This window comes from Epinephelus moara, chromosome 6, assembly GCF_006386435.1.
Source record: "Epinephelus moara isolate mb chromosome 6, YSFRI_EMoa_1.0, whole genome shotgun sequence".
NCBI lineage: Eukaryota > Metazoa > Chordata > Actinopteri > Perciformes > Serranidae > Epinephelus > Epinephelus moara.
Genome location: NC_065511.1, coordinates 37,937,580 through 38,009,668, shown reverse-complemented (window position 1 = coordinate 38,009,668; position 72,089 = coordinate 37,937,580). Strand labels below are relative to the sequence as shown.

The window sequence follows — 72,089 nt, the reverse complement described above, 5'->3', positions numbered from 1 at the left end:
AACTGTAAATATTTTTAGAGTATTTTTTCATATTTTTATTGTATTTTTTTTCCTTGATTTTTGTAATACTACTTGCTTTTATTGTTAATTTAATTTTCTGTCAATGTGTACCAATACTCAATAATTAAATAATTATAATGGTGGAGGCTTATTTTTCCAAGTAGCACATTCTTACCTCACACTATGAACTTTGCACGTTCCTTGGACAATATTTTACGTCCTTCTGCTCACAGCTACCGCCTCTAAAAACTGCACAGCTCTTCCACTTTTATTTAGATATATTAAACATATGTTTTTTTTCATATCGTTATTGTAATTCTTTTCACTTCTATGTCTCTGGACTTTTGCAGTATTTGCTCTTACTGTTTTTTATACTCTTTATTTTTTAGAAATTGGGTGGGAAAAAAGTCAAATCATTTCCTAAACACTGGTGAGGGACTTACGTTTTTTTAATTTTGGCTTAGGGTAGGGTTATACATATTAAAATGGTTGTATTTACCTGCAGATGCATGTTTTCTTTAAAAAATGCCAAAATTACACCGTTTATCAAGCTAGAAACTGTCAAAACAGAAATTGTCATTGGATTTTCAAATTTCCTGATGTCCTTGGACATATCATGTGCAAGGAATGCTTCTGTCAGAAAAAAAAATAGAGCTTAAAATAGTGATATTTAATTAAAAGTACGAGTACGAACTTTATTCTACGTCTCATTTAGAATTTGTACAAAAATAAACCGCTTGCACTGACTAACCAGCATGCACAACAAGTGATCTAATAACAAATTTATGGTGGGGGTAGGGCCAGAATAAAAATAAATAAATAAATAAATAAATAAATAATAATAATAATAATAATAATAATAATAATAATAATAAATAAATAAATAAATAAATAAATTGAAGTCACACCCCAGCCATCCCCCTCTCCTCTAAAAAGTAAAGAACAGTCCCTAGGTCAGTTCAGGAGTCCATAACTTCGTCGCCATTATCACATATCATATATTACATTATTAATGTCAGTGACATTAATATTTAAAATGTATAATATATGTGATTCTGTGCGTCAACTTGTCTAACGACATTCCTGTGTCAAAATACCCTGGTGACGGAATGCGGATGGCGTCTGTTGTATCCATGGCAACCACGACTCTCTAATACTGCTCATCTGGATTGGTTAAAAACGCGGTGAAACTTAACATTGTTTTGTGTTATTTGCTAACGTAAGGGGCGTCTACTGTTACAGGAATAACAACTCTGTCGCTTATATCCCCGAACAAGGATATTTAATGAAACAAAACACGTATTTAGCGGCTCAAAATCAACTGTTGATGCTGGTTTGCGATGCTGGAGGAAGGGTAAGAGACCTTTGACTTGTCTTTATCAAACTGACAACAAGGTCAGCTCAGCTCAGCCGTTTCCTTTGGACAAACATAATCAGCCCTGTTTTCATTTATTCTGTAGGATTTCTGAATGTCTAAAAGCAAGGGAGAAGTTTTCAGATCTTTTACTTCAGTAGTGTCAAAGGGTCATTCTGCAACTTGGAAACTTATAAATAATGTAGCACATTTTTAGAGAAATGCATTAATACAATATTTTCAGTAACATAACACTGGTTTTGTCTTTCCATCACAATAAACTAAGTGATGGAAATTACATTTTATCACATAAAAAATAATCTCATGATATGTTGGCTTGCTAATGTCAGTTTTAGCGTTAGCACTAAATTTTATACAAAACACACGTAATAAAAGGTTGTTTTTCTAATTATTTGTACACTCAGAGGTAATAAGAGCGGTCTGGGAATTAGAGCTAATAAACATATTCTTGATTTGATAAAAAAAAAAAAAATTGATTTATTCTTATTTTAGTTCCCTCCATGGAATAAACTTTCCTCCAGTCATGTGCTCAGCTGTCACATGACTATTGCTGTGGTCACCAAGAAAAAAAAAAAAAAAGAATTTATATTTTGTACAGTGTGGTGGACATATATGACAGTAACCCCAAGAGGCAGGTGGTTTTTAATCTAAAAAAATACCTAAAATACTAATACATCTTACAACACATGATTATATGTCATTAAAATGGGTATTTCGATAATAAATCCAAAATTAAGCAGGGTTGAATGCCCAAAATCTGTCTCAGGGACAGAAGAAATATAGCAAAAACCACACATAAAAGGCCACTTTTTATATTCATATACATAAAAAATAATGACAGATAGATTTATTTTTTGTATGTTCCTTTTGGTGTAAAGTAAGTCGGACAAAAATAAAAAAAAATAAGAAAAGTGTTTTTGTTTTTCTTATTTCTGACAAGGACACAAAAATCATGATAGTTACAGTCCTGAATTCAAACTAATACAAAAGTATCAGCATCAAGGCATACTTAAAGTACCAAAAGTAAAAGTACTCTTATGCAGAATGGCCCATTTCAGAATAATATACTGTACATAATATATGACTTCATTACAATTAGGGATGGATTAATGTGTACATGTTGCAGCTGGTAAAGATGGAGCTAATTGTACTTACTTTATTTAGCCTACTTTATGTAGCGTAACCTTTAATAATATATCATTATTTATAAGTTGATTTGTGTACAGTACAGTATAATCTAAATCTGCAAAGTAACTCGTTACTCAAGTTATGAAATGCCTCCAAAATGTAGCGCAATTAAAGAAGGAAGTAGCATAAAATGGAAATACTGAAGTAAAATACAAGCACCTTAAAACTGTACGAAAGAAGTGTATTACAGTAGATGTACTGAGTGTGGATGGCTCCCAGATCTCCTCAGAAATGACTTAAATAGCGAAATCTCGGTCGAACACTGGCCGACGATCTGCTTAAAGCTCAAACACAATCCATAAACACCCATTTTTATTACTTTAATATAAGTGGATAATGACAATATATGTAACTCCAACCATGGTAAATAAATTCAATCCCAATATCCCTGATATCTGTAATAAATGTGGAATAAAGGGCACGCTATTTTATTCCTTATCTAGGCTTTCTGGATACAGGTTTTGGACATCCTTTCATGACATAGGTGTTCACTTGTCTGTATGCTCCAGACTGTGTATCCTTGGAATCCTTGGAATTTTTCCCGTAAACTGTAAACTAAGCAAGGCAGATAAGAAAATGACACACACACCCGTCACACTCTGCTGCCCTTGATAAACCTGCTTTTCAAATTAAGGGTAAACATCCTTTTGATAAGATATGGGCAGTTGATATTAAGACGTTGCCTTATTGTGAATGTTCTGTTTCATACCTTACTTGTTTTTTTGTTGTTGTTTTTAATGTAATATTCCAAGTGTTTTAAAAATCCAATAAACATACTTGTTTAAAGAAATGTAGTTAGCTGCTTTCCACCACTGTCTAAATGTCACTATGAACTTAAACTGTCTGAAGTTGAGCCAGGCCACTCATGGGGGAAGCTGAAAATGTCCAATCCGGTTAAAAAAGTGAGACAAGGAGAAAAACTGCCCCTGAAATCCAGAGGAATCCAGAGCAAGTAAGCCAGGCCATCTCCTCCTCACGGCCATTTACTGCTCTGTTACACAAATTAAAATCTATTTTCCTAATATGACAAAATCACCTGACGAAGCCTGTTTTCTAGGCCATCTCATGATCTCAGGAGGCTTCAGTCCCTGCTTGCCAGAAGCATTCCCAGACAAGAGGTGAACAACAACAAATGACGCCACGCTGCGGCGGTGTGTCTAGACATTTTGATAACGATTACAAAGCAGCTCATATTTCTCCAGGTCTGTGTATATGTTGTAGTGTGAGACTCCTTGTGTTGCAGATGGCAGCGTTGAGTCACAGTAAAGCACGCAGCAGCGGAGTCAGCAGATCTCAAGGCCTGCAGCCTCTGAGAGACACGAACAGACAGAGGAGTGAGAGTGACATCACCAGTGAAGCCTCTGAACTGGAAAAATTCAGGTTTTTATGCAATTTTCTGTCATTAAGTTTCATATTATCCGAAGCTTAAATTATTAGGCTAACAAAACACACATGGAATAAGATGATTATAATCAAGGAACCTTTAAAGAAGGAAAGGTCATGACGTCAGAGACAGCACTCAAGGAGCCAGACATTGGTATCACCTCTATTGGAGGCAGTAGGGTGGGCACTGCAGATCACACTTAAACCCATCATATCTTTGTTGTTTCACTTTTGACTGAAAAAATCTTCCATCAGATTAAAAAACACACATTACAATAGATTAAAAAAAAAAAAAAGTCAGTAAGCATCACGTAATGTGTGTTTTCTAATCTGGTGGAGGGATTTATCAGTTTAAGGTGTGACATAAAGATATGATGGATTTAAGTGTGATCTGCCATGCTGCTCTATCGACTGCAGTAGAACTGACACCAAAGTCTGGCTTCTCGACAGTGCTGTAACGGAAACACGTGAGACTCCCCGGCAGCTAAACCGAGTGAGGCGTAAACGGGCGTGCTCCTCGAATGCTGTCACCGTTGCGATGACCTTTCCTTCTTTAAAGGCTCCTTGATTTAAATCAGGAACTATGTGGTCAGAGAATAAGCGAACACAATTATGAATCTGGACAGACTCTGGAAGCCAGCTTTCTTTGGTTGATTCAGAAATCTTGACACATTTCGGTCTGATTTCCAGCCCTGGAAAATACTGATTGCAACCTGTGTTGTATGGTACAAGTTGTTTGAGATAAATTATGGATCTTTACGCATTTTGAAGTTGTTCGGAGGACCCTGTCACACCCAACAGCAGTACCAGACCTAATATAGAGCCCCCACCCTCAACCGAAAAGGCCTTTAGAAAGATGCACCACTGCTCAATAGTTATGGAGGATAAACATTTGTTTACCATAAGATGCACAGTGGTGCAGTGTGCACAGCAAGAGGGTTCCTGGTTCGGTGGGGGTACCTGAGGTGGGGGTGCCCTTCTGTGCAGAGTTTGCATGTTCTCCCTGTGTCAGCGTGCGTTTCTCCAGGTGCTCCAGCTTCCTCCCACAGTCCAAAGACATGCAGGTTAACTGGTAACTCTAAATTGTCCGTAGGTGTGAATGTGAGCGTGAATGGTTGTCTGTCTCTATGTGTCAGCCCTGTGATAGTCTGGTGACCTGTCCAGGATGAACCCTGCCTCTCACCCTGTGTCAGCTGGGATAGGCTCCAGCCCCGAACCCTGCCTCTCACCCTGTGTCAGCTGGGATAGGCTCCAGCCCCCCGTGACCCCGAACTCCATTCTGTATGGAGCGCAAGTGACTTGTGAATGTGTCAAGGTTGTAAAATACACACTTTATTTTGAAGTACAATGGATTTCTGGCGCAGAACTTTTATTTTGAAGTGCCTGATGCTGCTGTAAAGTGAGTAAATGACGAACAGCTACCTAACAGAGACCGCAAACTAGCTCAGCAACATGTCCAAACTTAAGTATGACACTGAATATATTAAACTTTGTGGACCTTGAACTAATGACTAAGGAAAAATGTGGACCCCCTCGCTGGAGTACACAAGAACATCTGCCCTAACAGGAGAAGCGGTTACAGAAAAATGAATGATTTAATTAACTAACTTGTCTTTTAAAAATCAAAAACAGTGTATAGCTACCGTTTTGGATTTACTTAAACGTTAATTTTTCAGCATCACCTACAGAGACCAAAGATGTTTCAGCAGCCACCCACTGCACAAACTCTTCTCTGACATCCTTGTGTCTTTGGTTAAGAACCGACTCTGCAGGTAAAATATCTTTTAAATGCTCCTGAATTTCTTCTCATGTCTCGCACAAGGTTTACTGACAATGTTTACTCCTTCTGTAGTGAATGGATCGACTCTGCACAGCCTGAGTCGGTTGTCAGAGTTCTGATCTGCCTGCGATTATTGATGAGAGATCCCCACCATCAGGTACAGCTTGAAAAATTTACATTTTTAGTGTTTATTATGTGCTGTATGAATATAATAAAAATGTCTCTCAACTGCTTTCTTTTAGAAAATCCTCCACCAGCTCCAAGGCATCAATTCACTCGCCAGGGTAAATGCTCTCTAAGATTTTTCTCACACGCCTAAACAAGCTGTGTTTTGTGATTTATCCTCACACATATCTCATGCCATCCTCACTGCTGCTCTCTTTGTCTTCCAGTATATGGAGCATGTCACTGCCATGTACATATCTTGTGGCGAACAGGCGCTCGCTGTGCAGAAGCTGGTCACAATGACCTGTGAGTAATCTGAAGGTAGTGTGAAGACGACACTGATAATGTGAGTCTTGTGTGCGTCCTCATCAGCGCTCCCTCTGCTGATTGCTCTGCAGACATGTTTCAGAAGCTGTCTGCTGTTGGAGATCAAAAGGTCTGGGTCATCGAGAGCGGCGCTCACAGGGTGAGTGAGATAAAGTTATCTGTGATTATGGGCTGTTTGTTTTTGAATCATATTCATGTCTGAGATAAACTTATTGTTGTAGGAGGAAGCTGCTCCTGTTGGTGAACTGGAGTTTAGACCCACAACAGGTCACCAGTACTTGGTTTTGATAGTGGTAGTGAACAGTGCTGCTTCCAGGGTGCAAATATTTGCAAATATTTACACCAAGCTGTCAAATGAACCCTCATGCAGAGTGATCACCAATCTAACACACTCTTTGTGAGATATATGACCATATTAAGTCATGCTGTTCTTGTCAGTCAGTGAGTGTCTCTGCTCTTTATCATCTCAAATTCTACTACATTTTATTGCTTTATAGAAAAAGATTTAAGTCTCTAATGAACTAAACCGTCTCTAGACGCTGGTGAAGCTCCTCTCCACGACAGATAGCAACGTGCTGCTGGGAGCCCTGCTGGCACTCACCACTTTGGCTGACAGGTAAACAGATACTTCATTTAATGCATTAAATGCATTTATGATTTCATCTGCCTCAAGCCGTTTTATTTCTGCAGCCCAGAATGCAAGGAGGAGATTGGAGAGTTACCCATAGTGGAGAACCTGCTTGTAATCCTGCAGGAGTACGACCTGCTGTCAAAGAGGTTAGATAGCCCTTATTTGTTGATGTGTTCATGACTATCAGATGAAATGTTGTGTCTAAACTAGGGGAACCTTCCTTCATTCATCAGTGCTGATAAAATACAAAAAAAATAGCTTATCTCTTCTCATGTTGTCTTACCTGAGAGTAAATAGAGACATTGCTGTTGAAGCTGCAGGGACTGAATTTAAATAAACAACATAAAAACATGGAAACAAATGAGGCTGGACTGACCCTGATGTTTCCTCCAGGATGAGTGCGGAGCTGCTGAGGCTCCTGTCCCCGGTGAGGCGGGTGAGGGACCAGGTGCGGGAGCTGGAGGGTCTGCCGGTGCTGCTCAGCCTGCTGTACGGCCAGCACCTGAAGCTGCTGTGGAGCGTTGCCTGGGTCCTGGTGCAGCTCTGCGAGGATCCCGACACCAGGACGGAGATCAGGAGCTGGGGCGGGGTGCAGCAACTTCTCCGGCTGCTAAACAGGTCTGTGAGACTGAGCAATAATAGCATATTTAATGTTTATATTATCACAGTATCATTATTCACTGCCTCACAATGTGTTTCAACAAAAACATTTACTCTTGTCACCCATCTGTGCTTCTCTTTTCCTGATAAAACAGCGGTCAGAACTACAGCAGATCATTTTCTGTCCACACTGAAGTGATTTGTGGTTTCAAAGGGTCACTTCAGGAATTTAGTTTTGTACCTCCATAAAGTTTGGAGACTCACAGAGATGAATTAACAGAGGAATGCTCAAAATCAGACCAACAAAGGCCAAGATATGCTGACTTTTAGTCTCTAGTATGAGTCAAGCTCCAAAAACTTTGGATCGCACATTTCCCGTAATGAAATCTGATAGCATCTCTTATTAGATTCAAAAGTAATCTCAGCTTAGTCTTCAAATTTAAGCAGAAAGCCTGCATTACAGACTGGGGCATGGATTTTGAAAGACATCCGATCTTAACAGGCAGGGAAGATCTAACAAAAATATGCTGTTGTGCATCAAGGGAATTAGGGATCTGGTGATTTTGGAGCCTCTGCGTTTCAATTTTGACCATTCTTCTTTTAAAATCTGTCTCATATGAGTCCTCTAACTTTATGGAAGTGCAGCACTAAATTTCTGCAGTACCTCAGAGGACTTGTAAGGGGAAAAACTTCAGATTTCTACCACCCCGTACCATTAAATTTACCATGATGCATCTGCAGGATGTTGACGACTGGGTTCTGTGATTTCTGGCCATCAACACTTGCAGATTTACCTTCCATAGTTAAACAGCCAGTGATAAAGGATGCAATTACAATAGTAACAAGTATGACAAGACATTTTAGTTAAAAAGCTTAATTTTCAGGTAAAAAAAAGGACAAAGAAGTGCCTTTATAAATCAGTTAATCAGTCATTTATTTGTCACATGAAGTGTTACAAGGTAAAACTTCAGTGAAATGTGATTTTGTCAGCTCCTCCAACTTGTGCGCTGTAATTTAGTCCTTGTTGGTCTTTTCTTACACTTAATAATTGTCCCTGTTTCCAGATTGTTCTGGTAATCCATGGTTTGTGTTGTGGTATGATTTTACTGTAGTTTTGAGCACTTCTGTTGTTTTACAAATTAAATCCACCACAGACTCAGTGAATTCATTGATGTGTCCTGGAACATGCTCCAGTTCAGTCTTTGTTATGTGCCAACTTTATTTTCTTCAAGTGCAGACACAACATGCCATGCACTTGAACGCCAACCTATTTCTCAGCTGCCAAATTACGGTACTGATTGTTGTAATATGCACATACCTGGCAAAACTCAGTGTCCTTTCAAAATACACTTCCTTGACAATCTTGACCTAAACAGGATGGTTGCGAAGACACTCCTCCCAAGCACCACTTTGCAGCCGCCGCTGAATGCTGCATAGCAGGGATCCAGTGTGTTTATTCCCCCTGTGGTTCAGGGTGAGCAGGAACCGGACAGCACCTCACATTCCCACTGTCACACCAATCCTCATTCACCATAAAGCACACTCCTTGTTTTGGCAAAGCAAATGATATCACAGTTAGTGCTATCACATTGGAAACTGGTGCAGCATGTCGGCCGTCCAGTTTATATCCAACGCTTGTACAATGGTTAGCAGGATGCTAGTACGGCAGAAAGATCCACGTGATCAGGATCACAGTGTTTGATATGGATGCAGATATATGATATGGTCTTGCTTGTCCATGTGGTCGGGTTTGTAGCTGATTCATTGTAATGTGTATTCATATCATACAGTATGGTGACGTACAAAATATCTTCTCCAGCAACAGGCAGTATGTCTCTGACCGCTCATCCATCGAGACGCTCTCCAGCGCCAACGCAGCCGGCCGCATCCAGAGAGAGCACATGAGAGAGGAGCTCAGCCCGCAGGAGGAGGTGGACAACACTATGGCCCTGCAGTCAGGTCAGGGACTGTACAACTCACCACATACTGCACAGAAAGTACTGCATTTTTCTTTAGTGTTTGTTTAGAGCTAGAAACCACCCAGTGTAATTTTGTGAACTATGCGAGATGGTGAAAAAGGCCAGCGTGCACAGCCAATTCTTCCCGGCAATGGAGTCTTATCAGCTGCTCAGAATGTAAACAGCTTTTTCCTGAAGTGAGAATCCAGACCACTGAGACTTGGCTTACTGTATCTCTGATTTGGGAGGAAATAGCTGTAACTTTTCTGTCTCTGTAAAAAGAAACTGTATAATAAAACTAATCTGGGTCAAAAACATAAACATTTTGTTACATCTGTCCTAATAGGAGACGGCAGAGAAACTTTGAACTTTACAGTCTGAAGGCGTCAGTGTTTCCAGACTTTGTTCTTCCTTCGGTTTGGGGAGAGAGTTATTAATGTCCACAGCTGTTCACTGGACTGTCTGAGACTATAAGATTGCGTGTATGAGTTCTTAAATTAAGTCATATCTTCTTTAATCCATTTTCCAGCCTGCTGTACAGTTCTGACTGAGCTTAGTCTGGATGACACATCTGCTCACCACATTGTGCAGGTAAGGAAACTTCCTCACATGACGAGCAGGGCAGTCAAGAGGATGGGAATGAATAAGCCAACAGTTACATCAAATTACTACATTTTAAATACTTTAAAACACCATGTCAATTAATGCCATCATACTTTTCTCAGGAAAATGGGGTCTATGTAATAGCCAAACTGATTTTACCACAAAACTCTGGACCAAAGGTCACATCTTTACAGGTATATGACTTCATGCATGTATTCAATTACACTATAATGTAAATGTAACGACCTGAAAGTAACACATTTCTTTGCATATCTGCAGTGCTATGCGTTTCGGACCCTCCGCTTTCTCTTCAGCATGGAAAGAAACAGGCATCTGTTTAAGAGGTGATATTTGTTTTAGAAAGGAAACATTCTGTACACAACCTTAAGTTCATGTCATGCATAAATCTTTTAAATCTGGCTACTGTTGGAAAAAATCTCTTCGAATTATTCTCCACTGCTGTTATGTAATCTCTTATCCATTTCAGACTCTTTCCCACAGACCTCTTTGAGTTGTTTATTGATGTTGGACATTATGTTCGGGACCTCACGGCCTACGAGGGACTGCAGACCAAAGTTTCACTCTACACTGTAAGAGAACAGCTTCTAAATGGATTCAGCTGTTTATTCAGCTGCTTTTTGGCAGTAAAATAAAAAGAAATATTACTGTGTTATGAAACGAAATGTAGACTGACAAGAAGGATTCCTTACCTCAGGAATGGATGGAGTGATGTGTGTTTTGTAATGCAGGAAGAGGAACTGGACAGTCTGAGAGAGAGCATCGAGACTGTGGACCAGAACCGACCCCCACTTAAAGTCATCAACGGTTACTCCATACTGGACCATCTGGGCACTGGGGCGTTTGGAAGTGTCTTTAAGGTACGAACATCAGAACAGTGTCAGGTGATTGACATCTAGACCAGTATCGGAAATGCCTCTGATACTGACTGATCGGGTATTGGTGAATACTTGAGTCTATTCACTGATCTGATACTGTGTAATTTATTAATAAACTTTAAGGTAGTTTCACACCCAGATAAAAAGTTTTCCTGGGAATCAATTCTTCTATTTTGCTGCTCTAAAACAGCAGCAAGTTGCGCCGTGCAACCTCTCACAAATACTGCTATAGGCCCGGATCACACAGAAAGCATTTTAGCAGGTGGAGGTGAGTTTTTGTAATTGTTTTAAATGAGAATGAAGCTTTTTGCTCGTGGTTTTTGTGTCACTACGCGCCTCACATTTCTGCGCTCTAGGTGCCTGGCATTTTTGCTTAAGTGCTCTGAACTCCACAAGCTGAAAAAACTCAAACTTAGAGCTGAAAAGTGCCCCACATCATCTCCTTTTTCGTCATCATTTTTCCCATTGTTCAATCGGATGAGTTGAGAGGCAGTCCTCTGTAGTGGTCACAACAACAAGTTTACAGTTGGTAAACAGTGGAGGAGAAACTGGTGGTAGTGGTTGCTGGATACCCAGAGCTATTCGGCCTGATGATAGACAGCAGGTTGTCAAACTGCCCCCAAGTCATCCTAAAATATGCCTGGAAACGGCCATCATCGAAGCGAAGCTCCTGGACCAACTGGTGGTACTCCCCATGATCCAGCCTCTTTTTTAGGGTCTCATGTACCCACACAGATCTCTGTTTATCTGCTGACAGCCTCTCACCCTCAACCAGAGCTACAGACAGCACCCTCTGCCTCAACATTTTAGGAACTAGCTACTAATTACTGAGAAAAAAAAATGGTACATTGACGACATGGGAAGGTTAGGGTAAGAATGTGATGGGGTTGTAAAAAGGTGTAGCAAATGTTTTTGTTTTTTTTTACTCGTGGAATTCAATTTATAAAAAGGCAGTGTGGTGTGCCTCACATTTTGCCACCAGTGAAACACTTCCTGTGAGATTAGGGCTTTACAGTGCATGCCCACTTTACGTGACTAGATATTTGCTCCCATTCATTATGAATTGGAAGGGACTGATTCTCTGCACAAAGCATGCTGGGATAACAACCATTCATGTTCACATTCAGACCCATGGCCAATAGGGGGTCATCGATTAACCTGCATGTCTTTGGACTGTGGGAGGAAGCTGGAGCACCCTGAGAAAACCCACGCTGACACGGAGAACATGCAAACTCTGCGCAGAGGGGCTCCCCCACCCCGGGGTTTGAACCCCAGTGGTATACAGCTGTTATCTATTTTTTAACGCAATGGTATCAGATTCAAACTCTGTATTGGCTGATAGACAAGTTCAGGTAATGGAATTGGTATCGGGAAGGAAAAAAGGTATCAGAACATCTCTATTCACATCATGAGTCACTGTTTCCAATATATATACCCAATGACAGGTTCGAAAGCAGAGCGGCCAGAACCTCCTGGCTCTGAAGGAAGTGAACCTCCACAACCCGGTGTTTGGCAAAGACAAGAAGTCCAGAGACAGTAACGTGGAGAAAATCATCTCTGAGCTCACCATCATCAAAGAACAGGCACGAAGTTTCACTTTTCATCATTCAGAGTTTAATAACTATCTGAACAAATACTGCCATGTTACGTTGTTTATTCTTGGCTCTTCTTCTCTAGATGACGCACCCAAACGTTGTGAAATATTACAAGACATTTTTGGAAGGTGAGGATGATTTCTTTCTGCCCCCTTTAAGCCCCCAGCTATTGTAAGAAGGGAACACGCCAGAAATTAAATAATCATACCGTTTGTTTTAGGTGACAAGCTGTACATCGTGATGGAGCTGATCGAGGGCATGCCACTGGCGGAGCATTTCAACTCACTGAAGGAGAAGCAGCAGAAGTTCACAGAAGACAGGATTTGGAATATATTCATACAGGTAACAACTCTTTAAAGGAGCTATATGTAAGAAATATAAAGCAGATAGTCGTAAAATCCTCCTAATATGTCACAGAGACTAAGGAATAATGTTCATATAACATACTGATCTCACCGACAACAATAGTACAGCCAGAATATTTGCATCTTTTGTGTTTTGAATTTGTGTTTTGGCCTGTTGCACCACCCACTGCCGTCTACCAGTCACACAGTCAGTAGAGTCTCAGCATCAGTTACAGTTACGACTGAGCTACAGCAGCACGGCAAGCAGCGTTAGCAGTGTCCCAGTACATAGCATTAGCAGCTGACTGCACCTTTAAATAAAATCTAGTTTAATATTCATTCAAATTTATGTATCAGGGACATTTGTGTCGATGAAGGGGTATTTGAGCTCATCAGACAGGAATGTGGGGGTACATCAGACAGATATAGTCAGGGACCTCTGCAGTAAAAGACTGTTTCCAGCACATTCTTCGCATTATAAAAGATTTTTGATTCTCCAGCAGCTGAGGAATTTCAGCCTGGTCTATTTCTGTGCTCGTTGCCAACAGCTTTTGGATAAAAGCCTGAAATATGAATGTAAATAATTTCCACTGGCAAAAGAGAGATGTTTTGTCTGAATGGAAATATCTCTGCATCTCTAAAGTCATTTTAATAGCTTATTTACTGATTGATAAATTTGTCTCCTCAGATGTGTCTGGCACTGAGGTACCTGCACAAGGAGAAGAGAATAGTCCACCGCGACCTCACACCAAATAACATCATGCTGGGGGAAAAGGACAAAGTCACCATCAGTGAGTGTCAGCAGCCCATCACTCTCCTCCACGTCTTCTCTCATTATAAAAGTTTAACCTGCGTGTTTCTTCTGTCTGAAGCCGACTTCGGCCTCGCAAAGCAGAAACAGGAGAACAGCAAGCTGACGTCAGTGGTCGGCACCATCCTTTACTCCTGGTGAGGAAATTCATTCTGAGCATCCAGCTGCTTTTAGATTAAACGGTCGGTTTTAACATCTGCTCGTGTTTAAAGTCTGTGGATCAACCAGATTAACAATGATTGTTTTGAGAGGTAACTTTTTTCATCGTGAAGGGGGGCAGACATCTCTGCAAATAAAACTGTCTGCATGGTGAGATAACATCAGAAGGTGGTGAGAAAATGTGTTTTGGGTGAAACCTCCTTTTACAGAAGTGTGGCAGAGCTGATGTTTTTACGGCCCGTTAGAGACGCAACTTAGAGAAACTGCAAATATACTGCAGCTCAGGTGTGTTAATGGTCTTGACAACAGCTCTGCATATATATGTGTGTGTGTGTGTGTGTGTGTGTGTGTTTTCTTATATGCTTGTAAGGATCAATTTCAGTTGTAGACCACAAGAGTGAATACATTTTCTGGCCTCCAACTTCGATAAAAATCTGTTTTTAGGATTGGTTAAGATCAAGTTTAGGTAAAGTAGGGTTTGGTATTTGGGAATGCGTTGTAAGGGTCGCTTATAAGGTAACACATGCAAACGTGTGTGTGTGTGTGTGTGTGTCAGTCCAGAGGTGGTGAAAAATGAGCCGTATGGAGAGAAAGCTGACGTCTGGGCTTTGGGCTGCATCCTCTACCAGATGGCCACTTTACAGCCTCCGTTCTACAGCAGTAACATGCTGTCGCTGGCCAGCAAGGTTACATAACACACACACACACACACACACACACACACACACACACACACACACACACACACACACACACACACACACACACACACACACACACACTTAAAATGCTTTCCTCTCTGTCGTCTGATTGTTCTTTGCTTCTTATTCTGTTCCGGTAGATTGTCGAGGCCGCGTACGAGCCGATTGAAGAAGGAGCTTACTCAGACAGAGTCACAGACATGATCAGATGGTGAGACTTTAATTTTGAAATATGGATATTGATAAAGTGGCAACCTTCAGAGCTGAAAAAAGAAGCCAACGCCTAAGTGCCAAAAACTGAGGCTGCCTCCAAAAGCGAGTCAATAGATCTCCATGTTAAATTGCCATTGTATTATTTTTGTGTCTTTATTGCTATAGATTAAAAGTAATTTCATATTTGAGTCACTCAGTGTATTCACACAGTACTCTGTTCTGTTATGGAACATCCTGTCAGGTGTTTGAGTCCAGATGCAGACCAACGGCCGGACATTGTGGCCGTCAGCACCAGGATCTCTGACCTCATGATGAGGCTGATGGACGGCCTCTACACTTACCAGAATGCACTGGAAAGGAGAGCAGAGAGAGACAGGAAGCGAGCGCAGAAGTACTTCCTGGAGAGGCACAAATGCAGGATGGACTGCTGTCGCTCAAACCTGTCTCAGGTAAACAGGACTTCTAAAATCAAAAGGGCGTCTTTCAGGACTATTGAGATTAGATTTATTTAATAATTACTCGCAAATTTGTGATTTGATATAAAAGTTGAAAATATTTTTAGTATTTCCTGCAGGATCTTTAAAACACATGCTGCACTTTTTTCAGGAAAAACCCTTCGTGAATACTGAGTGTCCGACTCCACGCTCTTCTGCAGCCTGCAGCTCAAACCACAGCGAACAGAGCATCAGTCAAGGTGACTCAGTTTCATACTGTTAAGTTAAACAGACTGGGAAAGATTAATAAAAAACAACATGTAAATATGTAATTATGTGTGCTTTTAGATGATGCGTCAGATGGTGATGCTGAGCCATGCAATACCAAAGTTGACATCACTGCCTCTACAGGAAAACACTATTCAATAGGATTCAAAGGCTTTTTTTTTTGTATATATTAAGTGGATGTTCACACAACAAGATGCTGGTTTTCTATGATAAATAAAACAACCTGTTTGTTGCAAACAAGAGCAGGCAGTCTGGGACGTGGACCTGCAGTCTTGCAGTAACTAGGCTTGTCTTTTGAAGCTAGAAGCTGCTATTGTTTAATTTTTTCAGACTGATTCACTGTTTGATTTGATCTTTTGGCTTGTTTTGTTCTGTTAAAAGGATTTAAGCCCAGCACCTGTGTTACACTGGACCAAATTCAATCTGGGTAAGTGACAAATCTCACATTTTAACCAAATCACCAGAATAAATATTTGCATTGTAGGTTTCTGCAAACCACAGACACATTACATTTGCATGTTACATGCATGTAGTGCACTGTATACAATCATTCATGGGGTAAGTGGATAAGACTTGACATAAAGAAATTATTCAGCATAAAAAAATACACTTGTAACATTAAAGTGTTTTAGTCAGTTGAAAACCTATTCTTAGAAGTTGGTCAAAAAAAAAAAAAAGATTACCATTTTTAGTAGGATGGAATTTAAAGAAATAAGTTAGTTAATATCTTACACAAAATAATTTGACCACTATATATATTTTAACTTTTGGATAAATAATAAGTGGGTTCAACTTAATCAAGCTTTTAGAGATCAAAGCAAATCATGTAGGTTGTAAAAAACTAACTGAGCTTGTCAGATTATAAAACACTATAAAGACAATGCTGGAACTGGAACTACTTAAAAAGACGCATTCAAATTGTTACCCTAATTTGTTTAAAGTCAAATCAATGGATGCTTCTTTAGAGTGTGGATTCATTGAGGCTTTAATTTTCAACAACACTGTGGTTAATGTGTGGTTAGGTTTAGGCACAAAGACCTTATGATTCTGATTAGGAAAGGATCATATTTTGGCTTAAAACACCCGCTTTCAGTGGCATAACCCTGGCTGGAAATGCAGCGATGTCCTAGTAAAAAACACCTGCTTTATGTGGCACTTTCCCTGCTGGAAACACTGCAACACATTGCTAAAAACATCCACATTCGTAGCTAAAAAGTCTTTGGAAGACACAATGATGAACCACTAGTAAACAACCGATTTTGTTGTTTGTTGCTCTGGAACAGTGGTCTGCAGCTTGGCAGCCGTCTCACCTAGGTGTCACACCATCCACCATCTCCTCCACCTCCTGATGGCAAAATCAGCTCATATACTTTGTCACTTTAGAGACGATGATATTGCTTAGGAGACATTATAAATGACATTGATTTAAGAAGCTTTCAGGATCTGGAGGAAAATACAAATTGTCATCCAACTCCTTTCTTCTATATCTACGATTACGCTCTGCTACACAGGCTGCAGATATCTTGAGTGACAGACAAGTTGTTGCTCATTGAATAATGAGCTTAATTAGGAAACTATCTGGATTAGCTACAGGACATGTAGCTAATCAGCGACCAAAAGGTTACGTTGATGTGACATGTGTGAAACATACAAATGCAACTAATCCGTGGTTTGCAGAAACAATGCCAACATTTTCTTCTGGTGTCTGCACATAACTGACTTCTGTGTGGTCAGTGTGACGTGTATATTGTATATAATGTATATATGAGGCACAGTAATAATTTAATACTGTAAGAGAAGCAGTTATCTGTAAAGCTGATGTTTGTTGATGCATAAACACCCAGCCAAAAACAGTTTGTTCACATCCGACACAGTTTAATAACCTGCCTTTTCAATCTTCCTCTCTCCTCAGTGGGGATTTTGCTGCTGCAAAGATTAAACCAAGACCAGGTATCTATTCAGCCTGAACACAAAACAACCCGAAGAGCAGACGTTTCTAAAACGATCTTATAAATGTGTGTGTCGAGTTTATTTAGCCTCACTGAGTGTGTGTGTTTGGTGTTTGCTCTCACCTCAGTGTCAGCGGGGATTTGCGTCTCCCAGAAGAAGGTTCGGCAGATTGATGATCCCATTCAGAGGCTCCTGGTGCAGCTGCACAAAATTATTTACATCACTCAGGTACATCAATACAACTGTTTTATAGATTTTCAAGGTTCAGTTTAACACTGCACACACATCTCATTAGTTCAAATGTAGAAGTTCTGCTTTTATAACATTTTAAAAGGTTCAATCATGTGTAAAGAATCATTCATGTCTGTTTGGCTCATTCATTGTTACAAATCCATTAAAAACTTAAAACCATACGACCATCAACCTGCAAACAGGCTGTTTTTCATCTTCACATAAAACTGAATGAGGACTGATTTGTAGCTGATGACACTGATTGTACTCTTTCCATCACCAGCTTCCACCTGCTCCGCACCACAACATCAAACGACGGATCACTGAAAGATTTAAAAAGTCTTTATTCCACTTTGGGAGCGATCCGTACAACCTGAAAGTGGAGCTCAGTAAGGTTTGTACAATCGACTTACAGTTCTCAAAACCCAAAATTATATTGTCACATAAGAAAAAGAAAAGCTTGAAAATGTACAGGAACTACAGATACATAGATACTCTATTAATCCTGAGGGAAATTAAGTAGCTTTTTACGCAACACAATACATACAGAAACACAGATTGACATAATACAGAAAATAGGTAAAAAGAATAGAAACATGAGAATGAAACCACACAGCAGGACGACTACAGAGAGTTGTTACTACAGCAGATACGCTTATGATAGTAGTGCAAATTTATGATTGACAGTGCAGGTATTGTAATGTAAGGTGATCAAATCAAAGTGTAAGAGCAGGGCAAAAGTAATGAATACTTTGCTACCAATGACATGAAAGCAAATCAAGACAAATATATGTACTTATACAGATTTTTGTTTTGTTTAACCCTTTGAAACCTGACAGCAAACTGGCTTGATTTCTTTCAAAAACATGGGAACAGCAAACTGGCTTGATTTCTTTCAAAAACATGGGAAGAAGGCAGAGAGCAACGAAAGAAGAAATCATGCCAAAAAAGAAAATTAAAAACAAGAAAATTAGTTTTTTGCCAAAAAAGAAAATTAAAAACAAGAAAATTAGTTTTTAAAAAAAACGAAGTTAAAAACAAACAAACAAACAAGGAAATGACCTGGAAAAAGTGCTTAAAAATTATAGTAATTCTGTAACATAATTTAATAATAATTAATAATATTTTTCCTTTTTCCCCTATTTTCAAAAAAAAACATTTTTCTAAATATATTAATTTCTTACCAAGTTGAAAGCAGCACAAGAAAAGTGATCTTGCTCCAGGTTTCAAATGGTTTAGGTGCCTAATAGTAAACAGTACAGACTGTATTAAATGAAGAATAATGGAAAGTATAAAATATAAACAGCACAGAAGGTAAAATATGACAGCCCAGTAGAGGGTGAATATCTTAATAAATAAAATGCAAACAGGATGGAAGTACCTAAAGAAAATGTAAATGCAAATTGTGCAAGGTTGTGGTTTCCTTTGGTTAACTGTGTTATTTGTCTTTCAGTGAACTAAGAACCAAGGGTAATACTGTTTAAACTGAGGTTCATAATCTAACAATTAAACTTGTTTTCCTCTTTTGGCTGTATTAATGGTGAGATTTAATATAAGATCCCAATTCTGTCACATTATTTTGAGATATTGGGGGATACTGGGGGTGTTGCAGCCACCTCAAGCAAAATGAAAGTCTCCTTCCTGTTTCCCTGCAGCTCCTCCAGGCCTCTCCAGACCTGATGGAGTTAGACTCGGCTAGTTCTGACTGGTGGCCCCTGGTCCACCATTTCACAGAGGAGCCTGACAACACAGGTAAGAGTTACCATTCCTACAGCTTCACCTGATACTGTACCTCCAGTGAAAGACATCAGACACAAAATACTGCAGAGACTTTGGCAGATCTCCTCTTACACAAACTCAAAGGAAATTATTGATGTAATCTGGTACATTTTTGTTCCTTCTGTCCACAAATGTTTCACATTCACAGCTAGATGAATTAATGAATTGATTTTCTCTTTGCTTCTGGCAGGTGATGGGAATCTCAAAGATGGAGTCACCTATCAGCAGATGCAGGTCCGTTTCTCTTGTGTGTTTCCTGACTTCCTAAAAAACAACTAGTTTTGTAGTTCGTTTGTCTCTAGCAGTGCTCCTGCAGCTTGGCAGGTGTCTCACTGGTGACACGCCATCCACCATCCCCTCCACCTCCAGCTGATGAAGACAGAGTCATCTGATATATTCCAACAACTTTAGACAACAACTATCAACACTTTAGAAGCGTTGATATTACACATATGAAACATGCAAAAAGCTAGCATTTCCTTCTGGCGACCAGGCTGTGTATATTTCTGTAAGAGCAGGTGTCACCTTTGTTTTCTCCTGCTGGATCTACGGTCTCATTTTGAGACAAAAATCTTAAATTTCCGCTTTACAGTCATATCGGACGTCTGTCTGCCAGCGGTGAAGTGATTTCCTGTGCAAATGTGTATTTTCAGGGGATCATAGAGGAGCTGCTGGAGGAGAACAGCTACTATGAGGCAACACACAGCAGGTGACATTTTATACCACTCTGACAAACAGCAGACGGACGCCTAAACCTTGTCATTACTCATAATTAAAAGCTGTGAAAACTGATCTGTAATAACTTTTTCTAAGATGAGTCATGACTGTCATAATGTGAGTTTTTTTAATGGCAGTAATGAGTTTGTTTGAGTATGTTTGTCACTGTTGTTACTCTTGAAAAACTGAGTTCAGGGTCCGTTTACTAGATGTGTTTTTGTTTGTATTTTTTTGTGTTGATGTTCTTGAAATAGAAAACTTAAATAACAAAAAAAAAAAAATCTTGTATTAACTAAACTGAAAATGAGCTGCTATGGTTCCGATAATTATAATCTTTTATGTGTTTTGTGTCAATTTCTAGGATCACAGAGAAAAGAAACGGCCATGAAAACAAGTGACCATCGTCCATATTCATCCTCAGGTGTCACAGAAGCAGCCGGAAAACAAAAGACCAAAAATTTATTCCAGCATGGAAACATTTGAAGCAACCTGAGCTCATAAAAAAGTCAACATGTGACTTGATAAGGCTGCTGTAAAATATTACCAAGGCTGAAACCACTCCAGGGCTGCAACTACTAATTATCGTCATCATTTTCTGAATAAAAACAATTAATAGTTTGGTTTATAAAATGGCAGAAAGCAGTGAAAAATGTCAACAATTTCTAAAAGCCTAACATATCAAATCTTGTTTGAACTGTGAAGCAAAATCCAAAGATATCGATCGTTGCAGCTCTACACCAAACACCTCTGTGGTTCTCAGGCATTGATTATTTGTCCATATTTGATGTGACTATGTAAATCTCCAAAGATAATTTAACATATTTACACCGTCTTGTTCATGCATGTGCTTGTGATGAAGTTGGAAGCAGATTTATATTTATTTCTGTCACTCGTACCAAAGTGAACCGTCCTGTAACCGACTGAACCTCCGACACTTTCCAGAGCTTTTTATCTGCCTGTCTGAAGCTTCCTGTTTAGTTTTTTCAGGTTTATTTGAGTCGAGCACTTTTAAATTCTCAGGACCAGAATCTGCGGTTTGACTGTTTTAAGTCCTCGCTGCAGGACTGCACATCACAAGATGTGTTTCTATTGGCTGCGAGCCAAAAGCTGCAGAGACAAAGATCTGATAAGAAACCAAACCTTCACCTCGGTTCACCATCAATTTCCAAACATATCACAACATGTGACTGCAGCGTTGGCGGACAGTTAGACTTTTAACTTTATTAACATGCACTCAGATAATGCTGTTATCATTTTCAATAAGATTAACATCTGACACATACTGTCTGTCTGTAATTCACTGAATGTTTTCGTTGTCATTTTGAGGAGTTGATCGCAGCTGGAGGGACGCTTTCTAATGCACTTTGATCCAAAAGGGATTTGTCAGTATAATCTGTATAAGGAATAGATCATTTAAAATAAAGTCTATTTAATGCAGACAGTGTCCATTTGTGATCATTCATCATGTTAGCAGCGAGGAAAGTGAGTGAGCTGGAGAACATGTGCAGGTTTAGTGAGCAGTGGGGAAAATATTCACATCATTTACTTACTTCTTTGAATACTTGCAATTGAGAAATAGTCACTATCTATCCCCCCTTGTCAATAATAGAGAAGGTGATGGTGAAGAATTGCTTGAGGAGGGGCATAATCTCCAATATATATGATGTTCTGGTAGGTGAGTCCTCAGAATCATCTAAAGCAGCTCGAGGCATGGAGAGAGGACCTGCATGAACATCATAACTGAGGACTGGGAGAGGGCATGCACTAAAGCACAATCACAAACAGTTAACACACGTCTTACATCACTGCAGTATCACTGGCTGATGTGAACCTACATAACCCCAGAAAATGGAGGAGGTGAGGGAGAGTATCCAGGATATATTATCCATATAAATACCTCTGGACACATACTAGATGGGTGTATGTGTATGTCTTTGTTTATTGTTGTTAAAATAAAAAAATGGGGAAAAAAATAATCTTAATACTAACAGCAAAATACACTTGCAGTATAGTGCCAAAAAATAACTCACCCTGCACAAAAATGTCCCTCCAGTGGTTCCCAACCTCAGAGTCGGGCCCCTCCAAAGGGTCACAAGATAAATCTGAGGGGTCATGTGATGATTACCAGGAGAGAAACGACTTCCAAAACACAAGTATGTTTTCATTTTTTGGACTTTTCTCCAATCTGTCTTAATCAAAAAATCTTCCAACGACTTCAGATTGTTCAACACTCAGCCACAAGACTTTTAACCAAAACCAAGAAGCACGACCACGTCACACTAGGGTTAGCCTCTCTCCATTGGCTCCCTGTTTGCTTTAGGATTGACTTTAAAATATTATTGACTACTCTAAAGGCTCTTCATGGCTCCAGGTTACATTTCAGACCTGTTAGTCCCTTATGAACCTCTGTGTAGTTTGAGATCCACGGGCAGAAGACTTCAGCTTGTTCCAGGGTCCAGGCTGCTCTGGAACAACCTGCCCGAGGATATCAGGCTGTCTGAGTCACTGGCTTTGTTTAAGTCCCTCTTAAAAACGTACTTCTAATGGAAAGCATATCCTGACTTTATCTGAGCTGTCTGTCTATTTTAGTGCTATCTTATTGATTTTAATGGCCATTTATCTTATCTTAAATATATTGAGGAAATCTCTGTCTGTGAGTGTGTCTGTGTGTCTGTTCCATGTTTTTCTCCTCACTGACTTGGTCAATCCATGTGAAATTTGGCACAGTGGTAGAGGGTCATGGGAGGATGCCAATGAAGCAATATTACATCAATTGGCCAAAGGGGGGCGCTATAACAACCAATTGAAATTGCAAACTTTGAATGGGCATATCTCATGCCCCGTATGTCGTAGAGACATGAAACTTTGCACAGAGNNNNAAAACTGAGCTTCTATAAGGCAATGAATATTGCGGAGGGCGTGGCTCATCACATAAAGGTGTATAACATCTCAAGGGTTTCACCCATCACCACGCAACTTTGTAGGCATATGACCACACATAATCTGAGGGGACCCCTCCATTATTGACCCCATCAAACAAAATGGGGGTGCTAGAGAGTTCATTTCTTATCTAGGCCTAACCGCCATATGGATTTTTACTAAACTTGGTAGATATGTAGAACAGGACGCCTCAAGATGACTGGAGAAATCTATTTTTTTGTTATAACAACAGAAAAATGGCTAAAATGTGACAGATGGCTGTAGCTGCAGTCGTACTATCAAATTCACAAACACTCTGTCTGAATACATTGCTCTTCTTAATAAGTTCAGTTGACTATTTAATCTGCAATTTCCTATGACCTGTATATAACACACACCATGTAAAACTGTACGTGGGCAACTGTGCACTCAATGGGTATGGACTAGTTATCTTGATTTTAGTGTTGGCCTTCCTTATGACATGTTATTTGTTTTATTCTTCTTGTGTTTTAAATGTGTTCAGTTTTATTGTACAACACTTTGTAACTGTTTTGAAAGGTGCTATATAAATAAAGTTTATTATTTTAATTTATTAGTTTGTAAGGTTATACGAGCCAAAATGGTTGGGAGCCACTGGTTTATTTTAAACACTGCATTGTATTTTATAAGCACATAGTATGTTTCTTATGTAATATCTTAATCTAATAAGTAACTGCAGCTAAAAGCTGAAGATAAATGTAGTGGAGTAGAAAAGTACAATACTCCCACCTTAGGTTCAGTGGAGTAGAAGTAGAAGGCAAAAATGGAATGGAAAAAATGTACTTACTTACCAGGCAAAGAGTCCAAATGCAGAAAATCCAGGTCCAGTTCAATGATTTATTCAGTGCAAAGACAAGTGCTTTAACTGGCAGCGTAGCTAAACAAAAAAGTAGCTGAGAATCCAGGTTTATAGTTCTTTAAGTTTACAGGCTCAGGTGGCTGAAAACTAGAACACAAAACAAAATGACAACTGACTGGAGAAAAGGGGGCTGGTATCTGACAGGGTGATTAGGAAGTAGACACAGGTGAGCAGGAAGAGGTGGGAGTCAGGTGACGTGGAGGAGCAAAGTCAGAGGGCATCTGGTGGACAGGTGGAGAATGACAATTAAGCTGAAGAGAGATACAGGGGCTTTATGAAGTGGCTGGCATGAGGGATGGAAAGGGAATTTGGGCAAAAATAAAGATTCCTGAGGAGGCTGTAGTGATAATTTCATTTCATTTCTTGGCATATTTATCATTGAGAAGCTGCATATGTGTTCACATTTGTCCTGTAATTTTTGCTTATTGGGAGCAGTGGTGGAAAGTAACTAAGTACATTTACTTTGGTGTTGTATTTAAGCCCAATTTTAGGGTACTTTTACTCAACTTTTCTGCTACTTTAATCTTTTATTCCACTGTGCTGGATTTCAGTGTGTAACATTTAGAGGGTTTAGTGACATCTAGTGGTGAGGATTGAAGATTGCAACCTGCTGAAACTTCTCCTGGGTAGAATTTCTTTAGTGTTTATTGCTCAGGTGGTTTTTAACCAAGAGATGAATTATCCACAGAGGTTTCTTCGTCTCCAAACAAATGGACCTGGGGCTGTATTCACAAACATCATGAGAACACTCTCAGTCTAGCCTAAAAATGTTAAGTAAGGAGTCCTAGCTTAGGAGTGACAGAATTTTTATCTTATTGAGGAGGTGTGGTTGACCCTGTTGCTAAGTATGATGCCCTCTTAATAGATGTGATTGGTTGTCATGGACACGCCCTTTTGTGAGCCTGCAAGGTGTGGACACCCAGTGGAAATGAAATGAACTGCATCAAAATACAAGACTGAAAGTGTTGTGATTGTTAGCGTGATCACTCTGCTGATGGAAGGTTGAGACAGACTCAAGTCATCACTGCTGCACTGTTGCATTTTTCCAGTTTTTCAAACTTTAGTGCTGTGATCATTTAAATTCTGACGTTATAGCGTCATTACACTGGGTGGGAAATGCGTGCTAATCCCTAATGAGGTTGACTACAAATATTATCCCATGCACAATCTAATTTGTAGCATTTCATTTTGTTACTGTCATCCAGCGTTTTGAAAATATTTTTCTCCGACCTCTTTGTGTTTCCACCATTTTCTCCTCTGATTAAGAAACTCTTGAAAGTCCCCCTCCCTGCTCCTAACAGTTTTCACCTTAGGAGCTCTTTTAAGGTCTAGATGCTCTGTGAATAACTTCTATCTTTACAAGGACCTAGTCTTAACTTAAGGGGAAATTGAGAAAACGTCACAATACTGAGAATTTTCTTAGAATGTCGTCACAAAGAGCAACTCTTAGCACTAGGACACTGTGTGAATACGGCCCTCACACATCCTGTAAAATTCACCTAAAACACCTATCCAAGGCATACCCAAAGTAAACTGAAAGCTGCTCTTGTTCCATTTTAGTACATGTACATGCACGGGCCTATTTGAAAGGTAACACTGAGGTTTTTTCCCCTACAGTCATAACCACTGTAAGTGCTTGAGTGTCATTGAGTTATCTAAGTTTCAACACTGAAATAATTAGCTGGGGCCATATCATGAAGCCTGACTTAGTCAGAATGGAAAGTAGATAACGATATCACAGAAAATAAACATTTTCCACGTGTTTATCTGAGTTTTTTTTTTCCAGGCGCTTTAAAAAAAAAAAAAGGGTAAAACAATGTACTGAATGTGTGACTAGGAGTGAAAACTAATCCTCACAGAGAGAAATGTCCATTTAGGAGCGTATTGTTTATAAAAACACTTCTAGAAAACCTAAATTCATAAGAAAGACAGTTTATTCCCCTTGAGCCAACATAGAACTTATTTGTTTATCATTCCTGCACATGTATAAGAGTCTGTGGTGCCAATAAGGGGTAAAAAGTTGCTGTGGCCCTTCGGAATGTCACGGACTACAAGACCCATAAGCCTCAAGTGAGGTTGGACGATCTCTAGCCTTTTAACTAGGGAGCGGGTCCTTGTCCATGCTGCCATGTTGCACTGCCAAAACACTGGCTCTACATAGGGCCATTTGCATTTAGTGTCAGCCACCGTAGTGAGCAGCCCCTCCTTGACGAGCCACATCTGTAAAATACTGATTTTTTTTTACATGAAACTCCTTTATTTGGTGTTTTCACCAGTGTAATAAGCAGCTCATTTTAAGGTAGCAAAAACACAATGATTCATATTTGCAGGTGAATATATATATATATATATATATATATATATATATATATATATATATATATCACATTTCTGCCAATATGCCCCCTAAATACAGACTGAAGCTTTAACAATGTAATGTGCATGTTCAAATTAAATATACAAAATATAATCAGCATTTTATTATCAAAGGACAGAAAATATATACTGAACTGATTTCTGAGGGGAATTCACAAGCTATCCAGAGGTATATAAAATAGTTAAAATGAGCTTTTACCAGCTGCAACATTAAAGTGATGCACATATTAGTGCATCAATAATTATAATCCCATATTATACATATATTATTCTGAAATGGGCCATTCTGCGTAATGAGTACTTTAAAGTTTAGTACTTTGAAGGAATACTTAACCCACAAAATGACCAACTGTAAATGAGTCATGCTGTGTTACCTTGAAATTGTGAAGAAAACTTAGTTTATCTTGCATGCCTTCTGTAAATGGCAAACATATTGATTTATTGATTGATTGGGGACCACATTTAAAACAGCTAATCTATATCAAAACATCCATTTTCACTAAAACATCACTGTTTGAAACTGAACTGAAAGGGAAACTTACCTTTGCTCTCTTCAGAGCCAAACTCAAAAACTAAGTTTGTTTTTTTAGCAAAACAAATATGTTTGGGAAGTACTGAGCATTATGACTAGATAAATAAGACATGTTTTGATATAGTTTTGCTGTTGTTAAACGATAAATATGTTCACCATTTTCTATGTAGGCATACAAAAAAAACAAAGTTTCCTTCTTGATTACGAAGGTAACAAGGCATGACTCATTTACAGCGGGTCATTTTGTCAGTGAAGTATTCCTTTAAGTCTATTTTAATACCTCTACTTTTGTACGTTTGATGTTGTTCCTAATGTGTATGCAGGACTTTTACTTGTAAGAGAGTATTTCTACAATGTGGTACTGTTACTTTTACTTAAGTAAATAATCTGAGTACTTCTTCCACCACTGTTTGGGAGCAGACACTGCACATCTAGTTTAATGTTTACTGACAGAAACGACTTGTCCATACTGGTGACTATTTAGATCTCAGCAAAGTGCATTATAAAATATGTGAAAAGCCGTATTAGCAGTATTAACAAGAGCTTCTTGGTGTCAGGTCTTCTGGGACAGGTCTGCTCTGTGTCCCCAGAGTCAAGACAAAACATGGAGAAGGTGCATTTAACGTTTAGTTTTTATTCTCCATGTATCTGGAACTCCTTTGTGGCTTTTATTAGACAGGACAGGTTGAGTGTGAAAGGGGGAAAAGAGGGGACGACATGCAGTAAAAGGCTACAGGACAGAATCTAACCTGAGGCCACTGCAGCAAGGACACAGCCCTCGTAAATGGGACATGTGCTCCATGAGGTGAGCTGCTGGGCGCCCCAGCTCTCAGCTCTTTTAAATCAAGGCTGAAGACTCTTCTGTTTGCTGCTGACACATTAAATCAAATATTAATTAATTTCTTACACTACACTCCAACTTCTACTCTTCTATTTTACACCTGTGTTAGTATATTTAAATTTTTTATTTTCTATTCTTTACGTCCTTTTCTAACGTGTTTCTTTTACGCCTTGTCTTGATGCTTTTCATGCTTCATGTAGAGCACTTTGAATTTTCTTGCTGCTGAAATGTGCTTCATAAATAAACCTGCCTTCTCATTCTATAAATCTGGCACTCATTCACCACTGAACAGATGCACTCAGTGGATGCAATTCTGACTGTGCGCTGTGCTGCAGTGCAGTTTCCTTACAGGGACCACAGGGGGCGGTACAAGCCTTGCTTTAGAGAGCAGGCGAGCTGTCCTTAAACAACCTCGCTGCTCCACAACATAAAAGATAGAGGCTACTGTACCGCTGCGTTGCGGTACAGTACATGCTGTCCTTGTTCTTTAGAGAACAACAAAAAAACAAAAAAAACAGCAGCTGCAGCAGAAACATCAAACAACATAACAACTGGTACACAAGACTTTAATAGACCGACATAAACATATGAAATGTGATCGGCTCCAGGTAATTTGCAAAATATGTAAAATTCACCACATAGAAAACACAAGATGTTGGCACATTGAGAGTAGGCACATGAGTTGGTACAGTACACAGGCTGCTTGTTCTGCCGCTTCCAGTAAATATTTTATACACTTAAACACCATCCTCTGCGTCATGGAATGTACATTTACTGAGGCACAAATGTCATTTAAGTTTCTCATTTTACATTTTATACCCATTTGCTTTGCCAACAATGAGACAATGTCACTATATATATGTAGCTTTTTGTTTTCCCACCCGTTAGACCTGCTGTTTCTTTTCTTTATTAGTAATATCTCTACAGTACACAGTGTTTTATTTAGGCAATCTCAATGTACAGCTATCTGTGATATATCAAACACTGATGCATTTCAAAAACTGGCTTATTGTGTTAAAGAAAAAACAAATGTTTGTAGAAAATACCTTTATACAGAACTTGTCAAAGTAAAATATATAAAAGAAATCTTTTTACTGTTAATTCTGAAACTCTGTAACTCTGAAACAATATGTAAAATGCAACATATACGTCATCTGGGAATAAAACTCTGCATTTAGGATATGTGTGAAAGAATAAAGTTGTGTATTAGCTTACTTACAGTGTCCTTATATTTAATACTACAAAATAATCAAGCAGATCTCCAGCGAAATGGTGTCAGACCTGTTTTAGTATTAGTCTTGTGAATGATGTATGACATACACCTGATATGGATTTATTTTTTTTTATTAAAGGTCCAGTGTGTAGGATTTAGGGGGAGATATTGACAGAAATGTAATATAATAAGTATGCTTTCTGTAGTGTATGATCACCTGGAAATAAGAATCGTTGTGTTTTTGTTACCTTAGAAAGAGCCGTTTATATCTACACAGGAAGCAGGTCCTCGTCTACGGAGATCGCCATTTTGCACCGCCATGTTTCTGCAGTAGCCCAGAACAGACAAACCGAACACTGGCTTTAGATCGGGCTATTTGCATTTTCATGTTGGGTACCGTAGTTAGCAGCCCTCCGCAAGGACAGCATCGGACGTGGATTTTTTTTTTTTTAACGTGGAACTGCTTTATTCAGTGTTTTTACCGGTTTAAATCACCGGGTCCGTTTGTGTTGGGAAGACAGAGACCTCTGCAGATCATTCGGCTCATGATAAAAACCTCCTGAACTTCTGGATCTTAAGTCATCAGAGGAAAAAAGATGAGCACACATTTGCAGGTGCTGGGCGTGCAGCCTGTCTCCGACACGCCAAACAGCATTGACGAAACACTGATTTGTAAAGTGAAACTGCTGTATTAGGTGTTTCTACTGGTTTTAATCACCTGGTCTGTTTGTTCTGGAGAGGAAGAGACCTCTGCAGATGATTCGGCTCACGATAAAAACGTCCAGAACAATAAACACTTGGTTGCAATCTGCAATCTTCACTGCTTGTTGTAAGTAATATATTATAGGCAATTGGGCTTGCTTGAGGTTCTTGAAGATGTTTGACCTCCCATCCAAGAAGCTTCTTCAGTTCTGAACTGAGCAAGACTCTTGGATGAGAGGTGAAACATCATCAAGAAACTCAACCAAGTTCAACTGCCCTACAATATACTGTAGTACTCAGAGCTACCATGACCTGGATGATTGAGAATCTTCACCAACATCTCACTGCTTGATGCCACTAAATCCCCCTAAACCTCACACACTGTTCCTTTAAAAAGTTTGACTCCGACACCCACTGTGCAATAACCTCTTAAAGGAATAGTTACACATTTTTAGAAATACTCTTCTTTGCAGTCTTGCTGAGAGTTGGCTGAGTGGATGGATACCACCCTCATGTCTCTGAGCTGGAGACAGCAGCGGTTAGCTTAGCTTAGCATAAAGACTGGAAACAGAGGGAAGCAGCTAGCATGGTTCTGTCTGAAGGCAACAAAATCCACCAATCAGTAACTCTAGAGCTCACCGATAAACATGTAATGTCTTATGTGCTCCTTGTTTGTTTGAGCTGTACAAAACGAAGTCTTAAAACAGTAATTTGAGGTTTTACGGGGGAGTATTTCTTGATTGGGTGCTGTGACTTCCTGGAGTCACTGTGTGGTTGCTAAGCAAAAAGTGCTCCTAGGCTGTGTCCGAAATCACTCCCAATTTACTATACAGTGCTCAGTATTTACCCTCCGCCATTTCATTACAGTGTAAGTGTGAATTTAATGCATTATACAGTGCTCTCAAAAAACATGCATAGGTGGAATAAAAAAAAACCTGTGTGCATGGCACATACCAACCTGTTCTCATTCTCAGGCGTCAAATACAGGCACTTTGTCACAACCCTTGGCGTCATGTGACTCAGAGCTAGAACACACTGTAACATGTCGTGAACCAGCCAAGGTTAGATTCAGACAACATAACAGATCATGTTTAAGGTTAAAATAAGTACGTCTTTTATGTAATGTAACGTAAATATATCACGTTACAGATGTCAGCAACTCGTGTATGTAAATTGTGTAACGACATGTAAAAACAACACTGGCTTTTGGTTTCACATGGGGCGAAGGTACGTAAGTTACGTAATGTTGCGTTAAAATGACATTCCCACAGGACACAAACTGTGGTCTCCTGGATTAAAGTCCGGTTTTGTTTGACCCATCCACCTCCACTCCTTCCCACTCTACACGGACTTTCTTGCTCTTTGAACTACGTCACTTTCTTTAAGTGTCAACTTTTTCCACAGATGGGTTTACAGTGGAGTTAGTTGAAAACCTGGTGTGTCCCATAAAGACGCAACAAGGTGCCTTTGGCGTTGAGATGACATGCGAGGGGCGTGACAAGGTGGCAATATTTGACGTTCTGGGAATGAGAAGGGGCTGCATGGACACTGCTTTCTGCAAACAATCCCACAGAGCAGTGGATCAAATTTTATAGAAAACTACCGCTGAGCGACTCTACTTGTGGCGGTGATCACAAATCACTTTGCTGATTTGATCTGAATTGTTTGGTTCGGTTCACTGGCTGTGGTTTGTTCACTTTTCTTCAAAGCTAAGCATTTTTCTGTTCTGCGCAATTTCTCAGTTGTCAGTTTGTAAACGCCGGTTATGAAGCAGATAGATTTGCTTTGTTTCTCCAGTTATCTTCAATTAGCCCAGAGCTTTCATATTACACATATGGGAATCTATGTATCGCAGAGGACACTTTAAGTCCACATGTTTACTACATTTGCTACGCTAGAGCTAAAAGCATTGTTATTTAATGAGGTAAAAATGAATCCATGTGATATCTCATGCAAATATAAATACAGTAGAAACCTGTGTCTGTGGATATGAGGTGTCTGCCAGGAGGGGTTAAAAAATGAAACTGTGACACAAACTAAAACATAACCAAATCCATTTTCTTTCTCCCCCTTTGAAGCAGAGTTTAGCTCTTCATTCATCAGCGTAGTCGTTACTGTAACAACTGAATCTCTTCTTCCAACACAGCAGCGTCTCTGCCAGCCGATCTGTGAAACTGAGGTAAGACAGTATTAACCCTCTGGACTGCATCTGTGGTTTATGTCGTTAGCGTTTTCTCTGGGAGAGAAGATGGGAGCCACTGTTCTTTGAGCGACTTCAGAGTTAAGAAGTCAGAGGAGTTCATGTACTGTGAGGAGACGGTGTGTGTGTGTGCTGGCTGGTGTTTGCCTCCGCTCTTCTCTCCTCTGAGTGTTTCTCCAGGTTCTGCAGATCCTCCAGCATCTCCTCAATCAGAGGGGGCATGGAGCCCGGGATCTCCATCTTCAGGGTCACCACCCGCTCAGCTCCTGTGGAAATATACATGTATTAGATAATGTGCGACAGCAGGACGACTACCTCCAATCACAGATCTTAAAGTTACAGAAATTATTTGGTTAAAATAAACAAAGGACTTTAGCAGGGTGTTGCTTTCTGACCTTTGGCGCTGATGCTGCGCAGGTCAGTGATCTTCATGAGGGCTTTGGGGAACATGAGGGGCATGCTGGGCCGCCGTTTACGGGAGTAAATCTTCAGCGCCTCCAGCAGCGGCTCCTGCAGCACCTCCACCTTAGACGGCTCCTCCAGGTCCTGTCGGTCTGTTCAGACAGACAGGAAACACAGGTGAATGTTTAGCATGTTAAAGGAATAGTTAATACCTTACATGTAAAAGTTTGTAATTTTTTCTGAGCTTCAGCACCTCCAGAGACGAGACAGATGGCGCTGAGCAGGCCGCTCTCTGTGTCGTCCATCTGCAGCGGGAGCAGCTGGCCGGCAAATGTGAAGACCTGATCTGTCAGCGGTCCAAATCCTGCATTGTGGATCTGAGTGCGAGTCAGGGTCAACCCGTCAGAGAAAGTCATAGTGTCCTTGTCAGGAGTGTAACGAGTGCAAATCCTCAGGATCTGGATTTAAGAAGAACAGAATGAGGAAGAGGAAGATACATAAAAGATAATCAGGTCATGATGCATCATGAAACTGTGGCACGTAGTGTTGTCATATGGGACAGGAGCAGCTGCAGGACGGCTTTGAAAATCATTTCAAGCTGGGTGTCATGTTTGTATTTGTGCACTTGCCAGAACTGAAGGTAAATTAAATCCCCTTAGTTAGATAGCTCTACTGACCTAAGAGTTATTTCCTGACAATGGTGATTAGCCACACTGTTGGATGATTTTTTTTTAGGTAATTTTAGACTTAATTTTATGCCCAAAATTTAAAAAACAAGGACTTCAGTAGCAGCTGCAGGTCGTACGTCATCCTCCGAGCTTGTGCAGGCGCACTGTCATGCCTCTTTGCATCAACTGATAAACATCAATCATTGTAAGCTAGCTTGTCAACTTATCTTTTATTTTGGCCACACTGAAGACGTCACTGGATCCGGACTGTTCACTACGTGCCATGGAGTGTAACTTTCTACTGGCTACACCTGCAGCGCACATACAGCGTACGGGTCAAAGCAAAGCAAGACAGTGAGCTTTGGGGTTGTGTGGGATTGTTTCTTTAATGTTTAAACCCAGCACAGCGCTGAGAAACTGCAACTTTTTCACCTAGTTCATGTACGATATGGGCAAGTTAACATCTGAAGACTACAGCAGGCTACACTTTAAACTTGAGATCATATTTGAGACTTTTCATATGTCATGCAGAGCCATTTAAACATCCATGTTAACTCTGGCTCAGTCACACTTTCATTAATGTTGTGCTCTGCTGATTAAGAATTATAAACACAAGTTAGGACAGCATGCACGGCCCACTGGACCTTTGTGTTTTTACTGCACTGTAACATATTCTAAGTTCACCCTGGTGCACAGTGTCGGGGAGAGAGTGACAAATATGAAGACCAAACAAGGAGAACCTGGCAAACAAAAGTCACACAGCACCACATCTGGGAAAAAAACGTGTGAAAACTCAACGGAGCTTCTGAGGACACACGGCACTCCCCTGGTGCTATCAGAGAGCGTCACAGTCAGTGATCCGGCCCTGATGGTGACGCTGACAGACAGGCTTGGCAGTGAGCGACAGAGGAAGCAGAGGGAGGATGAAGGGGGATAAAACAAGCGTCACACTCTGCCCGAGGGCTGCTGTCTGTCTGCCAGCCGGCCTGTCAGTTTGTCTTTGGCATGAATGTGGGCCGACGGCACCAGTCACGATCCACACAAGGTGTGAATCACAGTAGGAGCTGCGTATGTGTGTGTGCAGAGTTTAGAGAATCTTATGTGGGTTCAGGTAAAATGAATAAATGTAAAGCTGACTCTTTCATCACAACATTTGTGCTACAGTAATCTTAGGACACACAGAGACGTACCAGGATGTCCAGGCAGGCAGTTTTGAGCAGAGTGATCTGGTCGGCGATGGTCAGGCCGGTGAAACCAGGCACTCGCTTGGCGAACTCCACCACCTTGATGATGCACTTGGTGGCGAGCTCGCTGAACTTGTCCCACAGCCCGAGGTCCAGCTGGATCCTGTGGTCTGAGCTGGAGTTCTGGACGGAGGATCAGAATCAAAATCAGCATCAGAATAAGGTTTTCTATCAATTATACAACAGGTGGATCTGACCAGGCAACCTAATTGGCCAACTAGACATTTAAAACACGATGATATCGGCGTGACAGCACACCTTCCTCATCAGTAAATATAATATAATTTCCAAGGCGACATTGTAACTTTCAGAGCTGAATCAAAAACCAGTCGGCTACAAGGTGCTTTTTTAATTTATAATTTTTTTGCTCACTTTCAAGCCCAGTTCAGACCAAAAGATTCACGATGAGACGAAACCGTTTTAGAAGTTGCAGCGGTGTGACCTTGACGTCTGAGCTCGACTGAAGCCGGCTGATGGCGTCAAAATGCACAAATGTCTCCACTGTGACCTCTAAACTGATTAAAATAAGAAACTTTAAAAATCAAAATGTAGCATCAATAGAACAGAACAAACTGACCTCTACACAAAGTATCTAAGATATCCTTTTTGAGGGATTTAATTTAGTCACGTTAAGACTTCCGGTCTTTAAGAGTTCTGATTAATCTAAAACCAGGACGCCTTTAAAAAAGCAAACAACATACATTGTTCCTTCTGTACTTCCTGATTTCACTCATACCTCTAGGCGTTACTCACCTCTGATGACTTCAAAATTATGTGAAAACCATTCATGCTGTTATGGAAAGGACACACCCAGATCCATTATACCAGTAAGATTACTGTCTTGTGTAACACCAGGGAGTTTTTAGTTTTGTTATGAAGGAAGTTACTCATGTTTGTGTGCTGCAGTTTGCACGAACATTTCCGTGCATGTTCTTCACACGTGTTTACTGTTGACAAGAACATGTTTCTCCCGCCCTTGTTTGTATGAATTTACATCGGTGCCCACCACCTCAGTTGCTACAGTTTTGGTGAAGATTTCCATTCCCTCCTCCCAGATTCTTTCCTTCTAAGCAGGAATGGTGTTTCCCCTGGGTTTACAGATTTAGGTTTAGGTTTAGTAAATATGGAGAAACTAGCAACTAAAAATTGACTGCAAATCCTAGTAAATACCCTCCACAGTGTTTCATTTGCACATTTGTAGTTCATCTCAAACAGTGACCTACAGGGCCGAAACATTGAAGCCAGTGCTGAAGAACCAAAAGCTGCAGTTCCTCAAATGGTCACTTGAGGCTGACTGCAGAAGCCAGTTAATCCCTATAGAGCCCCTATGTTAATATGCCTGACTTCACAGCAGAAATAAACAGCCTGGTATAAAAATGATTTTGGTCTCTAGAGTTAATTTTCCCGTTCATGACAACTAAACAGGGGCTGAATTTTTATATAACTCACCTATTTACATTTTATTAAGGCTTGAAGTTATGAATAATTAAAGGCACGGCCTCTATAAGTGACAGGCTGTCTGTGAGGTGTCGCTAAGGTGTGAGTCAGATCCACCTGTCGCTCCTCCACAGCTCCAAACCAAAATAGCCAGCCAAAATGTCGAGCAGGAGCCCACAAACCAGTGGGGGATGTCAGAGTGGATATGTCCATTATTTAATGGTGCTGTCAGACCTAGAGTTGTCTCCTTTGGTCCGAATCAGGGACTACTGTATAATTGCCTAGAGTTGGTTCATGTTCTCACGGCAGCATTTACAAGAGGACCAGATCAAATGCCTTGTGTGAGAAAGCTGCTCTTGATTGGTCAGAATTTCCATGTGGGAAAAATCCAGGAAGTAAAGCAAACGTTGAAGAAGAGTACACTTGCAAGATAAATGTGACACTTTCTAATGTCACAATGGAGGGACAACTACGCAGGTTGATTTTAGCGCTGCTCATCGTGGACTATATTGCTGTCATTGTTCATTTTAGTCAAACCATACAGTTTGAAAACGAGGCGCGGCTCCAACTAGAAAACAATGTTTTGATGCACTGGATGTGCTGAATGTGCATATTAAGGCAGTACAGGAGGAGGTGCACATTAATAATCCTCCAGGACTGTAACATGCTCATGTTTAACCCAAACAATGTGTCATGTGACAGCAGTTGCTTCACATCCAGGTCGGAGCACGTTCTCACCACAAACGAACCGCACCAGAGTTCCTTTGGAACCTTCTTAAAGAGTAACCACCTCTTCAAGAAGGTCTCGGTCCGGTTGTTTTGGTGCACACCTGAGTGTGATTTCTGTGTTCACACCTGCCCAAACGAACCGCACTGAGGGGGCAAACGAACTTGAGTTCAATTGAACCGAACCAAACAGGGCAGGTGTGAAAGCACCCTGATACAGTCTATGGTGTCTATGTTTCAATGAAATTCCTCTGGAAATCAACTGCTTAAAATCTCAACTGATTAAATCCTAACTAAAATAAAAACAGTTAGTCTTAATTTTCCCCACAGTTCCTACCAAATTACACTATTCTGTTCTGGAAACCTTGTGGGAATTATTCGGAAATTACAGACTCACAGGACAAAATGTTCTTGAATACCCTTCTTTACTAATTTCCTCCAGATAATCTCTACAGTATGTCAGCTTGCTCATATTTGAATATAGATCTGCTGAGTACATATACTGTTTCCAATTTGAATAACAACAAAAAATACTAATATTAAATGATGACATTATCCCACATAAACTGATTTATCATCCTGGCTGTTCTCTCTCTGTTGAATGTCAATGTTTACAGATTTATGATTTCAAACAGTAAATAATAATTATGTGTGGTGCTTTAAATGCCACTGCCCCCGGATATCTTAAATCTCTTCTTGTTACGGATCACAGTCAACATTCCTACATTTTCCCTCAGGCTTCAGACTCATGAGAAAAAGCTCTGCAGCTCAAAACTTGTTTTGCTTCCACAGTGCCAGTTTGTGGAAAAGTCTGCTTTTGTAGATTAATAACTCACCTTGCACAGGAATGTTTAATACATAAGACATGTGGCAAGTTTTGGGACACTTTAACCACTTCCATATATATTTCCTGTTAGCGTTTTATCTTCTATTAGCAGCCACGACATAAATATCTGTTTGAATTTAATGCTATTCCTCAAATATTCCATATCTAAATCAAATGAAGCAGTGGACAGAGAGGACGGCTTTGATCTTCTCCTCTCTGCAGATTATTTTCTCTCCGTAGAGGAATATTTTTCGCATGCGGTGACTCACTGTGGTGTATTTTCCCAGCTGGCACAGAGAGGGGAAGGTCTCTCTGTGAGCCATGCAGATCTTCTCCACTATCAGGCCGAGCTCTGCCGTCAGCTCGTACGTCTCCATGATGGTCATCGTCACGGCCTCCTTCTTCCCCTTCCTGGTGTTTCTGTCGTTTCTCACTGCTGAGGAAAAGGAGGACCAAGGTTAGAGCATGTTTAGGAATTAAGTAAAAGGGATTCAAACAGTTAATATGATGGTAGTGGATTTAAAATCGTGAATTCTGTTCTTTTTTTAATTTAGGTCACGAGCCCTTCCATGACAAGATACTTTTTTGTCCACACAATTCAGAACAGACAGACATTATTGGAAGTGATAGCAAACAGGGAGCTGCACAAAAATCCTCTGCAACAATGACAAGATCTGTAGAAGCAACTCAACTGTGTGTCCAGTGTGTGTGTGTATATACCGTACATAAACTGTGTGTACACATTATGTTCTTGTTCTTGTTTTGACAAGTGACATTTCCAGTGGCCAAATGTTTAAAGGACTGATTACTTAAATAGCAAACGGTACATAAATAACTCTAAGCTTTTTTAAAAAGGGGGAACGTCTTGTACCAACGTTTTACAGTCAGTGATGCACCACGGAAATTAACAGTTCGTCTCCTAGCAACAGCAGCTCTCAGATGTCAATCAACCACCAACCAGCCAAATGAAGCAGCACACACCCAGAGGCTTGGATCTTTGTTCCTTAAGAAATGTCCGGAAAATGGTTTCAGCCGCTACAGCTACATTATCATCACAGTTTATATTTCCTTTCATAAAAAGTGGGAAGACTTCAAATGTGAGTTCAACTTTTAAAACCATGAGTCATATTTAAAGGGACAGTTCACCCCCAAATCAAAAATACCTATTTTCCTCTTACCTGTAGTGCTGTTTATAAGTGTTGGAGATTACGGCCATAGAGATGTCTGCCTTCTCTCCAATATAATGGAACTAGACAGCACTCATCTTGTGGTGCTCAAAGCGCCAAAAAACACATTTGAAAAACTCCACAGCAATGTCTCTTTCCAGAAACCATGACCCAGATACTCAAGATAAACCACAGACCTTGTTGTGAGCAATTTCATGTAGGAACTATTTTTTTCTGCTGAAATACACGCCATGCAGGCTGTTCTCATGCATACCTATAAAAATGAATGTGACAAAATTCGTACATATCCCACGTAATCATGAGCCAGTAATTTGTGTATTACCCACCCAGGAAGTGCTTCCTGTAAGGGCTCATTTAAGCTCAATGTTAGATATGTAGATGGAGATGGAGACGGACAGAGCCTTCCATCCGAACTTTGTGTTAATTTTGTCCGTATTTGTGCACATTTTCTGAAACCTTTCAGGTACGGACAAAATAGAGCAGCACCACTGAAGATCTTGGGGGTAGTGGAGCGTAGTTTAAGCAAGAGACAACCACTGGAGAAGATGAACACATTCAAAAAATGGCAATTTGGAACAAATCAGTAATATAGTGAAAACATTCTCTGTCCACAAGCTGCGATGTGTTCCAACAGCCTCACAGACCACCGCCGTCTAAAACACTGCCTCCAATAAAAGGTACATTATTACAATCGCCTCCACCGTCGCCTTGTATGTTGTGTGAAACGTTTGACTCCGCCCTCTAGTGCCATCTATTGGCTGTATCTATACCAACATAAATGACACTTGGAAGTGTGAGGGCAGTGACGTTTACAACGTTTCAAACTGATGGATTTATTTTAGTACGTAAAGGGAGTATCAGTGAGCCTTAAAGGAAATGGCCACTTTAGAATGAAAATACAGACAGTACTTACTGACCCTCATGCCGACAAGAAGTCCAGTGTAGTTTTTTAATCCACAAAACTCGTTCGGGGTATCGGAGGATAACAGCTAGCCGGAATAACAGCTACACTTGAAGTGCATGGAACCCACATTTTTAAAATGTAATAAAACTCCACTAATGCATTTCAAAAACGTCAAAACGGCTCGTCCGTCATAAGTGCCCTGAAACCGTGGCATGCAAAATTGACTTGAAAAGACGTGATTTACTCCACTTTTATAGCATCATTTCTCACCGTGGTCAGTTAGCCTGCCCTAGCTGTTACCCTCCGATACCCCGAACGAGTTTTGTGGATTAAAAAACTACACTGGACTTCTTCTCGGCATGAGGGTCAGTAAGTACTGTCTGTATTTTCATTCTTAAGTGGCCATTTCCTTTAAGGCTAGTTCATATTACACGATTTTCACCCTGATTTTGCGTCGCGGAGACTATCATAATCTTTTGAGTGTTCATACCTGGCGACGTGGGTTTCTGTCATCGGGAGTCTCCCCAGGTTACGACCTGTGTGTGCACACCACAAGATTTCTCCACCGAGCCCTCGCCGACAGAGCCCCAGATAACGCGGTGACGTCACCAAACTACATTTTTTAACTTGGAGACGACACATCGTAAAGGCATGGATATTCTTCCCAGTGTTGAATCAGATCTGCCTCCAGGGCCTGGGTCCAAACACAATGCACTCCCTGTGATCCTGTGGACGCCGCCATTGTTGTTGTTGCTTGCCGGCTTGTCAGTGTTGCCAGATCCTGGGAGAGAAACAAGCAACCAGGGCTATGGAAACAAGCCCAAAAGTAGCGACGGATATCGGATGGACTCGTCGTGGCAGACTATCTGCCGACTCACCTCCGACCCAAGGTGGCTCTCGAGATCCTCTGCGACGTCAAAATCGTGGTGAAAATCGTGTAATGTGAGCTAGGCTTTAAGGAGACAGGTTGGGGTGGTAGATGGGTCACAAAACACAGGACTTACATCCCAAAACACAGTGTTCTGGATTGTGTAAAACCAAGTAAACTTTGAGTCATTTTAAGGTATGTTTTCACCATATTTCTTTTTCCTAAACCTAAGCAAAGTAACTTTACTTGACCAAATCTAACCTCTGTAACTTTACATTAAGTATGCCATTTTGCATGTCAATAGATATCATAAAACTGTTGGGTGAGGATATGTTGCAACACACAGAAGGCAGAATGCATCTACTGCTAGCTCATCCAGCCCAACTAAGCTAATTAGGGCTCAGTCCATAGGGACTTGGGTTGGGAACTAGAGGGTTGCTGGCTCAAGTCCCCGTCCGGACCAATTATGGAGCGTGGACTGGTAGCTGGAGAGGTGCCAGATCGCCTCCTGAGCACTGGTGCCCTTGAGTAAGGCACCAAACCCCCAACTGCTCCGAGACCTGTCCAAGGCAGCCCTCCATTTACTGCATGTGTATAGATCCTGTTTGTGCATGTGTGTGTATTTTGGGCCTGTGTGTGTATGACAACAGTGTGAAAAAACTGAATTTCCTCTCTTCCTCTCTTCTAATTGACGTTACAGCTTAACCGAGGAGACATTAATGGTTACATCTTATGATGTCACAAGCACGGTGCGCGGTGATACAGTTGGTGGGTGTAGTTCAGAAGAAAGAAAATAAGTGAATTAAATCATAAATAATAATAATAATAATATACGTTTTTCAAATGTATTTTGTGACGCTTTGTTCCTTTATACTGGAGGTGAGGCAGACATCTGTACGCCCAATATCTCCAAAACTGCATCTCACACCAAAACTATCCAGACTGATAAATAACACCACAGAAGAGGAAAAGATTCATTTTGATTTTGGGTGAACTGTCCCTTTAAGAGCTTCATACTGCTAAATGTTGCCCCAAATTAAATCTGCAGCCTAAAGAGAAAACTGTGTCACAGTACACACCTTAGCAGCCAGGGAGACCAGACCAAAACTATGTGAACAGGGGTTTCCACATATTTTTGGCCATGTCATGCAGAGCAGGTGAATGGAATTTCAGTTGTGGTTGTTAACGCCTATAAAAAGGACGGTGAGCTGTTCTCAGAGGAACTCTTTCGTTAGTAGAAAATATTTTCCAGTGAAACAAGTTGGCAGTGAGGATGTGTGGATGAACTGTTTCTCAGGGAGCACGTGAAGCCGGCTAACGCACCCTAACCAGGTTAGTGTTTCATAATCACTTCGGTAACGGTGTCAACACGTTTCAGTGCGTCCCACTGACTTGGCTCAGGCAGCTACACACATGTCAGAGCTCAGGATTATGCAACACCTCCGTCTCTGCCTTACTCTAGCCTCCCCTCCTCCTCCTCCTCCTCCTCCCCCTCCTCCCCCTCCTTCCCCTCCTCCTCTCTGGATGCCCTACATTCAGCCATTATTGTGTAAACACTCCGAGTGAGATCATATTACACACCGACTGACTGAAGCGGCCCAGCGAGCGGTTACATAGCATCCATCTGTCTGCTACATGTGATGTATTTATGTAATGTGTGTGTCTGAGTGTGGAGCAGCAACAATGAGAACATGTGGATGGGAGGATCCTTCACTGCTACCCTATCGCTGTCCACATAACACACATTCTCTTATCTAGGTCGGTGACTTTGTTTCTGGAGCTTCAGTTTACTGCAAACTTCTCGATAAAAATCAGTTTTATATAAGTTTATTTTACTCAGCTCATAAGAAGAATACATTCTCCCTTTACCATCTGAACATGCAGATAGTTTAGGTTTGATTTAATGAGGTTGTAAGGGCTCTGCTGCCACCCAAATATAGAGTCAGGGTGACAGGCTCAAGGCAAAATGTCATATTTTAACAGCTCAACAGCAGCACGTCTTTCCAGAAACTCACTTACACTGAATAATTTCACACTTTTAACAGCAAATCTACAAAGCAGCCTCCTTAAAACTGTCCACAGTGAGGTTTCTGTGGAATATCTTTTTTTAAGCAGGACGTTTACAGAGTAAATCCTCTTAGTGGGCATTTCCCATTGACTGACATCTGTGTGTTGCTAGGAGACGCGCTGTCAATATCCCCCTTCAAAAAACCCATTAGTGATTGGAGCCGTCTGTCCCTTAATGAACATTAGACATCTGGGAGGACTCATCCTGCTTTGTTTTCCACTTGAAAAATGGAAGCTAGCTAGCATAGCTTGCAAATGTGAGCAGCACTGATTCCCACTAGATGCTATTTCTCATTATCTTTAGATATCTCTTTTGACAGGTCAGAGTTTGGTTTCAGAAGTTCGGGGGAAGGTCAAAGGTCGCTGCCACAATCACAGTCTAGCGAACAATACACTATGGTGCTTTGCATATTAACACTAATCATACAAAAAATGTTAAACTCAATGTTAAAAGAATACCCCGACGATTTGGGAGTTATGCCCTTCTCTATCATTTTCATATTGAGACAACATGATCGATATCTTTTTTGTGTCTGTACATCCAGTGGCTGGGTCTTAGCAGTTAGCATTGCGGCTTAGCTTAGTGAATACAATTGAAGTCTATATGGGGTCAGTAGCCTACTCGTAAAAGTGAACAAACCCTGAAGCTGGTATTTCTGCACGTGCATTTAAAATAAACATGTTTAAACATTAATTCGAAAAACGAGAGTCCTTTTTAGTTATTTTAGAAAAAGTTTGATACACGGAACTATAGTGTGTTTACGCCCTGCGCTGTGATCCGTGGAGGGATACACTGGTGAGCAGGCACAGGCACAGATGTAGCCTGTGAACAAAGCTCAGTTGTTTATTTAGCCTAGCGATATCTCCGGACTACAGTAGCTGCAATGGACGACTTTGAACGCGATTTTGAAGAGTTTCTTGTAGAGGACACAGATCCAGAGCCATACCTGTTTGAGCCGGAGTACACAGATGAGGAACTCCAGGTGTTGGATGCTGAGTGGGCGAGAAGAGAGGCTGAATCCTCCGAGGCAGTGGAACAGCAAGGGGCCGAGGGGATACGGAGGTCAGGGGAGGATTGGTGGTGTAGCTGCGTGGCTTGCCAACCTATGCCTACAGAGGTGGAACCATTTTGCTGCACAGAATGGGATTCGGTGCTACCATCGTTGGGGACGCTAGAGATATATCATCATCATCAGGAGGAAAACCGCCACAGAGAGTGCATCACAAGGAGTGAAAACTTTGCAGCAATCACTAATCCTGGCGTGATAGAAACATTTTTTCATGTTCCTAGATGAGTAATATCGCTTTATGATCGTCCGTGTTGTCTCTTTGTTTGCTTTTACCAAGTGACCTGGCGTACCTGTCCCAGAGCCAGCTGCAGCTGTTGCTCACTGGTGTATCCCTCCGCGCAGGACGTAAACACACTATAGTTCCGTGTATCAAACTTCTTCTAAAACGACTAAAAAGGACTCGTTTTTTGAATTAATGTTTAAACATGTTTGTTTTAAATGCACGTGTAGAAATGCCAGCTTCAGGGTTTCTGTAACGTTTATTTGTTCACTTTTACTGTAGGCTACTGACCCCCTATAGACTTCAATTGTATTCACTAAACTAAGCCGCAATGCTAACCGCTGAGACCCAGCCACTGGATGTACAGACACAAAAAAGATATCGATCATGTTGTCTCAATATGGAAATGATAGCGAAAGGGCATACCTCCCAAATCGTCAGAGTATTCCTGTAACTGTATTATTAAAGCTGGGGTAGGAAGTTTTATTTTCCCATAATTAACTCTGAGCTCATGGTAATACAAGTGGTCCAAGAGAAAACTAGACTCCAGCACCCCCTCTTGGCTCTGTTTTGAGACTTTTAAAAATATAGGCTGTGATGGGAGAATCTGGCCAATCACAGCTCAGTTCAGACAGAGGGCGCTCCTATTGGCTGTTCTGCAAATGCATGTGCACGTCTCTTCAGTGAAAGCCTGATTCAATGGCGGAAAATCCTGTAGAGAAAACTGCTATTCCAGCATTGGCAACAACTTTTTGACCTTTATGCTCTGCCATTTCTCCTCTAATCATCACACTGTAACCTGTGACAGGCTGTTATGATACCACAACTATCACACAATCACTTATATGGAGTTTTTTGTCGAGCTGTAAGCGGCACGACACCAAAGGACAGACAAGAGACGCTGTGCTGCTGCCAGAGGAGCCGCTGAATGAGTTCCCTCTGAGCGGTAAGTCACTAAAAGAGTCTGAGAAGTCCGGGGCTGTTCATAAAACATTCAGGACGCCACAGTTTATTCCACACTACTGAAGCTGCTCCTCTTTTTGGAACCACTGCAGAGTCAGTAATAATTTTTGCTTTCAGCCATGCTTGTTGTTGCCGTGGGTAACAGTATGACGTCAATATGGCAACAAGCTGAAATATCATGAATATCACAATATGAATTTTTCATATGACATAAAAAAATATGCCGGTATTATCGTGAACGAGATGATATGACATACCCCTACTGCCTATACTGCAAAGCAACCCAAAAGGAGAGTCTGGCAATAAACGAAACAAAACGTATCCATGAGTAATTTTAGTGATATTTATGTTGATTACATTAGCTAGAGCCTCGAAACTCAGTCCCACTTCCTGCCGCTACAGACCACCTTGTCACGAGGAGAGTGCTCCAGAGACAAACCCCAGTCAGCATTTACAGCAACGCAAATCCAGCTGCATCAGCAAACTTTCTGCTGCTGCTGAATTTAAGCTGTGTAGCTGCCGATCAAAGGTCCGTTTCGGGTGCTGCAGCCCACTCTCCTCCTGGGGACACAGTCCACCTCAGTGAGGAGGAAGGTGGAGGGACCGTGGGGTGTCTAACGTTAGCTAATTCTTGTCTCATTTGTGGTCTGATACACAGAGTGAGAGTGGGGCAAGAAAGGGCTGACTGACTGCGCAGCACACAACTCTACAGTGAAATAAGATAAGATAAATCAGTGTATAGGAAACACTGGGTTACTGTAGGAAGCAGGTGCATATGCCAATGGTTGTCTGGTGGGAGGGGCTTAGGACAGACATGGACCGGACGACTTTTTTGTTCCCTTTTCCAGATTTCTGCCTAAACCAGCACTTTTCCTGCTTACAATCACATTTAATTTGATGGAGTTCCACTTTTACTAAAAAACAGTATCATCTGCTGCCTTAGTTTGACTGATGTTCACAAGCAAACTCACTGCTGCTCTAATATTTAAAGGAGCAATAAGCGAAATTCATCATTTCTAGATTGAAGGAATTAAAAAATTGCTATGTGAAGAACTAGAGGTGTAATTTCATCTGGAGTATAGCATGACGTCACACACCCTCTCTCTGTGCTGATCTCCAGCCCATTGTTTACAAGCCGGTCCGGCTGCGCGTTCATGTACGTTCATGTGAATCTGTTTGGATCCAACCAGAGCACCGAGCCCTGGTTTGTTCTTCAGGTTAATGTGGGAAGAAGCAGCGGGTTTATCGTGCAGCTNAGTTACTCCAGTAGCCGGTGGCAGCCGACTCGGCTAGTGCTAACACCGGGAGCTAACGCTAACGTTCCTCCTCTTCTCCGTGAGTGAGAGCGATGTTTTAGTGAGCCAGCTGCCCACTAGGCTAAAACATCACTTCAGGGCTGCTCAAGCTCCGGACATTAACCCATCCCGGTGTTTCCTCCGCAGCCTCCACTTCACCCAGCTTCACTCAGCTGCACGATAAACCCGCTGCTTCTTCCCACTTTAACCTGTAGTTTTAGCCTAGTGGGCAGCCTGCGAGCCAGCTGCCCGTTAGGCTAAAACATCACTCTCACTCAAAGAGAAGAGGAGGAACGTTAGCGTTAGCTCCCGGTGTTAGCACTAGCCGAGTCGGCTGCCACCGGCTACTGGAGTAACTTACAGCTATGGAGCTCTTCTACCAGCTCCTCTAGTCACTGAGTCTCGCCTCCATCTCAGCAAATATATTACATTTATTACAGGTACCATCATCACTGAAGTAGGCAGGGGAATAGCTAAACACAACAGAGACCGAGACATCGCTAACTGCTAGACGAGGCGAGTGGGGGGTGGAGAGCAGAGGTAGAGGGAGGTGTGGCTCATGACACACTTTGTTTTGGTCTACAGGCAGTGCACAACAGCAAACCTAGTGGTGAAACGATTTCGCTTTTTGCCCCTTTAATTATCGTGTGTGCACATGGTAATAATAATGTTTGACGGTGGCTCAGATTAACGTTTCAGCATCCTTATCAACACAGAGTTTCTCTGTTTAGGGAGATTTTAGAGAGTAAATCAAGCTCAAACTGCAAAAGAAGGAGGTGAAGAGTTAACGGGGGATTACGCCCTGGGTGGATGTCTGAAAATTTAGGTTAACTTCCCCTTGAAGCTGTAAAAAAAATGTCTTTATGAAGTTAAAGAAAAATGAATAAAGACAACACACACCTTTTGTAAACAGATACTAGCTGATATCTGTCACTTTGACAGACGTGTTCAGAGAAAGTTTGAATTTCTCACTCAAACTTAAGGATTAAGAGTTCGTTTTTAGTTTGAGAAAATTCTCCTGCTTGTGAGCACCATGTCTACACAGCCTATGCAGCTGATTAAACAAGACAAAACAGGCCTGAAGTGTAAAAATACGATGCAATGTGTAAAACCGCATTAAAGCCGTGTATTCACACCATCACCGCAGTGGGTTCTCTCGTCTAATTCATTTCCTGCACTGTGCTTTCATGAATCACTTCCCCAACATGTACCTGCTTCTATAAAACACATTTGATGATTCATTTGGTGTCACTGACCTCTCAGTCACCTCTTTCATCCTTCACTCTCTCATCAATGACATCCACAATCAATTGTCCCCTATCCATTATCTCCCCTGTCCTTGAAGGTGTCACCATGTCCTCTTAATGTTTTCTCAGCATTCAGCATTAGAGGGAGTGAAGGAGGAGGAGGAGGAGGAGGAGGAGGAGGAGGAGGAGGAGGAAGTCTCATGGGGCCTCCTGCTGAATCAAAGTGGGTCAGACACTTACACTCCTTGGACATTCCCGCTGCGAAGCACTTCTGGAGTCGACAGTACTGACAGCGGTTCCTGGTGATCTTGTTGATGATGCAGTTTCGGTCTCGGTGGCAGGTGTACACCATGTTTTTCTGCACGCTGCGGCGGAAGAAGCCCTGCAGAGGCAACGAGAGATAAAAAGAGAAGATATGAATTTTTAAGTGACCAGAGGATGAAAATAAACCTGCCTTAAAGGGAAACATCTGTGTTTTTTCAACCTGAGACCTATTTTAGCATTGTTTGAGTCCAAGTGACAAAAGGAGACAACAGCTTTTTGAACTGATGCAGTATTGAGCGAGAAATTTGAAGTGGCGAAACCGGCATTAATGGGCAATTGTGCAGCGTCAATGTACGTCCACTAAAAGTATTTGGTTTTGTCACTGACAGGCTCAGATTGTTATTATACATGTCCGACAAAATTATGGAATCCCTACAGAGATAGACCTTTTTGTTAAAGAGTGAGAATTTTTTTGTTTAACCATTTGATCGACATCACTTTTCTCGTGCTGCTTTCAGATGCCTTTCACAAGTATTTAGACCTTTGAACCCTGAACAAACAGGTGCGATTTCTTTCAAAAACATGGGGAAAAGGCAGTGAGCAACTCTGTCGGAAATGTCCCACAAATTGAAAACATTTTTTAATAGACTGAGAAAGTTATTTAAAAAAAAAAAAAAAAAACTAGGGAAAAATTATATCTATATTTATTATTATTACATATTTAAAATTATTTTACAGAATTATTCAGATTTTTAAGCACTTTTCTCCAGGTCATTTCCTTGTTTTTAACTTTCTTTAATTTATTTATTTATTTTACTTATTTTTTTTGTTTTTAATTTTCACTTTTTACTAATTTCTTGCAGATATTTTGGGTCATTTCTTCTGTCATTGCTTATTGCCTTCTTCCCATGTTTTTGAAATAAATTATGCCAATTTGCTCATGTTTCAAAGGGTTAAACAGAAGCAGTCCCTAAATCGGAATCGCCAGACTCCATTTAAATAAACAGCGTTTTTCTCTGTGTAAAACACACTTCATTTAAAGTCGACAGAAACAAAATGAAAGTCTCAAAAGCCATCTTGGTTTGTCTTTTCACTGTTGCAACAATCACAACTGTGGTTCTGTTGAAATAATCCCTTAATTCACCCAGTTGGATGTGAAAATGTGCTGACACTATGCACTCTAACAATACTGTTCATTTAATGGAGTCTGGTGTGTTTGTCGATGGCGATTTTGAGGCTGTTTCTGGTTGAAGAAAAGGATCCTCCTTTTAAACATGAATGTTCATCTCCGTATGGATCCTTTCCATGATGTTGTCAGAGAGTAATAATCTGAGCCTGTCAGTGCCAAAAACAAGCACTTTTAGTGGGCGTGAATTGACGGGGTGCACAGGCCCCAAGTGGATATTGACTTATACTGTAGTTGAGTCTAGAAACTTTAATTTACTTTGCATAAAACGGGAAATAAACTGTGGGGCAGAAACATCCACAAACAACAGAAATACACATTGTCCTGGAACAACTCAAATCAGATTATTTACAACAGTGTGTTTATGTTGTGTGCTTATGTTGTGTAGGAGGAAGTCACTGTGATATTGATTGAACACCACGCTGCTCACACACGTTGATTCATCAGGACAAAGTTCAGGACCTGTGGTGATGTTGGTGTTTACTCTGAGCATACACAGCAACCGATAACTGACTAATCTGACACAACCCAATCAAACATGCTCAAAAATTATACATAAATAAGATGCTTATTTTCTTGTGAACTGAAATTTAAAGGTTTCATGCTTTCATTCCTTTTTGTGGAGCGTGACACACATTTACAAGACGGTTTTTATGCCGACCACTTCAACCAAGAGCACGCTGTAAAGAGGACACTGTACCTTGCAGCCCTCACAGGCGCTGACGCCATAATGGTAGCCTGAGGACTTGTCTTGACACACAAAGCAGGGTTTGTAAGTGCGAGGAGGCGGCGGCGGGGAGGCAGGGCTGGCGAACAGGTCGTCTGAGCTGGAGCTGGAGCTCTGGCTCCCAACTGCTGCAAACACACAAGATGACAACACACAAGATTCATAAACAAGTACAGCAGGGAGAATATAACACGCTGTCACTTATTAGTGTAAAATTTGGGGTTTTGCTTGTTAAAGAAATCTGATAAAGCACTTCTTCATTACAGCAATATTTATCTTTGCTCTTGTGTCTTGTGTTGGTAAAATAAAATGAGCTATCTGAAGACGCCTTCTTGGGCTGCTGGAGATTTTAAAATATTTTATTATTTATTTCATTTTATTTTATTTTATTCTAATTTTAATTTACTTTAATTTAATTTAATTTAATTTAATTCATTTTATTTTATTTCATTTCATTCATTTTATTTTATTTTATTTTATTTTATTTTATTTTATTTTCATTTTCATTTTCATTTCATTTTATTTTATTTTATTTTATTTTATTTTATTTTAATTTATAGACAGTCAGTTATTATAGAGCTGTCACTTTAAAAAAAAAAAATGAACTTGCATTTTATGTGGAAAAAAAAATCTTATTCAAATTCAAAATTCACGTCAATAAGTGCACCAAATCAACAAACTTTCCTGGGCTGTTGGAGATTTTAACAGGAATTATTTTATATTTAATTTTATCTCATTTTGTTCTATTTTATAAACAATTGATTATTATACAGCTGTCGCTTTGTTTTTGAAATTTGAACTTGCATTTTAAGTCGAAAAAAATCTAATTGAAATTCAAAATTTACATCTGTAGTAGCAGTCTGATTCTGGTCCACCAGGGAGAGCTCTAAAATTTCTTGACCTACTGCATGCCTTACTGACAGGAAAAAAGGCTAATAAATAAAAATGGAGGACATTAGTGAGCTGATTGGATAATCACAACACTGAAGCATCTGAGAAGCAGTGCATAGAAATATTTTGGGCTGCAGCTGCCTTACTCCATGACAGCAACACATCTGAGGACTCACCAACCAGCTGCGACCCGACTGAGGCCTCAGAACCTCTCAAGACATTCGTCATCTCCAGTAGATCAATCCTTATGGTTTAGTGACCCATTTTTCTACACCAACATCAGCTCAAAGGTCTCATTTGTGCAGCAGAAATATGAAAAATCTAAAATCACATTATCATGAAATTTACTGAGCACATGCTCGCTCCCCAGAGGATGAACCCTCGTCATCCTGAACACCAGTTCCTCTGTCCTGCTGTACAGTTTAGAGTATACGTCTAAGTATTAGTATAAGTCAGTCCTTACTTTTATTTAGCAGTTTTTTTTCTGCCTGGTGTTTTTTTTCCTTTTGAGGTGGTTTGGTCTTCATTAATCCTCAATAATTTATCTGTTATAAGTGTGGGTCTGGACAGGACAGCCTCTGGGTCTGGAGCCAGGTGTATGGAGAGGAATGGAAAGTTGACGAGGGGGATGCATTTTGGGTATTTTGCCAACAAGGATGATTATGCCCCACCATCCTCATCTTCCCTCAGATTGCCTGCTGCTGAACATTTCATGAATTTTCTGACAGGCCAAAATGTCAATTTTCACTCATGATATCTGATAAACAGATCGCATTTAACTTTGCTGAGCACATTTACGGTTTTATGTTCATTTATTCCATAAAATGTCAAAAAAAAAATAAAAAAAATGCTGAAACATGCAACTGATAACTTCCCGCAGCCCAAAGTGACGTCTAAAATTTGCTTGTTTTGTCCCATTAACAATCTAAAACCCACTGATATTTCATTTATTGTCATATATGATGAAAAAAAGCTCCAAACTCTTTTGTTTAGGAAACTGGAACGAGCAACTTTGGGGCATTTTTACTTGACAGATGACCAAAATTATTAATTGATTACCAAAACAGTCTCAGATTTATTTTCTTTCAATCCACAAACTATTTAATCGACAAACTGTTGCAGCTCTGGGTTATTTACTCATTTACTTTATGTCAGTTGTTACATATATATGTGTTTTTGTCCCCCTCTGTCATTTCCTAATGTTCTTCCTTCACTGTCTTCATTTGTGCACAATCAAAACACACACACACACACACACACACACACACACAAAAAGAAGGTTTACAGTGCAGGAAGAGGCGGCAAACTGAGTGGGCTTATTTGAAGCTCCACCTAAAAACTGTTAAAATGTCTGCAGTGAACTTTAGTGGGCAGATTTATGGTTTTATGTCCCAAAGGCATTTCCTGTATGCTTCAGGAGAAACTTGACATTTTGCTAAAATACAGATAAGGCTCTAAGAATATCTTTATTGTATTTGAACTTATTGAGGAAAAATCTAACAAAGTGAAGGCAAATCATGAGAATCAATTATGATGAATGATAAAAAAAATAAGATCCGGAAGTCTCAACCACAGAAAAATGTTTTTCTTTGAGCTACATCATCTACAGCACGGGTGTCAAACATACGGCTCGGGGACCAGAAGTGGTCCACCAAAGGGTCCAATCCGGCCCTATACACGACTTTGTACACCTGATATTGACGCACTTATGAAGGCTAAGAGGTGCCAGGTTTCAGGAGCCTCAGGCTTCAGGCTTTTTCACCCCGACCAGAATACAGCTCTCTGAAATAACAATGAATACTGACTGTGGTCATATTTAAAGATATTAAACACTGGGAAACATTTTGTCTATTTATCTTAAAACAAAATTGCTGGACCCTGCTGCTGAGGCACTGACAAAACCTCAGACTGTAAATGGTTTATAAGGCAGGGAATGACTTAACTTGCTTCTTTAGAATAAAATTATGAAAAATGCACATGTAATGAAATGAGTAGTAGACTGATTGGGGAAAAACCGAGACAGTGTTGACTTTGCATGCATTTTTCTGAGGAAATCACGGACTGATCATCATCTGTTTTGTAAATGGATGAATGTTCTCAGAATCTTTACACTAAAAAAGGGGAAGAATTTCAAGGGGTTGCTATTTATAGGTTATTATGAAATGGTTTTACTGGTCTACTTGAAATCAAATTGGGCAGTATGTGGAACTAAAATGAGTTGGACACTCCTGCAAGATCTGTGCCAAGATTACACACATTTTTATAGGAAGATAATGTGAATATATGGACACAATCAAATGGAAAAAAACTGGGGTAAACACATTATATTTTCCGGCTGAGTCATCCTCACACGCTGCGATGAGATTTCAGAGTAAAGTCAAGTAATGATCTCAGAACACATCTCTGCTCTCTTCTCACTTACACGTAAATCCACACTGATAATATCACCCTTTATCATGAGGCAGCAGCAGAGAAAAGCCTCCCAGCCCTTCTCATAATGTTTGCCCAAATAAATATGTGGAGTTACATATCTGCACTTGTCTTTCAAGAAGTAAGAACCAAAACTACCCAAACTGTCTCATAAAAGGGGGAGTGGGCGCTCTGTGCAGAAAAACCTGAACTCATCAGTCATGGACTTCCTCGTAACATCACAGCCCGGCCGAGTTGAGTCATTTCATTTTCTTTGGAAATGTATTCATTGCAGAATTCTACTTCTGCATGATACACACAGCTGCGCCCATTCTATCTCATCTTAAACCTGCATTTTTTCCAGCTGAATGTATCATTTCACTCCATCAATCACAACAGTCCACCCTCCCACTTTAAAACCAGTTCTCAGAGGAGAATTGCTCCTCGGTCCGTGGGGCTCGCTCGGCCTCCCTGCCGGCTCTCTGATCACCTCCGCCGCTCCAACGCTGACAGAAAACGAAAGAAAGCCGTTTCTGAAAAGAGGGACGAAACGAGAAAAATTGCTCATCTACATCCCCTTGAACCCGTGGCCTCTGATTGAACCTGGAATCAGCGGGTCAGTCGAGGACACCCCCATCAGCCCGAGCGCTCTCCCAACGCAAAACAATGCAGGAGCATGCCACAAGCCCAGCTGACTGATGAGAGGGAGGGAGAGGGGACAGAGAGTGTGTGTGGTGGGGCGGTGAGAGTGATTTGGTCGGGGGAAGGGAGAAAGAGGTTGCCCCCCCCATCCCAATATAGGAGGTGTTATTTGACGTACGCGACGATGCGTTGTGTGAGTCAAACACCCTGAAACATTTTTAACAATGTTGTTGAGTAAAATCACTAAAATCTCAACCTGCTTATGAAGTTATGTATAAGCTTGTTCATAAATGCTACATGCTGCTAAATGGTATATGTGATTGTACTGACATTACACTAAATACAACACTCATAAATCAAAATTCAATAAAAGCATTTTCTGTTTCAGCCCGAGCAACTAAGTAAATTTTTTTTTCAATTACTCATGTTTGTTTACTCTATAATTTTAATATGTTAAGCACTTGTGTTAAACACATTTCATTTTTACATTTATTTTAATGCACATTAAATTTCTACTATCTTTTATTTATTGCTTTATATTTACGCACTTTTATTTCATACTCTTATTCATACTTCTTATAATTCTCTATTCTTTACACCAGAGCAACTGTACCGAATCATAATATACCCTTGGGGATCAATTCTGATAACTTCCCAGACCCCACGGTGATGTGTAAAATCTCTTGTTTTGTCCCACCAACAATCTAAAACCCACAGACATTTCATTTATTTTCATATTTGACAAAGAAAAGCTTCAAAGTTTTATGTTTGGGAAGCTGGAACAAGCAAATTTGGGGCATTTTTACTTGAAAGATGACCAAAATTATTAATCGATTGTCAAAAAAGTTAGATTTATTGTCTTTCAATCCACAAATCGATTTCATTGAAAAACTGTTGCAGCTCTAGGTTATTTATTCATTTATCTTATATCAATTGTTACATATATATGTGCTTGTGTCCCCCTCTTGCATTTCCTAATGTTCTACTTTTATTGTTTTAATTTTTGCATGATCAAAATACACAAAATAACAAAAAGCATACAGCGCAGGGAGAAGCAGTAAACAGAGCAGGCTTATTCGAGGCCTCCACCTAAAAACTGTTAAAAATTCCCAGTGTTATAGAGAACACAAAAATTAACCTACAGACAATAATATGATGACATAAAAGTGATGAAAACTAACTACAAATATATATATTAAACAAAAACACTAGCAATTATAACAATTTTACTGTTCAGTCTGTTAAAATTACAAATATAGTTTGTAGTGTTGCGTTTCACCACTGATTCCCTGATTCGATTCAATTCAAGATTGATTTAATTGGAGATATTAAAGTTACAATACCAACATTTGCTCGAATGTGAAAGAGATTCTCAGAGAACGAATACTGTACATTTTATGAGGAATTATAAAAAACAGGAGAATAAATTCAGAACAGGAATAAAACTGAATATTGTATAACTAAATGTTTCTGTATTAAAACAGCAAAGTCATAAAATAAACTTATCTCACTGGAAACAAATCTAAAAATTCCTGACATCACAGTGCTGAGTGAAGGCTGCTGCAGCCAAAACATTAAAACAGTAAGCTAACAGTTACTGATAAAAGAGGCCTGTTTACTCCCAGCAAGATTAACGGGGTTTAGGCTTCACACCTCTGTTGGAAAGAACATATATCAAAAGATTAATCTCGGATTTTATGTATCGATATCAGGTCATTGAAATGAAGATCGATTTGAATGGGATGAATCGATTATTGTAACCCAGCCTTAACAGTTTGTTTAATGTATCCCTGGTTGTGTTTTGCGATGTAAAAGCAGCTTCAGTCTCAGTTTACGAGGCACAAAGAGGGGAAATGATCCAATATTTCATCAAAGAATTAGAGGTTAAGCCCAATAAATGAATACACATAATAACTTCTAATGCCACATACAATAATATATCTGTCACAGCGGCCATTTTCCTGCAGAACAAGTACAATTCGTTTTGTACTTGTACTTCTGAATGTAGAATTTTCAATGCAGGACTTTCACTTGTAATGTTATGTTTTGTTTTCTACCCGTGTTGTACTTTTACTTAAAGGATCTGAGCACTTCCTCCACCACTGGCAACAGTCTGCCTCTCTTCTGACCTCCTGAGCCGGTGACCGTCCGGTGAACCCGCTGTGACCCCAAACTGACCGGCCCCCGTCCCAAACACAGACCACCACACTGTCATGAGCGGCTCTGTGCTCTAATACAGTACCCTGTTTACTGCTGCTGCTGCTCTCCATGCCCCCTTCTCTGCTCGAAGGAAAGCTCCTGGCAGAAGAAACTCATCATGGAAAGCATCATTTACTCTCACCTTCCCTCTTTGACATGAAGACATTTTTAAGTGTATTAATGTTCAATATTTGTCAGCGTCTCCTATAAAAACAGTTATGATTACAACTGGTTTTACTACATTGTCACTCATTATGTGTTTACAGACCGGCCTCCACTTACGGGTGCCCACATGAATACTTAAAGTTGTTGACAAATGCATTTCTATATCTGCTTACAACCACATTATTTCTGCTAATTAAAAATGCAAACACTGCTTATAAAAGTTAAATAAGGGGATAAAAGTGAAGTGTTAAACACATGATGGGAGGAAAACTGAGGAACTGAGGATGATTACACCTGTTTTAAAGTCCTTACTTCGGTGTCCTGTCAGTTTTTGCATTAAATTTAATATTATTTGACTTGTTCTTAAAGCACTTTATGGTCCTGCAGCAGCATATATGTCAGCTGAAAATGTGTTGATATTTTTAAAAGGAAAAAGTACATACCTTTTAATTATTTTAGTATTCATGCTTGAAAATGCTTTTATTCCTGTTGTCCTGCTGATTTTTTTTTTTTTAAATAATTTAATTAAATAATTAAATTAAATTATTATTGCTATGATTATTATTATTGTTTTTATTATTATAATTTTCAAATTTCTTTTATTTATTTTTTTAAGATTATTTTTCTTCTCTTTTTTTCAGTCTTATTACCAGCTTGTCAGTCATCTGTCTATAAAATACTCTGAATTGCAATAGCCTGTTTGAAAGGTGCTCAACAAATAAGGTTTGATTGACTTATTGATTCAACAAGGCAAAGTCACAACAGCACAGATAACAGCATTCGATTTATTTGCGTATCAATATCCACCTACCAATCAGTGCACTATTACTTTTTGAAATGTTAACCTCAGAATATTTTGGGACATTATTTAGCATATATTTTGGGTGTTTTATATTCGCACAGGATAAATAAATCTTATGTTATCTTATATTATAACCCCTGATCTTACATGTAAACACCAAACTACAGTCACATATATCACTTTAAAATTCATTTAAACATGAGCAGATGCATGGCTTAATATTGTTAAATCATTTTTGTTTAACATATTTAAGTGCTGTTGAGGTTTTTAAGGATGGAGGGTGTCCAAGCACAGATTCAAAGACACTTGAGGCAAATTTATGGTTTCAGATTTTGGGCCACATAAATAAAATAAACTTGATTTAACATGACTGATTTCTGTTTTGATAATAACCTAATATTTTCTTTGTGGGTGCCATATATTCACCACTACATCCCTGATTAAAATCTTAATAAAAACACAATTTTCCACCTACATTGGGAGCACCGGTGCTGCTGCCAGTCCGCCTCGATCAGCTCGGGGAAGAAGGCAGCCAGATCCTCGTCCTGCTCCTGCAGCGTGCACGCAGGGCTGGATGTGGAAGTGTAAAAGTCCACGATCTCTCCCGGACCGAAAGCTTGAAATTCCAGATAGTCAAACATGATGTGGTTTCAGTGAAGTCCGTGTGGAAACGTTCACCGCATGTGCAGCAGCAGCAGGGCGCGTTTCCTCCTGTGTGTTTGGAGTTGGATGCAAACGGTGTTTCAGCAGTAAAACGTGTGTGTGTTGCACTCAGAGGGGCGTGTGCGCCGGGGAACAGACCTATATTTCCCGCAGACGGTCAGGAACTGCGCGCATGTTGCAGCAGCGGGACAGCGGTTAAACACGACCAGGACTGGAGGCTGTTTTGCATAACAAAGTTAGTTGCAGGACTTCTTCCTCTTATCTCTGCTTTATTGACGAATGTCTCAACTCAACCTGCTTCATACTAGTTATGTCAGAGCGAGCGATGGTGTTACCTAATGTATGCGAGTGAACTCCCGGTGAACCTCCTCCGCTGCTGACCTTCACATGACCCAGCCGCTGTCTGACATCACCGGCAGTGGAGCGGCTGGAAACAAGAGCTCCTGAACGCACCAGTTAAAGTATCAGTACTGTGGTGGACTCCAGTTAGAGACACCTACCTTCATTAAAGTTCAACTACCAAATTTATCCAAATTATAGATGCAGAAGCAGAAATAATTTTAGTTCCACCAGTCAGAACCTGGTGCCTACATTACCCACAATGCAACAGGGCTGTCAACAGTTAGAGCTTCGGGTGTGTTATGCTGGTAGCAGCTTATCAGTGGTGGAATATAAGTACATTTATTTATTAAAGTTCTGCACTTAAGTATAATTTGAGGAACTTTATTTGAGTATTTCCACTTGATACTTTTACTTCACTGCATTTTGGAAGACAATATCATACTACGTTTATTTGACATCATTAGTTGCTAGTTAGGCTAATATTACGCTACAGATTCATTATGATTACAAAATGAGCCATTACATTATGATTAGGGATGCATGATAATATCAGCACGCCACTGCAACACATTCTCACTCCGATCTCGTCACATATCGACACATGGTCATGGACTTTCCTTAACTTTCATTCTTGTCCCAACGTGTTTCCCCCCGACGCTGCTGAGCGCCTTTAAACTATAACAGCGACCGACCATGCATCATGCCAACGATAACTTACTGACTTACTTATGCCTTACACCCCTTTTGGGGTATAGGCCGTCGACAAGGGAGCTCCAAAGTACCCGATCGCTGGCTTTCTTTTCTATCTGTGACCAGGTGTATCCCATCTTCTTGGTGTCTGCCTGCAGATCCCACGTCAGAGCCTGCCTGGTGATGTTTGACATTGGTTTTCGTAAAGTGTGCCCTATCCATTTCCATCTTCTTCGTCCAATTTCATTTGCTGTGTCTTCGTCCAAAGATAACAGACAGCTTTTTTCGTCAGTGTCCGATGCAAGTTACTGCCCAAGTGCCGTATTTCGAGGACTTCGGAGTGAGATCGGGCTGGTTATCGGTATCAGCCAGTATCGACTTCGAAAAGCATTCTGTTTTATGTCTCCATCTGCTGGTGCGCCATCATGATTATGTTGTGGTCACAAAGACGTGGTTAGACATGAATTCCTGCCGGGTGTCACAATGGACGCGATGCAAATGACGGGAATTAATTGGCACAAATGAAGTGAGTAGTGCTAATTTGCGTCATACACTTATGCGCAAGAGCTGAAAAATCTGATCGTCAGCGACCAATTTGCGCTGTGATAGCCAATCAGCATTGAGATCCTCCAGGGACATATGACGCAGAGGACGTACTGGTGGAAGTCCATTCATCAATTTGGCAATTTCATGTGAGTTTGATGAAAGTTATTTGCGCATATGGAGTCAACACAAAATATTCTAGTGTTTGAAGTAACACGAGTAACGCAACGAGGTAATTTGCATCGTGTTTAATATGTTAATTCCACTACAGAAGAGACTCGATGATCACTAAAATTAGGTGGGGAAAAAGGTTTGGATTGGTGTTGGTTATGGCCAGATAGATTGTTAAATATCGGCATATCAGATATCGGCAAAAAACCGAATATCACGCATCGCTAATATGGTGTTTTATTATTATTATTTAGATATCAGGCAGTGAAATAGTTGACAGACATATTTGTGGACTAAGCAGGTCAGCTGTTTCCCTTTGCTTTTGGTGTTAATGCTAAACTAAGCTAGCACAGGCACCGTAGTACCGTAGTACCATCCATCTTCGCACCTAGCTCTCGGCTAGAACGTGAATAACTATATTTCCCAAAGATGCTGAACTGACCCTTTGAAGTAAAAGTAGCCTAAACAGTCATTACTGTGAAATGCTCTAAATCAGAGTGTTAAATTGTTAACAGCTGGTGCATGTTGAATACATCAGTGATGATTTTTTTTGTGCTTTTAGATCAAGATAAAAAATTACATGCACCTCTACAGGTTGAGAAACCCTTAACAATAAATATTTCTTGTCTTTACTGCAATTAAATCATCCTATCATCATACTCAAGTGAGTTTTTGCACGGATGAATTTACATTTCAGGGACACAGTAGATTCCAGGATTTTTGCCAAACAGAGTACAAAGTTTATGAGCTGTTGAATGTAAAACTTTAATCTTTTAATTGATGATATCAAATCTCTGATGCTCAAATGACTATTATTTGACTAATACACATATTGTGTACTGCATGTGCTTTAATTTCACCAGAAAATACATTTTCTCACCTCATCTTATTGTCACTGCCAACTGAAAACAACGTGGCTTCAAAATATTTTCTTTTAACTGAAGCTAATGAAAACTGTCTGCTTTGTTTTAAGCTTGGAAATTATGCATATTTTAAAAACTTCATTGACTTTCAGAAGGATTTCATGAGTATAAGAAGTTGACTAAGCAAAAAAACCAAATGTTTGCATTCACTGGATGTAGATGATAATTCAAGTGAAATACTCTTCCTGCTCCCCCTAAAATCACACAAGTGCAGTAAAATTAGTATCATTATGCAGGAGAACATTCAGGCTTTTAGCTCTGGATTCATGGTTTGCCATAAAGGGACACTTGTCTGTTTTAAATAAAGGGCATCAAAGCAAAGCAGATTAACACTGATGTTCCCGTATTGGCATTTGGTGATTGAAACCATGTGGCCTTTTACAAAAATCAATACTTTTTAGTCTCTGTTTCTCTTCATTCACGTCCACTTCAATTCTTGATCCTTGACTTTAAGTGAGAAATATTTGCAGCCAGGAGGATCCATAATTAAATCTAGCAGGAGATAAAGTAGGTCAGCTGCAAGATGGGTTGGTGGGCGGGGGGAAGGAAATCTGCTCCACTTTAAAATAATGGACCTAATTTACAGCATTCATCAACTGGAAATGACTGAAAACAAGCTCCCTGCCTTAAAAACGTAAAAAAGAAATTCATGAAAAATTACTTTAATGCATCGTCTAAGAATGATCAGTTAGAAAGAGACAGGCCGGTTGGTGCCAAAGAAGAAAACTAAAGCTATTTTGTTTGAAAATATAAATACACTTGATCTCCTTCAATGCCACTGCTAACCCCATTGAGGCGCAGAGGCAGCACAGATCCAATGTTAAAGGAGGCTAATTACTCCCAGTATCTCCCACACTCCAGGGAGGCGAGGTCATCCAGAGGACAGGCATGTGAAACATTCCTGCAGCCTGCTGCTGGACCTCCCTCCCAGCTCAGTCTCCCCCTGTCCTCCTTTTCTCCTCCTTCATCCATCCTCCCCCAGCTCCTCGTCTTCCTCCTCTTCCCTCTGTCCCATTTTGCATCGCTCACATTTTTTTTTTCTGGCCCTCCATCTTGATCGCGTTCACTCATGCATTTGTTTTCATTCTGTGGTAGGAGTGCATCTACGCAGCCATTCATCATACGTTTTTGTGGCAGGAGTTAGGACAGACGTTAGTGCTTTAAAGAAGGGCTGCTGTCGGCTTGCTAACATGCTGATGATTGAGCAGGTGTAATGTAAACCTAAAGTACTTCCAAATCACTGAGGAGTACTTGAGCTATTAAACTCCATTTGGATTGACAGCACAAGTGGCAGATATGGAGGGTATCGTTGTATTCAGTCTGGCTGTTCCCTGACACACAACTTTTGTTACGTTGAACTAAGATCTTCATCGGCCAAACAGCAACTGCCAAGCCTACTCTCTTGTAAAACCGAAATACATTGTTTAAAAAAAAGTTAAAACAAAACATAATTCCCACCTTTTGTACTGCTTAAGCAAGTAAGTTTTCAAGTTTAGCATCTTCTTCACCCCATTCTGACGCACCAAGACGTTATCTGCTCTTTACTGCTCCCTGTGGCCAGAGATGAAACAACATCAGCCACAAGGGATGACGTTTTTCTGTAGGTTGATGCGGCAATTACCGTAAAACTTCAATCAAAAGCTTAGTTTAAATTAAATGCCCAGTCTCGGTGTGACTACACATTTTGACAAATAAATACCTGTCTCAATCAGAAGCCTGGTTTGGTTGCCAAGTAGTTTAAAAGTTCTTCGAATGTATAGCGTATGTGAGTGTGTGTTGGTGCATGCGTACACATTTATATGCTGCTAACTGGATTGCTCCAACAAAGTTTTGTTGTACAACACACAATGACAATTAAGGATCTATCTATCTATCTATCTATCTATCTATCTATCTTATAAGAGAAAGGCTTCAGTGATGACGACCTACTGGTTGATTTGTAAAATTAATTTCTGGTTAACTTTTTGTCGGGTAAACTTTTCTATGGGAAACATCTGGGATTGTCTTCCAACCCATAAATGAGCTATCATCAACCATTCAGCTTCCTTAGCTGTAGTTTGGCTTTGAGCTAAATGCTAACATTAGCATTACAGTTAGCATGCATGACACAACTACTAGATGTTTTTATGCTGACTCACATGTAACATTTTCATACTTGTTAGCATACGATATTAGCATGTTACATGCAACACATTCTCGCTCCGACCTCGTCACATATCGATGTTTCGTCATGGACTTTCCACGTCCAGATAGAACGTGAAAGATACCCTGGGTACGTTGGCTGTTGACATTCTGGGACGCTCGTGTCAAGTTCTGGCTGTTACATGCATTGTCTTCTTTCAAAATATACTTCCGTTTTCACAGGAAATGTACAGTTTACCTACAGTCTCTTTCAAAATAAAAGCACTATGTCAGTACAACTATGCGAAAAGTCATTTATTTTCCTCCAACAACTAATGCATGTGGTTAGGGTTAGGAATAAAGAACAGGGTTTGGCTGCATAGTCTTATGGTAAGCAAACACCGCTCTCGTGGGTGAAAGTCGGTGTCTGTTGAAGCCACTCTCTTGGACTTTCGCTACCTTAACTTTTATTCTTGTCCCGCCATCGCTGATGCCACTGAGTGCAGTTAAACTAAAATGGTGACCGGCCACGTATCATGCCAGCATTAAAGGGCAGCTTTGTTTGTCAGTGTCTGATGCCGCAAGTCACTGCTCAAGCGCCGGATTTCAACGACTTCGGAGTGAGACCGGGTTGTTACATGTTGTAATAAGTACATTTAGTGTGATAGTATGCTGCCATTTGGTGTGTTAGTGTGTTTAGCATGTTTTAGCACTGACATGCTTAAGTACTTTTAAGGTTGACGGGAGGTCTGTCATTAGTTTTTTCATGTCACGTTGGACAAGAGCAAACTCTGATCTATTGGTGGAGCCAGATGAACAGTGAGAGGATCATCAGTCACTAGGATTTATCCAACAACTGTGAATGTCAATACCAAATGTCTTAGCAATTCTTTCACTAGCTGTGGAGATATTTTAATGATTACATTATTTTTTGACTCTGGTGATCCTGCAGCAACATCAATAAGAAATGTTCTTGAGTATTTTCACGAGACTTTACACCAATAAAATCTGGTTTCACCTTCAAATTAGATCATTTTCAGTTTAAATATACTAAATTTCTATATATCATTACATACTCAATATATAACCCCATCCCAAAACATTAACAATCTAGTTTTAGAGTTTCTCTGGTTTTATTTAGGTTTTTGACAGACACACAAACACAAACCACGTCTTGATTTGTTAAAGCTGTAAAGTCTCTTTCATCTGCTCCTCATTTTGTGCATTTTCCCAGCATTCTGTCCAAATACGGTGTCGCACCAAATGGTAAATAGGAGCAGAGTGACCAGCTACTTAACAGATCCTCAGCCCTCCTTTTGATTCTTTACAACCAGTTGTAAACCTTCACTCGGAGCCTGGGACCATTGAGGGGTTATTTATTAGCGCAATATATCTCTTTATTTTCACTGTCACACAAACAGCAATGGGATGACAGAGACTGAACAGGTTTAAAAGGGCTCTCTGTAAGTCAGACTCCTCTTTGAAGTTTTCTAAAGGATCGCGTCTGGCCTATTAAACAACCGAAAATCAAGACTGCTCTTGCTGATTGATGAACGGCTGCCATGATTTTTTAATTTGGAACATGTGCGGCCAATAAACTGTGACATGGCGGTTATTTTCTCTGGCCTGCAACCAAACCTGTAATCCTGACCTATTGGGGATTAAAAGGTGACTTGTCACAAACTGATGAATCTTTTATTAGTTTTTATAATATATAGAACATAAATAAACCAACTGATTTCATCTCAGCTAGAGGTCATCCTTGGAGAGATTAGTTATCTATAGACTCACACCTGTTGTTCATTAACACATGCTTGCTGTAGATATAAACATTAAATATACACTATGTAACCTAAGACAGAAAATATCTAAATTGCTTTCTACTCACAAACTAGCATTAGCTTGTTAAATACTTTTTTGGATGTTATGGCAATTACTGGAAACAAATAATTTAAAAACAAGCCTTGATAAATGCCGTTCTTCACTAACTACTGTTCATTTCCCCAATGTAATGCGGAATAAGGTGCTACGTGTTTTTCATAAAGGATGTGTGAGGTAATTTGATTTACAAATCTTTAATTTGCCTCTAGAGGACCCAGCACATTGTGAGGCTCTGGCTGCCGGAGATAAACCAAGAACACAAAGAAAAACAATTTAAAAATGTAATTTACAGAGATAGCAGATATTAAAGCAAAAAAAAAAAAAAAAAAAAAAAAAAAATCCAGCCTGAACCAAATGATGTGCATACAGGACACGTTATGAATGAGTACAGCCATGGTTTAAGACCAGCTGGAGCTTTATTAACAGTAAATTATTGCGTATGTTGCATTTAGATGTTTCTAGGGTTGTTCAAAAGCATTCTGGGAAATATAGTTTTATGAAAAGTCCATCTGTCTAGCAGTGACATACGTCTAAGTGTCCTCTCTGTTCAGTTCAGTTCAGTTCAGTTCAGAAAACTTTATTTATCCCATGTGGGCAATTCAGTTTACAGCTCCCAGTTCAATAAATAAAAGCACAAACAAATACAACAATCATTCATAGACATACAACTTTTGTCACTTGACTCTCTGAGAGGCATCCAGTGCTTTGTTGCATTTAGCAGGCACATGAGCCCTGGTTACTCCTGGTATTAACATGCGTCTTGGGCAGGGGCGAAAATCCCATTTCATAGTTGGGGGGGGCAATAAACAGTAAAATTTTAGAGAATAATTCCAGGGGGGGACAAGGAAAAAAGTTGTAGCCTGTCTTTTATACAGCATCTTTTACCGCAATTTGACGCTTTAATCTTCTCTCTATCTCTCCAACAGGCAGAGTGAATATCTACATTTATGAGAAATGGCTTAACAACTAAACATTTCTGCCGCAGATCTGCCGCTGCGCACCTTACAACCGTGCGTAATAGTCGCGCATAATGACCGCTCCTCATCCGTTAGACTGCACGTCTCTCATGTTTGTCTCACTGACAGGTGGAGAGCCTACAGACAGGTACCCATTAGCTACGAGCCGCTCCGCCACTGACTGCTCTTGTCCTGTCCTCTCCCTCTTCTTTCTCTCCTGTCCTCCCTGTCTATCACTAAACTCTGAGCTTAATCATTAGCTTTTAGCTTAGCAGCACTCGTAATTGAGTAGGCTTTTGAACAATGCAGGAGAAATGTTGCAGACAGTTTATATTATCAGCCTGGGCCTGGGGCTTGTTGTAACAGTAAATGGGATGTGTTGTAACTTGTGTAAGTTAAACTGTGTCTGTGTGAGTGAACATCTTACCCTGCGATGCGCGATGTGGGCAGCGGTTCCAGCCACACGCTGCTACTGCTGCCAAGCAGCCCCGCCCGTTGGAAAGAGTGTGGGATATACCACTACTAGGAATGGGAGGGGGGGACTAAATCTTTTAAGATTTAAATAGCACATTATTGCGTGATTATAATGAGCACCGCTTACATTGTGCTTTCAATAAATACTACTGCATTGTTCAAAAATTATTAATTGTGTCTCAAATGATTCTAGGGGGTACAGCTTTACTGAAGGGGGAGTCATGTCCCCCCTGTCCCCCCCGGGATTTCCGCCCCTGGTTCTGGAATCAGGCATGGCGGGAGTGATGTATAAAACAACGGTGCTGGTGTCTAGTGTGACATACAGTATAACGTACACAGGCAGTGATTTCTTAACGGTTGATCTCGACCTCTGCTCCCCGACCTCATTGTCTTCATAGATTTGCAAACAGTTTACAATGTTGTTCTTCCTCTTAAAGTTAGCTGCTAACTGCTGACAGCTCCTCTTTAAATCTTCAGGTGGTGAGTCACACACCTAACACATCGTCATACCTATCTCGTCCCTCGGGCTCACACTTTTTACACTGTGTTGACGCAGCCTTGGTTGGTTAGTGCATACAGTAAAGCAGAGCAATATTCAAATATAACATACACTTACACATATATTGATTTTTTTAGAGGCCCTGTCCACAGCAGTGTATTGCTTAGCTTCTGTGCTGGTAGATTTGGTTTAGCAAATATGACAACAAAGTACATAAATTAGTCTTAAATGCTATAGTCTGAGTGGGCGGAAGTTTGCTGCAGAGATCAGCCTCTCATTGGGCGGAACGAGCCACCCGCTGAAGTCCCGCCCTACCACCTCCGGTTGTGTAGCAGTTTTCAACCGTTTTCAATACGTCCTTTACTAACTTTTGCGGTGTTTGATCTTGCGGGGATGTAGCCATTTTTCTGCCATGGTTCGCGTCGTGTAGGTGATATTTTTGTGGGCGTGTTACACCAAAACCTGTTTCCCACCGGCAATATTTTTGCAAGCGCACCGTTGCTGTGGCACCGCCCAGAACGATTGGTTAAAAGACGTACAAGCAGCCAGGGCGTTTTTTTCTCCAATCTCAAAGTGAGAGTCGGCCCAGCCAGACCTTTCTTTTCTTGAGAAAGGTCTGGTGAGCGAGACTATAAATGCTATATCCTAGACAACTGGACCTGCTTGTATTTCTTGAAGACGTTTCAACTCTCATCTGAGATAATAGACACTTCTTGGATGAGAGGTGAAACGTAAGATTACCATGACCTGAATGATTCACCAACATACATAAAATAGGCACAGCAGAAAATGTCAGATCAGTCAGACCACTGTTTTTAACTATATATCTTTAAACGTTACAGTTATGGCTGAAAATTACAAAAGAAATCAACAAGTTTGCCAATTTTAATGCCAGTTTTCTTCCCAGATGTGATGGTTGTTGTTAGCGCAACGTCACAGTATTTGGGTTTATACAGAACAGTGAGATGGTATAATGATGCAACATTCTCACCGTAAACAGGCAGAGTAAAAGGGGCCAACGCCAGGTGTGAGTAGACAGACTTAGACTGTCCACTTGTGGGTGGATCACCTGAGACAAATGTTAATACCAGGTAAACAGGCCCGTATTTGACTGTGCAAATGAGGAATCTGACAAAGGTCACCTTGATTTGTACCTGATAAGATCCTTCACAAATTGTATGCAGCACATTATACGCCATTTTGTTTTGATAAAGACTGACTGTTGCAGGCAAAAAACAAGGTTTAGAGCACAGAAATAAAGTTTACAGCGGATTGCTATAGAAAGGTAACTTTGACAACAAGGCATAAGCAATGATACACAATGAGGTTTCTTCAATTTACGTAAGCAGACAAGCCAAAGGTTAAGAATGGCATTACCTTTCATATATCAAGACACCTGCATTTCATTTAGCATATACCATGATCACTTATCTGAGTTTAAAGAGTAACTTAACACCCCTGGAAATCTTATCTTTGCTGACCTTTAAAGGGGAACTAATGCTTTTTTCAACCTGGGACCTATTTTCCGATCTACTTTTGTCTACTGGAGAAATGTCAAATACTGAACATCCTGTCACTCATTTAGACAAAAGTAGATCGGAAAATAGGGCCCAGGTGGAAAAAATTTGCTCCCCTTTAGTCTGAGTGGGCGGAAGTTCACTGCATAGATCAGCCTCTCATTGGGCAGAACGAGCCACCCGCTGAAGTCCCGCCCTACCACCTCCGGTTGTGTAGCAGTTTTCAACTGTTTTCAACACGTCCTTTACTAACTTTTGCTGTGTTTGATCTTGCGGGGATGTAGCCATTTTTCTGCCATGGTTTGCGTCCTGTAGGCGATATTTTTGTGGGCGTGTTACACCAAAACCTGTTTCCCCCCGGCAATATTTTTGCAAGCACACTGTTGCTGTGGCACCGCCCAGAACGATTGTGATTGGTTGAAAGAAATACAAGCAGCTGGGGCGTTTTTTCTCCAATCTTAAAGTGAGAGTCGGCCCAGCCAGACCTTTCTTTTCTTGAGAAAGGTCTGGTGAGCGAGACTAGTTCCCCTTTAATGGTTTAACTGAAACAGGAAGAGGTTTGAAACTTTCAACCAGAGATGGTAGCAAAACGCTGCTTTTCACCCTGGTGTTTAGTTACTCTTAAAATATGTTAAAATATGCAATATAAGTTCACAAGAGAACTATCTCTCATTGTGGCTGTGCACTGTGTCTTGTATGCAGATAAAGCACAGTGAGTGAAGGTTACAACCTGTATTGTTTTGATTATTTGATTACAAGATTTGGTTAACAAAGTCATCTCGCCACATCAAGCATGGTTTCAGCCATTCTGCCTTTGCAACTTGTCGAAAAACATCCTGAATTAATCAGGGCGCCCACTGGCCACACCAGTCTCTTCTTGTTTTCTGGGTTGGGTCTTCCAGCTGAGGTTAAAGTCAGTTGCTGATGTCTTGTTTGTTATCGCTGCACCGAGCTGAGAGGGAATAAAAGCAATATTAGAGGAGCATTGTCAAAAATGTTTGTGTTTGCTGATGCAACACAGCTTTACTTGAGAGTTATGAGAGTAAACTGCTGTTTTAACTGTGTCTGTGTCGTGGCACTGATGCCTGACATTTGTTACAGAAGTCTGACTCTTGAGGTTTGATGCCAAAAGATCGATCTAGAGAACTGATGCTGGAGTCTGATGCCTGAAGTTTTGCTCTGAGCTCTTATACCTAAGTTCTGATGTCTGATCTTGAGACGAGAGGGATGTACCGTGAAGCAAGTTCAACTCAAGCCGACTCAACAAACCCTAAAACCCCATTCAGAGATAACAGGTACTAGACGGTGGTAATAGACTTGCTCTGTTAACCCGGGCTTTCTTCCCCAGGCTCCCAAAAAAAGGGGTCAAAAGACAAGAAAAAGATATACATTTCTTCCCTGTTCCAAAACCAAAATCAAACCCTGAAAAGTGTAGGGTTAGCTAGCTAGCTACTGAAGATATAGCCTATTGAATGTATACACGTGTTGCTTTTGCTTTGTAATGATTATAACAGTGAAACAAAGACCGACCCTGCTGTACAGGAACCAGTGAAGGGAAGCAGGGAAACACTTGCTGATATTCAACCGGCTGGGTGTCATCACAGTGTGCACAGATGAACGGTGTTTGACTTCCTCTGGAGATCCCTGCCCCTGTGGCGGCAGAGGTCCAGGTGCTGGCAGCGGCACGGGGGCGAAGCCAAACACTGTTTATCTGCACACAATGTGATGCCACACAGCTGGTTCAATATCAGCAAAGTTTCCCTTTATATTCATTGTTTTCTTTATTGTCTTTAACCTGTTGTTGCTGCTGAGTCAGTTTGACATCCTGGATATATCCTTCAAACACAGACTGTAGAACCCTCTGTCTGCTTCTCTCTGGAATCACTCTTTCATTTTTCCAAAAATATGATAAAATATTTATTTAATATTTCTTCAGGGAGTGCAGTTAGTTACAGTGTGGGCTCCATGCTTACTCTGACAGCTTGTCGGACCATCATCAAGGGGCGGGGCTTAGTGAAAAGTCAATTGCATGATCTCTTGGCATTACAGAGTCTGTATAGCAGGTAGAAAACCCAGCTGGCCACAAGGTTTGATGCCTGAAATCTGATACCCAAAGTATAATTGTAAGGTCTGATGACTAAGTTGGCTAGTGTCTGAAGTTGGCCCAAATTTATTTATTTTTCTTTAAAAGTGAGAATACGAAAATATAGGCGGAAGCTTTACCTGCTGCAGGATCTGGGCGTTAGTAGCTGAATCGGAAAGGTCAGCATCCGTCTGAATCTTCATTCTCACCGTCATCTTCAGTGTTACTGCTAGACAGCCCAACAAACACCACAAACCAAGGATGGAAATATTAATTCATTGTCAGAAAACAAAACAAAAAAATCCCAAACAAAAGTAAATGAGATTTATATTTTTTCACCTTTGTAGCACCAGAAGGGAATCTCATCGTCACAGTTCAGATCAGCCCACTTATGGACTGAGTTCTCACCCGCACAGTACTGGTTTAAATAATTATTTGGCTGTCCACTCTGCCAGTTTCTGAAGGACCTCTTACTCTTGTCGGACCACCTCCATAGCACTCGGTACAAGCCAATCCACACATTATAGACTAATGACAATATCTCTGTGTTTTCTTGAGCATTCTCGATCATAGCCAGGTCTGTGTGGTGTGTTCTGCAGTAAGTCCGGGCATCCTCCCATGTCAGTGAGGTCTTGATTAAAGTAAATGTTTTCTGGCTTGGAGGAATTGTATCTACAATAGAAGAAAAGGTAACGCTACTACAACTGCAAAGACTCAGTACAGTCATTTGTAGACAGGTATGTGTGTGACCAATTTAACAGCAGCTTTAAACCAATAAACACAATTTCTTACCATTGTAACAAACGAAATACAATTTGGCGTCACAGCCCAAATCATTCCATCTTCCATCAGTTTCTGCCACCACACAAGTCTGATGACTCGTATAATGATTTGGCTGACCTGGCTTCCAGTTTTGGTAACCAGTTTTGCTCGTTTCGCCAGTCGCGGACCATCTCCAGGAGTTTGCATCATTGCCCATGGTTCCCTTCCAGGATTTTGGATCATCAGTCAGTCCGATCCATACCCAAGAGGTGTACGAACTCGGTCTGTTTAGCTGGTTTGCGTCGTCCATGCTATCAATGGTCGCAAGGTCGGTGTATTTCAGCCTGCAGTGGTCCAGAGCGTCACTCCATTTCATTCTCAGGTCGACATAGTGGTACTCACGTAGGGCAGCGGAGGCGTGGGAGCAGGAAGTGAGGCCAAATCCTGAGGATTTTTTTTATTAGGTTTGAAATAGAAAATCTTTAATCTTTAGAGGTGATTTTAAAGGGACAATGACTCAGAAAATGATCCAACGCAAATAGATTTAATGAGCTTCAGACCAGATCAGTGTTTTAGCCAGTTAACTATAAATCACATATATTTTAAATTATTGTTACAACATTTTGTCTAGTGGTCTAGTGTGTAGGATTTAGGGGGATATATTGGCAAAAATGGAATATAATATCATAAGTATGTTTTCTTCTTTTCTTTAATCACCTGATAATAAGAATCGTTGCATTTTCGTTTCCTTAACCCTGGTTCAAACCAAAGATTCACAGCAAGAAGAATGTCAGGTGCTGAGTGCAATGTGCTGGTTTGCAAGAACACGTATTTGTTACGTGAAACTGCTTCATTTAGGGTGTTTACCAGTTTAATTCACTGGTTGTTTGTTTTGGAGAGGATGAGACCCCTGCGGACAATTTGGCTCAAACCTCTTGAACGTCTGGATCAGAAATAAGGTGAGCAAACATCAGAGATAAAAGGTGAGCACAGATTAGCAGGTGCTGGGTTAGTGGCCTGTCTGCAACATGCTGAACAGCATCGGAGAAACATTGATTTGTAATGTGACACTACTTTATTCAGTCCCCTTACTGGTTTTAATCACTAGGTTCGTTTGTTTTGGAGAGGAGGAGACCTCTGTGGATAATTTGGCTCACAGTATAAAACCTCCTTAACAATGAACACTGAGGGAAATTATAATCGGGAGAAGTTTCAGCTGGTTGCAGTCAGCAATTTTCACCACTAGATGCCACTAAATCCCAGTAACTCTGACACACTGGACCTTTAAGTTTTGGATTTATACTTTTGTCAGCTTCAAACAAACACCTAAGTTTTGCTCTTGCAATCATTGTCCACCTGACAAATAAGTAACTTTAAACTTTGAAATAAACAAAATAGCCAGCAGATGAGTAAGAAATGTATTCATGTGTCTGTCTTAGAAAAAATGTGTCGTTCTGATTTAAGCGCATGCAGTAGTGCTATTCTTGGTGACAGATTTCTTCCAAGTACACCCTGATGAGTCTGAAAGGGTTAACTTTAAGTGACAGAAAATGTTTTTCAAAACTGAATAAGATAGAATCAAATGAGGGTTAATGGTTTCCTTTTGTCTTGGTGCATTACCTAATACACATCTGAATGAAGTGATGAACAATAATTTTCAAAAGTCCCACAACTACTGTGAATGAACTTGAAACAAAAACCATGATATTATTTCAATCTTACCAGTGAAGACGGAAATCAAAAGCACTGTATGATCCATTTCTGATATCACTGAAAAGTAAATTTAAAAATAAAAAATAAATGATAAAAGAACTAAAAACACAATTCATCAGGACAGCATTTAAGCAAACATCCACCTTAAAACATTTACGTACGTTCAAGTAACATTTTGAGTGAGCTTGACAATGGTTTTAGACTTCCAATATTCATGAAATAGTTAACAGGTATAGTTTTGAGGTAGTTCTAAAGGTAAAAACAAAAAAGAAGGTAAAGTTCATAACTGATAATGAAATGCCCAATAATCTATATTACTATTCTCATTATAATAATGACAGTAATAAAAGAATGTCAGTAAAATAAGTACTCACGTGTGAAATCCAGTATTCAAACTGCTGGCAGCAAATCAACCAAACTTGGAATCGCTCCCATCTTAAAGGAAACGCCTGCTCATCTGTCTGAGAAGTTTCCTGTGCTGCATTTTGCCATGCAGCATTTAAATATCCAAATGAGCAATTTGATAAAGGCCA

At 40.3% G+C, this 72,089-nt stretch overlaps 1 protein-coding gene and 1 pseudogene across 1 annotated transcript; one reads left to right on the top strand and one right to left on the bottom strand.

Annotated features, from left to right (window-relative positions):
* The first annotated feature begins 1,218 nt into the window (after window positions 1-1,218).
* nek10 (NIMA-related kinase 10) lies at window positions 1,219-21,504 on the top strand. The gene is made up of 35 exons (XM_050046041.1): window positions 1,219-1,354; window positions 3,413-3,515; window positions 3,621-3,681; window positions 3,807-3,943; window positions 5,623-5,718; window positions 5,799-5,883; window positions 5,969-6,010; window positions 6,119-6,197; window positions 6,290-6,357; window positions 6,755-6,834; window positions 6,909-6,995; window positions 7,243-7,467; window positions 9,269-9,408; window positions 9,937-9,998; window positions 10,133-10,204; window positions 10,290-10,354; window positions 10,498-10,600; window positions 10,760-10,888; window positions 12,352-12,489; window positions 12,584-12,629; window positions 12,722-12,843; window positions 13,534-13,636; window positions 13,718-13,793; window positions 14,372-14,501; window positions 14,657-14,727; window positions 14,971-15,178; window positions 15,336-15,423; window positions 15,833-15,878; window positions 17,364-17,401; window positions 17,529-17,629; window positions 17,916-18,026; window positions 19,288-19,384; window positions 19,602-19,645; window positions 20,065-20,120; window positions 20,490-21,504. The coding sequence occupies exons 2-35, from the start codon at window positions 3,445-3,447 to the stop codon at window positions 20,524-20,526; spliced, it is 3,114 nt and encodes a 1,037-aa protein (XP_049901998.1). The 5' UTR covers window positions 1,219-1,354; window positions 3,413-3,444; the 3' UTR covers window positions 20,527-21,504.
* Window positions 21,505-28,226: 6,722 nt separating this feature from the next.
* LOC126391962 (retinoic acid receptor beta-like) lies at window positions 28,227-57,209 on the bottom strand (annotated as a pseudogene).
* Between the last annotated feature and the right edge of the window lie 14,880 nt (window positions 57,210-72,089).

Bases quoted from the DNA above. Each gene is read 5' to 3' on its own strand.
- nek10 (XM_050046041.1), top strand. From the start codon at position 3,445: ATGTCCAATCCGGTTAAAAAAGTGAGACAAGGAGAAAAACTGCCCCTG. The intron at 6,198-6,289 runs GTGAGTAATCTG...ATTGCTCTGCAG, and splicing joins GAAGCTGGTCACAATGACCT to ACATGTTTCAGAAGCTGTCT. The intron at 10,889-12,351 runs GTACGAACATCA...ACCCAATGACAG, and splicing joins CGTTTGGAAGTGTCTTTAAG to GTTCGAAAGCAGAGCGGCCA.